Source organism: Papaver somniferum, chromosome 3 (assembly GCF_003573695.1).
Source record: "Papaver somniferum cultivar HN1 chromosome 3, ASM357369v1, whole genome shotgun sequence".
Taxonomy (NCBI): domain Eukaryota; kingdom Viridiplantae; phylum Streptophyta; class Magnoliopsida; order Ranunculales; family Papaveraceae; genus Papaver; species Papaver somniferum.
This window is the reverse complement of record NC_039360.1, coordinates 189,397,639-189,469,727: the sequence shown is the minus strand read 5'-3', so window position 1 is coordinate 189,469,727 and position 72,089 is coordinate 189,397,639. Positions and strand designations below refer to the sequence as shown.

General features: G+C 35.8%; 1 protein-coding gene and 1 long non-coding RNA gene across 5 annotated transcripts; both read left to right on the top strand.

Moving 5' to 3' along the window:
* The first annotated feature begins 32,170 nt into the window (after nucleotides 1–32,170).
* On the top strand, nucleotides 32,171–42,352 carry LOC113358306 (CLIP-associated protein-like). 4 transcript variants are annotated; one of them, XM_026601831.1, is made up of 21 exons: nucleotides 32,171–32,730; nucleotides 33,626–33,781; nucleotides 34,108–34,170; nucleotides 34,785–34,853; nucleotides 34,996–35,146; nucleotides 35,581–35,742; nucleotides 36,147–36,244; nucleotides 36,476–36,550; nucleotides 36,629–36,697; nucleotides 36,787–36,872; nucleotides 36,953–37,070; nucleotides 37,225–37,323; nucleotides 37,411–37,762; nucleotides 37,914–39,724; nucleotides 39,852–39,953; nucleotides 40,527–40,631; nucleotides 40,713–40,787; nucleotides 40,888–40,956; nucleotides 41,054–41,122; nucleotides 41,597–41,698; nucleotides 41,824–42,352. In XM_026601831.1, the coding sequence occupies exons 1-21, from the start codon at nucleotides 32,398–32,400 to the stop codon at nucleotides 41,983–41,985; spliced, it is 4,326 nt and encodes a 1,441-aa protein (XP_026457616.1). In that variant the 5' UTR covers nucleotides 32,171–32,397; the 3' UTR covers nucleotides 41,986–42,352. The 4 variants fall into 4 exon arrangements, with proteins under 4 accessions (XP_026457616.1, XP_026457615.1, XP_026457614.1 ...); XM_026601830.1 differs by having other exon boundaries at nucleotides 35,575–35,742; XM_026601829.1 differs by having other exon boundaries at nucleotides 36,476–36,697.
* Nucleotides 42,353–69,524: 27,172 nt separating this feature from the next.
* On the top strand, nucleotides 69,525–71,529 carry LOC113361972. The gene is made up of 3 exons (XR_003365465.1): nucleotides 69,525–69,644; nucleotides 69,763–69,834; nucleotides 70,718–71,529. It is a non-coding gene; the product is annotated as an uncharacterized LOC113361972 (long non-coding RNA).
* Nucleotides 71,530–72,089: the final 560 nt, after the last annotated feature.

The following is a 72,089-nucleotide window of genomic DNA, read 5'->3' as shown; positions in this document are numbered from 1 at the left end:
CGCCATGGCAAAACAAATCATTCAATTATCAAAACCACTAGAACATTAAGGGAACAAAGACAAGATAAGGCAAACAAAATCACGAAAACCATCAATAAAAACTACAAATCATTTACCTCCCAAGCAACCACGACATTATTCACATAAGATAATCCTGGGTTTAGTCATAACACGAGTCCTGAAGACAGGTTATCCTTTTTACTTTAAAGTAAGTGTTGCATCAATATTGCCTGCCTTGCATCATATTGCACAAGTCAATATCTCATCATATCGAGCTAGTGGAGTAGTCAGGTTGGACTAAAACAAAAATAAATGTATTAGAAACTAAACCAGAAACACACTTCATGATTAAATAATAACGATTATGAAACCGTCTTTTACAGCCTTAGTAATATCTTCTTCTCTTCTATTGAAAGTAATACCTTAAAAAAGTTATATTACATTCTACTACTAGATGAAATTGGTTTCATCCTGAGTATTTTCACGAAATAAAGTTATATCAATGAGTGATCTATATGAAACTGATTTCATCGTGAGTATTTTGACGAAAACACAATTATATCACAGACTATAACTAGATGAAACCAGTTTCATCCTAGTATAACATGGATGAAACCAATTTCAAGTCAATCCAAAACAGGATGATACTGGTTTCATCCTAGTATAACATGGATAAAAACAATTTAAAACACAATTATATCACAGACTATAATTAGATGAAACCAATTTCATCCTAGTATAACATGGATGAAACCAATTTCAGGTCAATCCAAAACAGGATGATACTGGTTTCATCCTAGTATAACATGGATAAAAACAATTTCAGGTCAATCCAGTACAGATGAAACCAATTTTCATGTTACTATCAAACATTGATGAAATCAATTTCAAAACAAACTAATTCGCTAATTTCATTATCACTGTCATTGTGGAAGGAAAATCAGGAGAATTAAGGCAGGTAACGCCTAAACACCAGTTTCATCCGAGTTTACACAAGAAGAAAAAAGCAGAATAAAATTTCACTCATAAAAATGATTCATTTCTGAAAATTAAGGTAGTTAACATCAATTCCTGTGAAATTGATGAGTTCGGTTACTAAAATCATGAAAAAAAATTAGGATCGAGAAACTTACCAGTGAATGAATTTGAGAACTCTAATTTTGGTTGGAAGAGAAAACCTTAATTTTGGTTTGAATGAATTTGAGAACTCTCCATTTAATTAGGGTTGCCGGTGTTTTTGTGGTAGTGGTGATATCAATGTTGATGATAATGTTGATGTTTGCGGTGGTGGAGGAAGGTGGTGGTGTTGGTTGTAGTTGTTGTAGATGTTGATGGTGGTGGTTGTAGTATTGTCGATGGTGGTGCTGATAGATCTGGTTATAGAGATGGATAAACACGATGTTGTTGACGGCATTGGTGTTTTCTGGTAGTAGAGATGGTGGTGGTGGTGTCGATGTTGGTGGTGGAGAAATTTGATGTCTGTCGATGGTGATATTTGGTGTTTCTGGTAATGGAGATGGGATTAACGGAGGTAGAAGAAGATGAAGGCGTTGGTGGTTTTGTTGAAGAGAGAAGAAGAACGAGTTAAGGTTTTGGTGGACGTGGCAGGGTAGTTGTGTCCATTTAAATCAAAAGATTCTTGGGAATTTTAACAAAATGCGACACTTGCAAATCCCGATTCAAGAAACTGCCACCGTTTTTTTCAGAGTTTATTTAATGCCACAACCGTTAGCACTAACGCCTTGGACCCACATGATTGGTCAAATTTTTTTGACTTTGTCAAGATTACTTACACGTGTCTTATATGGACGGCTCAAGATGTCGTGCACGAGGTTATTACACGTAGCACGGGTTAAATGACTATTTTATCCTTCGTGGGATTGAAAACAGTTTGTATCGCTTCATTTTTCTTCTAGTTTTTTCTCTTTCTCTCTGTCCGCTCTGTTCTCTAGTGGAAGAAATTAGGGTTTGAGTCAGTTTTCAGCTGGATTTTGCTTAGGTTTAGTGTCTGAGTAAAGGGTTATTTAATGGGTTGAATTAGGGGTCGAGAAGAAGGGATCCATTTCTTCCCCAATTCTTTCTCCTCTTACGCATGTCTCTCTGCTGCTGTTATAGATCGATGAAGGAGGCAGATGGGGTTGTTACAGGATTGAGTTTGAGAACAACACAACATGTTAGACATGGGGCTTGGATTAAAACACGGTTTTGAGTTCAAAAAGATAATTGAATCTGATTCTGCTGTTGAAGAAATGGAACTGAGATTCCAAGTTTACAAGGAATTGGAGAGATGGGTTATGTTGGCAGCAACAGATCATGTGTGAGAACACGGCAAAGCTTGAGTTGGCATCTGAATTTGATGAGAATATGGAGAAGATGAGTCTGCTGTTGATGAATTGGCAGAATTAGGTTATGTGAAGCTCAAGGGTTCGAACTGAGTGCAAATTGGATGGATGGAGGATGAGAAATAATGGGTTTTGGCTTGGGATTGAACTGAAACAAGAGAGAATGATGAACTCAGATGAAGATTTTGCTATACATGGAAGAGGGATGGAGTATGTGCTGGTGAAGGGTGGTTGTCTTATTGAGCAGCAGGAACCGTTAGATGCATGTGTTAGGAATTATAGGGATTTGAATGAGCTAATGGGTTTATGAATTGTTGGCTGGGTGAACTGATGCTGTTGGTATGAACTGGTGAATGGTTTCGAGCTGAGTTTGTGTGGTGATATTGGTAGAATGGATGCAACAGTACTGCAATGGAGTGTTGGTCTTGGCTTGTGTTGTCTGCTATTCAAATGGGTTTGTCTCGGACTGGGGTTTTGTTTGTGTTGCTGAGGAGATGAATCTGGAATTCAAGAAGAGCATGTTGCAGATGATGGCAGTTAATGGAAGGCTTGAGACTGAAATAGTGCAGGTGGTACAAGTTGATACTGCATTTGGGAGACAATGTTGCTGCTGCTTCTGCCATTCTGATGCTGTGAGCTGTAAGCTGAAGGGTTTGGCGACTACTGGCTAAGCAAGGGAAGAAAGCTGGTGAAATGTTGTTGCTCCTTGAGTTCAAGATTGTAGGAGGTGGTAGCTGATGTTGGTTGTTGATGCAAAGAAAGCTAATGCAAGAGCAGAATAAGCTACAGGTTGCTGCTGTTGGAATTGGGGTTTGTTGCAGCTGGTCAGATGGAATTGAAGTGATGCTGGTGAAGAGTGACTGGTGGTGGATTGAAGACAGAGTCTAGTGAGATGTTTGTAGGCTTGTAGTAGTGATGCAGCAGAAACTGAGGCGCTGCTATGGAGTGGGCTTGAAGCAATGATGCAGTGGCTAGTGATGCAGAGAAGGGTACCAAGTGGTTGGTTCTGAGAGTTGAGCTGGCGCTGCAGATGAAGGAACTGCAGAGGAGGATGCTGCTGCTTTAATCAAGGTATATTGAAATATAAATTTGTGGAGTATCTATTGTATAAAAAGGGCAATTAAGAAGAATCTTATGGGTTGCAAACTTGCCCTTGGACCTAAATTAATATTCAGACCAGTTTTTTATTATATTTTTTTGAGTTTGTTGACAAATGCAATCCTATTCAGAACATGTGTAATATAGTATATCCTAATTGATAGTTCATTTTGATAGTACCCGGAGGTTGTTGCTTCATTTTTATTGTTTAATTCATAAATTATGTCATGTTGTTGAGTGGAACTGATTTGTATTATCTATGATACAGGAAAGTGGAACTGAGAAGCCAATAGTAGCATTCATTGCCGGTCTTACAACTCCACCCGGTCGTCGTATGGGTCATGCTGGAGGTATGCCTGTTAGCTATAGATGCCTGAGCATATCATGTATCGTGTTTCATTTGTTTCTGCATCTTACTTAAGTTGTGAGGTTTCTCTGTTATTTGCCTTGTCATCCTAATTTTGTTGTTGTTGCAAATGCAGCTATTGTGTCAGGAGGCCTCTTGAAGGATAGGTTCTGCCCAGGATAAAATCAAGACCCTGAGGGCAGCTGGGGTTACCGTGGTCGAGTCTCCAGCTAAGATTGGTGTTGCCATGCTAGAATGTTTCAAGCTGCGAGGCCTCTTGAAGGATTAGGTTCTGCACCCAATCTCTTTTTTCTTGTTACTACGGGGTGTACGGATTTCACAGAATTTTGGAAGCAGTTTTTGTTTTCTGAATTTGCTTTGTCAATAATTGGAGTTGGTTTTGTAAACACACCTAGCGACAGTCCTTCAATTGCAAGCCTGTTCTGGAGGAAATTTTACCATTTTTCATTTTTAGTATAGATTGTTTCTCTTAGATTGATCCCACATGTATTCCGACCGTTAGCAAATCTTGCACGTTTTTCTCACGTGCACCGAGTCGCGAGTTAACTCACTACTCTATAGCCGGTTAACTCACTACTCTATAACTGATTAACTCAATCCCTGTTAACTGATTTAGGGGCTTCTATGTAATTTTGTACGGGTTATTTAATGCCACGTATGCACTAACAGAGACTAACAGCCGTTAACCGTTATCTCAAAAAAACGGGATGAAAAAAGTCAAGAGTATGGCATTTAATAAACTCTGAAAAAAACGGTGGCATTTTCAGAAACTGCATATTGGAAGTGTGGCACTTTATTAAAATCCCCAAGATTCTTTTGGTCATTTGACCCAGACGAAATCTCTACCCGTCCATTTGGCCCAGGAAACACCCATTTTTGGCTATATAGCCCATTTTCTCTACAACTAAAGGATATGTTTGTTGAGTCTGTACAAACTTACTGAGTCATCAAGTAGGAGCAAATCGAGGCTTGTAATCGCATTAGTTCTCATGAAGTATACCTCGTGCCACATCCGAGTGATGCGAACTCTGGTGATCCATGGCCCAACACCATTTTTGAGCTGAAAATCTTTATATGTGGGGATTGCAAGATTCTGTACAACTGGGGTAGGGGTTTGCAGGACGGGAGAGTTTGTAAACGCCATGCTGACTACCAACATGGTTTTATAAAAATACAAATAAGGTTAGAAAACAAATATGATGTGATAACTTTTTGTTTGATGAAATGCTGCAAAATATACCAACCTGGAATAAATACGGTTGATGATAACAGAGGGAGGAAGGCAATGAAATATGCTGGGTGCGTGTGATTTAGCTTTCAGAATCAGGGACGTTTATATATAGGCTGAACATTTTCATCATTTCAGTGGGAATTCAAAACATGAATGAAACGGTTGTCATCATTAATCATATCCAACATTAACGAAGGTGGAACGCCAAAAGGTTGGTGGACAGAAGAAGATCATAACGAAAGAACTGAAAAGGCAATTGGCATAACGAATCAATAAATTAAACCAAAAAATCAAGGTTTCAATTTATCAACAATTAAATTAATATACCTAGCTAAAATAATTAGTCTAAAATAATTTTAATCGGAGCCACATCTGCATGCATAAACCCCAAAACTGGAAAATTTAGAACTTGTAAATTAAACCAAAAAATCAATTAAACCCAACGCACTTCCTTGGGTCTCATCAATTAAATTATTAGTATACCTAGCTACAATAATTAGTCTAAAATAATTAATCAAACTGGTGGACAAATAACACATTCATACACTTACATCTGGAGTTGAATTTTTGTTTTCTTTCTTATCAATCTTTGGTGGTAACACGATCGATAATCCAACCAACGGAGGATAACCCGACGAATAGCATGATCGGGAAAAATTCATACACTTGCATCGGAGCGATGCTTCTCACCCGAAAAAAAATGGATAGACGAATAGCAAAAATAAAAAAAAGATAGACGAAAGTGATATGAACAGATGTGTTTGACTGGAAATGACCACGCATGTCCTCGTTTGACTGGAAATGACCGCATGTGAGATAGAATTGGGTGTGGACACCCATAGCCATAGATTTAGCTTTCCTAAACTAAATCCTCACGGCCCTTTACCTAAGCTAAGTTGTCATGCTTTGTTTTATATTCTTGAAGAGAATATGCTTTGTTTGAAAATCGTATGTGATGTTGATTTCATCTAAACCCGTGCCGTTATAAACCAAGTTAAAGTTACCCAAGCCAAGATGTTGTCACTTACGTCTTCTTACACCTTTTCGTCATGCTTTCAGCTGTAGTCTTGTGTCCGGAAATAAGTACCCGAGTTAAGTGATATCAGGTTCCCTCCTGCATAACTCTTGACTTGGCTTATAAAACACAGTAACGGCACGGGTATTAATTTATCCGTTTGAGTCCTTTACTATGTTGTTTTTGTCGATGAATTAGCCATGTTGTCTCAATGCAATAGGGTTGAACTGTTAGTTTAGATTCACCAATATCATCAGGAAATCAACATTCGAATTGTACCTTGGCTTGTAAATACTTTCCTCTTTATCAAAACCATCCCCTTTCATAAAAAAAAAAACAAAAGAAAAAAAATTGATTCCCAGTTGGCATGAGTGATTCAACCTAAGATGTTGTAACATCCTACTGATCCTTCGTAGTCCAACATTAATTGATTTTTTGCAAATATGAAGCCATCATATCATATTATACTTTCCAATTCTGCAACCCATATCAGATTTTAACAATGCAACATGGAAAATTCAGGAGAAAAACCCCTTTCGAAATGCTTGCATCTTTATCATGAAGGTGTCCTTACAATGAAGGTGGTGCTACCCCACGTCAAAACATCCTCAGACTCTCTGTCGCTGCATGTAAAATTTCCTTCATATTGCCACAATAATAATCATCTCCTCTGGATGGTGCTCATCATCTTCACAGCTGCATGAGGAAACAAATTCTAAGTATCTCATAGATGAAGATAACAAACCTCATTTAAGGGAACCCATAAAAGAGATGGTTAAATTTTTTAACTTTAGTTAGCCCTATAAAACGTAGTGGCCTTGGGTAGTGAACAAAATTTGATCAATATTAACTACCATCAGTATTAATTTACTGACAAATTTCTCGATTAATGGATAGCAATCACATGTATCAGAAAGTAAATAAGAACAGTTGCATGTTACAATGAAGTTATCACCTAACTAACATTGCTAAGTCCTAAAATTGCATAATAATCACCCATGATTTATTTTTGGTTCTTCTTAAACTAAATCATGCGTTATATGAGCATTTCCTATAACTCCATCCGTTTTTATTTCATCTACACTGGATGCAAGTGTTGGGTGCAGTAATCAAAAACAAAGAAAAATCAAATAAGCAAAAGTTATTGATACTTAGCTCCTTTATAATGGAAGTGATTGCTTTGACGAAACGAACAAGCTCCCCGTATCTCCGCAACAGCAACAAGGCAAAATTTTGGAAAATAGAGTGAGTCACGTGTTCAACACGCTGTCCTTAAGACATTAGCGCCCGGCTACACTCAAGAGTGATGCTATAGCCCTCACAGGACGGATATCTCCAGGATAAAACACCCTAATACACCTACTACTAGCATATGTAGTAGATGCTCAACTTGAGCTTGGCAACTCCGAAAAAACCGTTAAGGAAAATCGCGAATGCTTAAAAACCTCTATAAAATATTTTTTTCCTTAGGGGTCCCTCTAAAATATAGAGCAACCCCTTTCCCATAGATTTTACAAAAGTAGTGAATTTCTTTATATAATTGACAAATACAACTTAAGAAGAAAAACTCCCCGATGTGGGACTAAAAGGTTTATATAGTTTCTTAAAACTACTAAAAATTGGAAACTCCACGATGTGGGACTAAAAAGTTTCATTCACAAAATAAAACAATAAATTATAATTTTTTATTAAAACTTTAAAAAATTATTATTTTTTATTAATCTTTTTCCAACAATCCCCCACATGAATGAAAACTCAATAAAACATGAAAACACAGATAGATCTTGGTAAATAAACATCCCAACCTCACGATCCAAACAGACTGATCGTGCAAGTGTTGAAATCATACTAGTCATTCCTACGTCTTCTCCCTCACACAAAAGTGTGTTGACCCCAGGGTCATACTATGGATTGCATAAATCATAATAGTATTGAGAGCTTTCATCTTTAGTTCTCACATGGTGAGACTATAGGTATCTTTCACCAAAGTGAAAAAGCATGAACTAGTGAACCCTTAGTGACCTTTAGGTCCTAAGTTCCAGTAATACCAAAAGCATCAAAATGAAAATCACATAAAAAAAAACGCAGGAAATACCATTTTAGGCAGAGGTGTCCATGAGGTCTTGAACCTTTGCTTAGTGAGATATTACCAGAATTACTTGCTAGAGTCAGTGAACTATGTCTTGAACTGCTAGCATTTGATGTAATTCGTGATAACAACCACGGGTGATATCTCCAAGATTGCTGCCAAGCTCGTGCCGTTTTGTCCGTTTTGGCCCTGGACGTATCCTGTTTCTCAGAATGCTCTAGAGAATCAGCTCATATTCTCACAGGAAGCGACCCACTTCCTCATTCAGATAGGTGAGTTTCCATAAAGAGTGTTACTGCTGCACCCCACTTCAATCTTAAATTGAAACTATAGAACTCATTAAGACTTATTAAAAAGTCATCCTCCACATGCAGTCACACTATCACGTCTACACCATAGGGAAGGGACAGAGAATGAAAATCTCTGATAGTGTTTACCTTTACCCACCACAAATTAGTTGTCTCATTCGAAACCTTGATCATGGGATCTCCAGTCAGCAAGGTTGAGTATCCTTCATGGCAAGTTTAATATATGAGCTTAAGCCCCAACCCCCTCGATGCATTTTTAACTATCTCTTTGTACAAACCTTTCGTCAAAGATTGCGCGATATTCTCCTTGGACTTTATCCAATCAATGGAAATAACGCCGATTGAGATTAGTTATTTCTTAGCTTTAACTATTATAGCTTGGCTAACACAATGTATAGATATAGCTGGCACAGGCCTATGCCAAAGAGGAATGTCTTCTAAAAATCATCTTAGGCACTCGGCCCCCTCTCATGCTTTATCTAACGCAATACTCTCAGATTCCATAATGAATTGAGCGATATGTTTGTTTGGAAATCTTCCAACAACAAACCCACATGTTAGAGTGAAACCATATCCACTCGTAGACTTAGACTCCTCTGAGTCAACTATCCAGTTTGCATCATAAAGTCCCAAGGACAACAAGATACCTTTCATAAATCAAAAGAGTATTTTAGGTACCATAATACTCTACTCAGTGCATCTGAATTCTCTTGCTCTGGACTACAATTATATCCACTTAACTTACTCACAATATAGGCAATGTCTGGACTCTTACAGTTCATTAAATTCATCAGACATCCTATAACTTTTGAGTATTCAAGTTAAGATACTCCACTACCCTTATTTTTCTTGAGACTACAAGAATAATCGTACGAAGTACAAGCAGGTTTACAATCAGACTGATTGTATCTCTTAAGCACAACTCAACATAATGAGAACGACTAAGACTTATAAATGTTTGATTATCTTCTAATCCTCATCCCTAAGATTACATCAAAAGGGCCCAAGTCTTTCAAGTCAATGTTCTCATTCAGTGCATGTTTTTAGTGGAATTGATCACATCTATGTTTGTATCAAGCATATCATCAACATACAAGCATACAATTACACAGACATCCTTAACAAGTTACTTGTAGACATACTTGTCAGATTCATTAATTTAAATCCACTATCCATTATCACATGATTAAATTTTCCATGTCACTGTTTACGTGCTTATTTGAAAACCATACAAAGATTTTTCAAATTACAAACTTTGTATTCACAACCTTTCACTACAAAGTCTTCAGGTTGATCTATGTAAATTTCTTTACCTAATTCACGGTTTTAGAAAAAGCTGTCTTAACATCCATCTGATGTATCTCTACGTTCTTTATGGCAGCAATAACAATTAGTATCTCAACGGTAATTTCAACGTAATACCGTAATTGAATTAGAATCAAGGAAATCTACACCTTCTTTTAGTTTATAGCCTTTAGCTACCAACTTAGCTTAATATTTTTCCACAGTTTCATCTACCTATCGTTTCCTCTTAAAGACTCATTTACATCCCATGGTCTTACAACCTGGAGGTAAACTAGCAAGCTCCCAAGTCTGGTTCCAACGGACTGAGTCCATTTCACTAAATGAAGCTTCTTACCAGAATGGGGTTTCAGTAGATATCAAGGCTTCTTTACAAGTCTGTGGCTCAGACTAAGCTAGGCATGTTATGAAGTCGGTTTCATAAGAAGTCTCAAGTCTAATTATTTTACTTCTCTTAGGCTCAACATCAACTTCATCTTCCTTTAAAATAAGTTCTGACTATTTGAAGATAAATCTAGGGGATCAACAACACATCTCTAATGAGGTACAGGTTTAGAATAAACATGTTCAAAGAACTCAGCATCCCTAGATTCCGTAATAATATTCACACCAATGTCAGAAAAAATCAGAACACACAACCAAAAATCTATTTGTAGAAGTATACTCAATATACCCTATACGAAAACACAATCAACATTTTTGGTTTCAATCTAGTTCTTTTAGGAAGAGGAATTACAATCTTAGTCAAACGCCCCCACACTTTGACACATTCATAAGAAGGTCATCTACCGTTCCATAAACCATATGGAGTTTCATCTGATTCTTAAAAGGGTACTTTATTCAGGATATACTAGTTAAGAGGACTGCCTCCCCCCACAAGGCCGCAGGTAATCCTGAACTAATCAACATGGAAATTATCATCTCCTTAAGGATACGGTTGTTATGTTCAAGGCTTCTAATTGGTTTCCAACTTCAAGTTTATACATCTTAAGGCTTCTAAGGCGTCATCCTTATCCTAAGCAAGTATACAAGATAGTACCTCGTACAATCATCTACGGAAGTTATAACCATCTTTTACCACAGTGGTTTTGGGTTGAACTCATGTCAACTAGGCCTAACTGAATTAATTCTAAAGGCTTAGAATTACTCTGAACATTTGTGCTAAAAGATTTTATAGCATATTTTGATTCTTCACAGATTTCACTTTTGTGTTCAAAATCCAAACTAAATTTGGGTACGAAGCCTATGCTAGCCAGTTAAGCATTGACTTATAAGTTTACGGTTCCAAGTCTACCACGTAAAACAATCAATCACACAAAGATATCACAAGAATCAACTACGTTCACATCATCAGTTTTTCCGTTAAGCTTATATAGACCCAAAGTCCTATAACTCTTGCTTAAAAAATCACTGCCTAGTTACAACAAGTTTTCCAGATTCAATTAAGATCTTAAATATTTTTCCATCTACAACAGAACAAGATACAAGATTTTCGCATATGCTCGGAACATGAAAACTTCATTCAATGTGAGAATATTACAGATATGAGCTTCTGCTCGACCTTTTCCTTTTATGCAACCTCTATTGCATATGAGTTACTCAATAAGAGTTTCTCGACATCCCATATCCTATGATAGGAGGTGAACAGGTCTCTGTTTCAACAAACATTCTTGGTGGCTCCAGAGTCCACCTACTGGTCTCTCACATTGGTTATTAAAATAACTTCTGACATCATGCCACCAAACTCGTTCTAGTTTGTTTCAACTAAATTAGCATTAACTTTCTACTTATTAAGGTTTTTATGTTGTCTACAATTTACTGCCGCGTGGCCAGAAATTTTACAAACATAACACTCACCCTTAACTAAAGTAATTCCGGATTCAGGTTTACGAAATATACCTTTATCATGAAGACCATGCTTAGAGTTGCGTTCGATGTTCTCACCTTTTCCATCTTTGGAAGATTTGTTTCCAACCACATGTGGCTATTAGCCATGTCCCTCGGAGATGACACCTTTATTCACAAATCACAATTCCAAATCATAAAGTAAAATATGAGTTTTGAAGATAACATCTATATATACAAACTTCGTTTGAATCAGCGTTTCAAAAAACTCATGGTTACCCCACAAAAATTAATTTAGTTAACAACAATTTTCTGCTCGTCAGAATTTTTCAGAAACGTTTTTCTGTTTTGTAAAATATCAAAAAAATACTTTTACAAATCCAAAAATTCTGAAACTTTACGCGGGTAACTATCAGGATGTCTACTACGTTGTGTCAAAAGGGTTCATCGAAATTACTTCTAGATTAAAAGATAAAATTGAAACTCTACAGTTGACCAGAAATTCGTTTTTGTTTTTCACTCCACAATTAACATCCATGATTCACAAACCAATCAATCGTTTTCGATTATTACAAATGATAATGTCTTAAGATTGTTGGGTGCAATAATCAAAAACAAAGAAAAATCAAATAAGCAAAATTTATTGATACTTAGCTCCTTTATAATGGAAGTGATTGCTTTGACGAAACGAACAAGCTCCCCGTATCTCCGCAACAGCAACAAGGCAAAATTTTGGAAAATAGAGTGAGTCACGTGTTCAACACGCTGTCCTTAAGACATTAGCGCCCGGCTACACTCAAGAATGATGCTATAGCCCTCACAGGACGGATATCTCCAGGATAAAACACCCTAATACACCTACTAATAGCATATGTAGTAGATGCTCAACTTGAGCTTGACAACTCCGAAAAAACCGTTAAGGAAAATCGCGAATGCTTAAAAACCTCTATAAAATATTTTCCCTTATGGGTCCCTCTAAAATATAGAGCAACCCCTTTCCCATAGATTTTACAAAAGTAGTGAATTTCTTTATATAATTGACAAATACAACTTAAGAAGAAAAACTCCCCGATGTGGGATTAAAAGGTTTATATAGTTTCTTAAAACTACTAAAAATTGGAAACTCCACGATGTGGGACTAAAAAATTTCATTCACAAAATAAAACAATAAATTATAATTTTTTATTAAAACTTTAAAAAATTATTTTTTTTTATTAATCTTTTTCGAACAGCAAGTAATGCATTTTCTTCCCTAGGGCGTCGGGCCAATATCTCTAAGAGCATGTATATATAGTTACTGCGATAACTGGCATTACAAACGATGTGAACCTTCTTTTCAGTGAAATGATTTCTTTAAGGCACCGACAACAAAAACATTTCCTAAAATTTGGTTTCACCATATCAGCTGGTTCTCTCTTTTCCAAGACAGTTTCAGGCTCAATATATGCCATTGTAATCTTTGTGAACTACAGGGATTGTATTAGAATGATAATCATATCAAACGTATTCAATACGTGTTAAGACATATCCTGACCTATTGAACTTAGACTACCTCTAATTTAATTTCAAATGGGAAAATGAGGCTAAGGCCCGACCCATGGGTTACCCATAATATCAAAACCTTAATTAAAAGAAGTTTAAATCTAGGCCCCTAAATATTAAAAGACATTGTTACAAATTTAGGCCCAAAATTATTAAAATATAGTGTGATGATGTTCCAACCACCTCCAACCACCATAGCCACCGCCAACCACCTCCGGCCACCACCGCCAGCCACCTCTGACCACCACCACCGCCACCAACCACCACCACCGCCCGCCGCCGCCCATCGTCAACCACTTCCCACCACCGCCACCAACCACCACCTCCGACCACCACCGCCGCCTCCCAACGCTACCCACCACCGCGAACCACTTCCCGCCACCACCGCCGACCACTACCAACATGTGGATGTGTATCCAGAAGTTACACATGCATATGACATGTATATCCATAAGTTACACATTCATATAAAATGTGTAATGCAAAGTTACACTTGTACATAGATGTGTACTCTGTAGTTACACATGTGTAACTTTTTACTACACATGTTATATGTACGTGTATCTACAAGTTATTCATCAGAAAATACATGTATTACTTTAATTTTCATTTACAATAATTTGTCCGTTCATCAATTACTACAATTATAGTAATTGGTTGTTTTAACACAATAAACGAATTAAAACACGAGATATGGAAAGCGAAATCCTAGAAATAATCCACTATATCCTATAATAGAAATGTTTCCTTCCTTTTTTGTCTTTCTCGATTCCAATGTACTTGCACATTTGCAAACAAAAATAAACATTCATGGGATTAGGTTGGATGGAGAAAAAATAAAGAAACAAAATTATAGAATAATTGCAAGGCAAAATTATAGAACAAAAATCACATAAAAGGCACATGATAACTTATCTCTGAAGCCTAGTATAAGGAGAAAGAGTTAGTTTTATTTTAGCATGTGTAACAAGGAGCTACACAAGAATATAACTTGTGTGACTAGAAGTTAAACATGCATCCATCTAATGTAAGGAGAAGTTACACATGCATATAAAATGTGTAAGGAGAAGTTACACATGCAACTGAGTTGTGTAACTGAGAGTTACACATGCGTATATCACAAAAACTAAATCAAAAAAATTGATTTAAAATCAAAAAACAAGTAAGATCTAGACTATGCCATTCGTAACAAGAACAATATGTTAAAGAAGTAAAAGTAATGGTCAAAGACTCTAAACATTTAAACTAAAGGAAAATTGGTGGAATGCTTCAGTTAGAAACTTGTTCAGGCTATATGCAAACTTAAGTGGGAAGTATTACAGTAGAATGTTTCAGTTAGCAACTAGTTCAAGCACCAAATGTTAATAACACCAATGTTGCTCAACCATAAGCTAATCATCAATTAGATCCAAGAATGCACCAAATGTTATGTCTAACTTGCATCATGTTCCTGCAGCTTGCCTTGTAGGGTAAGTAAGAGTAAGGCAAGTATCCGAAAACCCTGCAAGCTCTCCATACCTTCAAAATATGGTAACCATGACAGTCAAAAAGCTGCAATCAGCAAAAAATCCAGGATTAATATCATAGTTCATAAAAAAAAAAGTAGACATGCATATTAAATAGTATTTAAATTCATGACTTTGGAGATACATAATAAGTAACATTATTATTTTCTATTTCCATGTAAATTTTGACAAAAATTACCCAAAATCCTTGCTAAGGTTGTGTACAACACAACAACTGCAGCCTTTCCTCCTTTATATCCTTTGAAGTCCATCCTTAACACGTACACTTTATATCGTCAACATGTGTATCTATAAGTTACACATATAATTAGCATGTGTAACTAGTACCTACACATCTATTTAGCTTGTGTACCTAGAAGTTACACATCTAATTAGCATGTGTAACTAATAGTTACACATCCAAAAAAATGTCAGTTAAGGATACAAACCTGAAACACAGATACTGAAAGATGAAAGTCAAGTTACCATATCACTTACAAAACCCCAAGAGGAGATAAGTATATTGTACCAACAGATGGATCGTGTCAAAGCCATAATAATTGTTCAACGAATCAGCAGTACTAGTACCAACACTACTTACAATTTTCTTGATGAAGCTGTCGACTTTGCAACTACCTTGTCATCTTTGCAACTACCTTCCAGCAAATGGATTGTGTTAAAGCCATGGTTGCAGTTAACGTAGAAAGATGAGGTCAATTCATGAACTATCACATCCTTGACAAGGTGGTTAACCAATAAAAACTTCAAACAGATGTAAACGGGAAAATGATTTAAGTGAACAAACTATTCCAGACCTATATCCTCACCTACATTCCCAGGGAAGATGATTGAGAGCAGTAAGGAAGACAAAAGAAAAATATTAGGTTTTGTACCTAAGTGATTGGCATTAAAATCAATATAAGTGAAGGTAGATCTTCAAGTCCAGACTCTTTTTGCTCATAAGAAACTCCATTTCTTCTCATCCTTGACCTAAAACTCGCATATCTCTAGTTTTTCTTACTGCCAATACCAAATTCCAAAGTTCAGACTACTTCAGTTCAAGTTCAGCTTACCTGCAATGAGGAAACAAATTGCATGTCAACAAAAGAGATGTTACTTAGATCTCAAAAGTTGAAGCACTTAACTATGTTACTTAGATACTCAAAATTGAATACTTTTAATCCATATAAATATCAAATATAATAGCATATTCACAACATTATCAATACATCCACTCGCCAACAACATCTGTGGATGCAATTTCGGCACCATTAGTGTGTCAACAATCTTCTTCACTTGGTTCTCACTTCCATTCTAAAATTCCACAATTACTCAATTATGAATTCCACCTCCTACTCCTCATTTGAACATTCAGCGCCAACTCCAATTCCAGGGAGACCATCCTACAAAAATACCACAAAAATAAGCAGTCAACTTTATTGAGTTATTGGCAACCTTAAGAGTAACAAAAAACAATAAGATTTTATGATATTAAAAAGAAAAACACACACAATAATGGATAACAATTTTACATGCACTTGACTAGTCTAAATAGGAGTTACACATGTATATGACTAGTGTAACTGGGAGTTACAGATGCATCTGAATAGTGTAACAGAGAGCTACACATGCAATTCAGATGTGTAGACGCAAATTACACATGCAATTTGGATGTGTAGACGAAAGTTACACATGTTGTGCATAATCAACAAAATGAGAAAATTAAAGCACAATGAACAACTCTCTAGCTTCAGTACCACTACCAGCATCACCACCTACTCCAACTTTCACCATCACAAGCTATGAACTGAAAATTCAAGTACAATGAACAACTATCAATTAGATATACATTTCATATCATAGATCATTCATATGCATTTGTTATTTACTTTCAAATAAGTAAAACATTTTCCATTTAAAACACGGATGATTAAATAAGAACGAAAATGCAAAGCTGGTGAAAGTTAAATCAACTAGACGGGTAATACTAATGAAAGTATATTGAGTTCAAATATGAATTTGTATTTCCAATCAGAATTATAGATTCACAGATAAATCAAATATCACTCAAGAACCCCATTAAAAAAATTGTTAAATCTTTTCATAATTTTCATCTCAAAAGATAGATTAAGATGAGATACTAATAGATCTAAACTCCAATCATGATTTGAATAAGGTTTTCGAGATGAAATCGAATTAAATAGGTTTTTGAAATCAAAAATTCCATAGATATGATGAAATTTACATGATAGTAATAGATTAACTTATATGTTGGATCATTTATGTGGATTGAATCTTCGTTCTGATGAGATAAAACTTATCTTTCAAATAGTTTCTGATGATGAATCTTCAGATTCAAATGCTGATGACGATTTTCTTCGTATCTTCTAATCGATTTAGAGCAAGCTTTCGCGGATACAGTTGTTGCATTCTGCTCCGATCTGAATAGAGTGAATTAAAACAAACATCAAATCCTAATCAAACTAATAAAACAAATCAAAGAACGACGAAAACCTAACATGCAGTAGCTTTCTATCAAGTTAATACCTAGATTCAACTGTTGTTGGAGTAGAAGATCTAATAGGAGAAGATGAAAATGAATCTGAGAAAAACCCTAGAATTTTTTTCTCTGCAACCAAGAGAGAGATGAGAGAGAAAGAAAATTGAGAAATGAAGTATCTTCTGATATTCCTTTGGTATATATTCAAAAGGGTAATGTCGTCATTATTAAAATTTGCAATACTTAATTATGGGCCAGATCTGAAGAAAAATTGATATTGGGCCTACTAATAGCATTTTCAAAGTATGGAGTTGACAATGAAATATCCATTTTGTGGGGTATTAGAGCATAGCTCGGTTGAACCCACCAAGCGTTGGTATGTCAAGTTTGGTTGTCATATTTTAGTGAGCCAAAACTCATTTTAAGAGTCGCTTGATTATGTACTAGAGTCAAATTCATATAGCTTAGCTTGAAAGTATTAGGATATGAGACATTACAAGTATTGCAAAGACTTGAAGAAGTGAATAAGTAAGGAGCTACACCGACAACATCATCCTTCCACTTGAGGTTAGTGATATTTGACTTGACCTGTTTCATTCCCTAACGTATCTTTCAAGTCGTGCATATTGAAAACAAAACTGCGAAGCATGAATGATTATACTCTAGTTAGACATAGTATTAAGGAACACAATACGAGGTTTATTGGTTAACCATTAAACTTTGTAGATAAAACATCAACATAATCGTTTGAATGCTATTGTGATTATATATGGTTATAAGATGAAGATTTCATCCTAGGAAACAATGTTTTACATTTGTTTGAAGGAAGTAAATTCATGAACTTGTTTTGTGAATCGAAAGAGAAATCTCCAGGCATTATTGTTATTCATTGCATATCTTTTGAACTACCAATATGTGTGATTAGTAAAACCGCTCATGACTTGTTTATGTTCTTGGTAAAACTATTCACAAAGGCCTGACTTTTGTATTGGTATGACTTTTATTAGTGAAACAGATCTTAAGGAATCACCTGAGATGGTATGATCGATTTAGTGTTATTGGTATGACCGACTCTGGGTAAAGGGGAACCGATCCTACTAAGAGGTGCAACCTATCACAAAGGGGGATCGATCCTTGTATGAGGTGCAACAAGTTTTTAACAGAAAGGGGAACCGATCCTATGGACATGTGCAATAAGTACAAGTTAGATACCATATATATGTGGGGAACCGATCCTAGTACCTAGTCAACCGAATTTTGGTAACTAGCATGACTATGAAAAGTACTCACATGGAGGTAGAACCAAAACTTGTTTTGGTAGAACCGTGAAACCCATGTTTGGTGATTGAGTGTTCTTGATCAATCACGTAGTTCTTGAAAGTCAGATGAACCAATTTTAAACTTGTTTGGAAGTGTGGAAAATCGGTTTCAAGATTGTAAGTATGAAAGAGGACTTACAAAGTAAAGATGTCGACATACTTTGAACATGTCCAATAATGCTTATCTTTAATTGTTCAAAGATATTCCTTAATAGCTAAAGGAAGAAAATCCTGGATCGAATAAAATAAATTGAGAATCTTTTATTTAAGGTTTTTAATTTTCTTTTTGGAAAATTAAAATTAGTAATGTGCATTTTCTAGTTAGAGATTTTCTAAGAGATTTTTGGTCATTATTTGGACAAAGCATTTCCAGGAATTATGGAAACCGAATTTGGAATATATTGCATATCATGAGAATATTTTCGGTTTTGGAAATTCCTTGGTGTCCAAACTTCCTTGGTCTATAGATATAAAAGTTTGCATTTCGAGCAAACTAATCCTTAGAGACAGCAAAAACTATCTCAGTTGTGCTGCCACTGGTGAAGCCGCCTATTCGGAGAGGAGAGTAACCTAATTAGGCGAAATCTCTTACGACCGCTCAGTTTAAAGACTTCTTTGGGATTGAGAAGCTCTATTAGTACCGTTGGTGGGAAACTAGATAATTGCGGTTTATCTTTTGTTTTCGATTGATTTGATTGACTAACCGTGGTTGAACTTTGACTGCACCTAGTTTGTTTATGCTTGAGAATCTTCTCTTCTGATATAAGATTCACTCAAACTAGATCGAAGTTTCGAGGGGGATTTTTAGACTGTTTTTATATCTAAAGATGTCTTGTGATAATCCATTGTTAACAAACTCCGTTCTTTGCGTGATTGATGACAAAAGATTCAAGTTAATTGTGTGCATGTGTTTATTGAAGATCTAAGAAGATTTGAAGACAAAGAAGACTTTGAAGATCTCTGATTTGGGTTCATAATCTTTGGTGTGCACAATACTTGTTTCGGTAAAAGAGGATCCAACTATAATCGGTTTATCCTTGTGGTAGATTAGATTGATTAGTTATGTAGATCGGCATCAATACAATTCTTTGTGATTAAAAGTATTGATTGCAAAATCTTAACAATTACTTTGGTAGTTAATGATAAGATAGATCTAAGAACCTGACAAAGGAGTTTATAGAGATAAATAGAAGAGCCTTTTGTCGAACTCACATCACTTGGTTGAAAAGAGTTGATACCAAACATATTTGTTGTTCCTTTACTGTATGGAATACGAACCAAAGGAATTATTCCAAGTACGTGACTTATTACAGGTCGGGGGCATGGGAATAAAGACAGAACTAGGTGAACTATAGGTTTAGTTGCTTGGTCTCAACTATATGAAGTTGGTTTGATTTTGTATAGCGGCTTAATCCTGAGAGTATTCAATTCTGGACAAGGTCCCGCGGTTTTTCTGCATTTGCGGTTTCCTCGTTAGCAAAATCTTGTTGTGACATTTACTTTTATTTTCCGCAATTATAATTGTTGTTATTATAATTTAAAGTAAATTACACAAACGTTAATTCCCATTTACTTGATAAGTAATCCTATTGTGTTTGGTTAAGTCCTAACCTTTTATCAAGTAAACATACTTTGTTGTTGTATTGTCTCGATTTCGTATCCATAGACGATCACACGAAGTGTGAACCGATTTGTTGTGTTGTCTCGACTCAGTCCATAGACAATCACTTTCGGAGAACGGAATTATATGTGGAAAAGTTTTAGTTTGAGGTATATTTGGGGTACCCTCGTCTTTTCAATTGGTATCAGAGCAGGCAAACACGAAGAGATCTTACAATCTGTGTTTGGTGTGATCCAACTTATAATAATGAATCTAATGAGTGATTCAATTAACGTACCACCAAGATTTAATGGGACAAACTACCCATTATGGGAATCAGCTATGAAAGCTTTTCTTCAATCCCGAGATTTTAATATGTGGTTATTAATCAAAGACGGATACCAACGACGATGGATTATTCAGAGTCAGAGTTTAAACGCTTAGCGTTTTATACTCTTGAAGAAAGAGTTCTTGCAAAGCAGAATTATGATGGTTTGAATGCCATCATACACGCAGTTAGTCATGATCTTCTACATCATGTGCTGACCTGTAGAACTTCTAAATAAGCATGGGATATTCTTGAGAGCGTATTCGAGGGAGATAAATCTGAAAAACAAACTAGACTTCTTTCCCTTTCATCTGAATGGGAACATCTCAAAATGGATGATAACGATACTTTCGAGGAGTTTAACTCTAAACTTTCTGAGATTGTCAATACATCTTTCTTTCTTGGAAAGGTTATACCTGAAAAGGAAATAGTATGCAAAATTGTCAGATCGTTACCATCCAGATACGAGTCTAAGAAACATGTTGTGTTAGAAGGAAATGATCTTTCTATACTTTCCCATATCTCTCTTATAGGAAAGTCGAAGGTCTTTGATAGAGAAATTTTGTTGAAGAATCAAACTGAGAAACGTTGCCAAGAGGACAAGGTACCTGTTGAAAAAGAGCTTGACTCAACTATTGTGCTCCTAGCGCAATGAATTATATAACTTTTATCTATTGATAAAAGTATTTCTGATACATTATCATTTTGCCATAAAAAGGGTAATGATGAAGTACAATGCTTCAAGTGCCGCAGATTCGGACGTATGGAAAAACATTGTCCCAGCAGAAGAACTCAGAAGTGCAATAAGGGGTATGTTTCCACTCTTGATGATATTCCAGAGGAAGAATCAAATGAAGAAATATCTAATTTTAATGCACTTCTTGCCAACTCTAACCGTGATGAATCCGGTGAGTCTAATCAACTCATAGAAAGACTTGAGTTGGAAATTAAGGAAAATAAAAGGTTAAGTCTGATACTTGAAAACCTTTTGAAATTCGTTTCAGATAAAACCCTTAGGGTAAAATCTGAACAAGAAAAGATGGGTGAAAAACTAAGAAAATCATAAACTAGTTTTTCTGATAACATGATAGGTTCTTCATGTGGAAGAAATAATCGCACTGCAATCTTCCTTGGAAATAAACTTATCAAAGCACTTCTTAAGGGGATAAAGAAGATTGGTAAGTTTATAAGATCTCAAAAGGAAATTGTAAACTCTTGCAATTACAAGAGAAAGAAAGAACAAAAGGAAACACAATGTATTGTGTTTATAAGTCATCCTAAGGATGTCTTTGTTAACTATGATGAGAATGACTCTGAACTCAAGACACACTGATTGTGTTGAAATATGCATCCTCACTTGTTGCCCAAAAATTCTGATTGTGAGGAAGCATAAATATGGGCAAGTTGTTCATGTCTGTTTCTTTAGTGAAAAATAATGGATATCTTTTATTTTTGGGAAAAATAGTTTCGGTTTCCATAAACCAAATTATTACGTGATTTTCTCCCATCTTATATATCTTCTTCCTGCCCGAAAGAATACTATTTTATTTCAATGGAGAAATCGGTAAAAGAAGGATCACCTCTTGATGATTTAGCACTCTGTGCATCAGTTATGACTGAAACTCATGATATCTCTCTTCATGATAACTCTCAAGATTCTCTAAGGAAACAGATTCTTACTGTTAAAGGATGCATTAGATATCATGAGCTGGTGATAAAGGATACAAAAGAAGTACTAGCTAATCTTTATTCTCAACTGTTTGAGATGAACAAATATCTACTGAAAAAGGAAGTGCTCAGAAGAATTTGAATCCAGTTTTTGAAAGAAATCTTCACAAGAACTGAGAAGAGAATGATAGACTCCAATTTTTGATTTCTCTCAATGATTGTATTAGGTCTATTATGAATAAAACTATCTTATTATGAATAAAATTATTTGATTTATAATTTTTCTTGTGATAGTTTTTGATTTACATAGGTTGTGGTTGAATGCTTTATGTTATTGATATTTATGTTTATGGGATGTTTGATTTCGGTTTTACTACCCTGATATTCGATCTCATAATATTGTGAACCCTTATGGTTTGGGTGACTTTTTGGTTTAGCAGGATTAAGTTCTAGCCCATGTTGGTAGGCATTATCAAAGGATCATGAGGGGTTCTGATAGAAACAATATGTGAAAAGTCATAATATGTTGAATCATTTGGTTTAGCATAAAAGCATACGTGTTTCGGGGTTTTCAACTTTTGCTTGCAATAGTTAAAAACCGGTTTTCAACCTTTCTCTGGTAAAGTTTGGTTGTTGTTATTCTTTTTTTTTGCACAAGGATGACAACATAATGATGTTTCGATATCAAATCTCCCTGGAAGAAGATGCAAACATATTGGAGAAGAGGATGCGAAATTTGAGGTAACGAGTTTGTTAGTTAATCGCTTTCCCGTTTAAGAAAAGCCTGATTTTATTTCATATATTTATTGCTTTTGCTTAACAAAATTTCGGTACAATTGATGTTTTATTCCATTATTGTGTATGGATGTGTGTCTGATTCAATTGGTTTCGGTTAAGAAAAACTATTGTTATCTTGCTTTATTGTTTGGTATGAATCATTTAGGCTTACAAAATTTCGGTGCAATTGCGGTGTTCTAAAGTCTATGTTGTTTCAATTGCTTCCGGTTGAGGTAAATAATTATGCAAGTTGATTTATTTGGTTTGTATGAATTGTTTATGACTTAACGAAAAAAAATGTTTATGGGATGAATTGTTTATTCCAATTTGATTCCGGATAAGAGAAACTAAGTTAATTCTGATCTTAGTTGGACTTATCAAAGAGGAGGTTTCGGTTATTCAAGTCTAATCGAATGCCTTAACAAGAAATGCTAGTTAACTAACCTAGTACTTGTCTTGTTTAAAATTTAAAGGTCTAAGTTATATGGATAATTAGAACCTGATGAGAAAAATAGAGTTATCTTTATTTTGGTCTTATCGGACAAGCGATTATATTTGTACAATTGGTTTAGCGAAGGAACTAAGGTGCTTAGTCGATTTTTTTTTGTTTGTTAAACTATTAGGGAAAATTGCTTCGGGCAATTGTTTTCTTGGTAACATATCAAAATAAAATTACTTTGTAGTTTCGGTTTTGATATTGGTTATCAAAAATGGTGTGTGGAACCCTCGTGCTTAACTCTATAGGATGTAAGTCTATTGAGATTTGTAAGATCCTTTCGGTTTGTCCTTTATTTTGTCGTTTCTTTGTCATCTTGTGACAAAAAGGGGGAGAAATATATGGAGTAAACAAGTATTACTGGTATTGATTTATATTGATTGGTATCGCTAAGGGAAAGGACATTGGTGCTTAAACGTTTATCTAACGAAAGAGTAAAAGCATAGACTAAGGGGGAGTAGCATATCATATGATGCTTGTAGTTATATGGACTACAAAGGAATAACAAAGTCGTGCGGATTGAAAATCTACCTATCTTACCTTTAGGGGGAGTATTAGCTTTGTTATTATAATGTCAACAACGGCATTTATAGATTGAATGTATAAAGGTTTTTGTGCTGTTGAATTCGCGAATCAAGCGTATGTATAATGAATTCTTGTAATTAGTTTATCCATATGATGTAAGAGTTTTGTCACTAAAATTGACAAAGGGGGAGATTGTTATAGCATAACTCGGTTGAACCCACCAAGCGTTGGTATGTCAAGTTTGGTTGTCATATTTTAATGAGCCAAAACTCATTCTGAGAGTCGCTTGATTATGTACTAGAGTCAACTTCGTATAGGTTGGCTTGAAAGTATTATGATGTGAGACATTACAAGTATTGCGAAGACTTGAAGAAGTGAAGAAGTAAGGAGCTACAACGACAACATCATCCTTCTACTTGAGGTTAGTGATATTTGACTTAAACTGTTTCATTCCCTAACGTATCTTTAAAGTCTTGCATATTGAAAACAAAACTGCGAAGCATGAATGATTATACTCTAGTTAGACATAGTATTAAGGAATACAATACGAGGTTTATTGCTTAACCATTAAACTTTGTAGATAAGACATCAAAATAATCGTTTGAATGCTATTGTGATTATATGTGGGCATAAGGTGAAGATTTCATCCTAGGAAACAATGCTTTACAAGGAAGTAAATTCATGAACTTGTTTTGTGAATCGAAAGAGAAATCGCCAGGCATTATTGGTATTGTTATTCATTGCATATCCTTCGAACTACCAACACGTGTGATTAGTATAACCGCTCATGACTTGTTTATGTTCTTGGTAAAACTATTCACAAAGGCATGACTTTTGTATTGGTATGACTTTTATTAGTGAAACCGATCTTAAGTAATCACCTAAGATGGTATGATCGACTTAGTGTTATTGGTATGACCGACTCTGGGTAAAGGGGAACTGATGCTAGTAAGAGTTGCAGCCTATCACAAAGGGGAATCGATCCTTGTATGAGTTGCAACAAGTTTTTAACAGAAAGGGGAACCGATCCTATGGACATGTGCAACACATTTTTAGGCAAAGGGGAACCGATCTTATGGACATGTGCAGCAAGTACAGGTTAAATACCATATATATGTGGGAAACCGATCCTAGTACCTAGTCAACCGAATTTTGGTAACTAGCGTGACTATGCAAAGTACTCACATGGAGGTGGAACCGAAACTTGTTTTGGTAGAACCGTGAAACCCATGTTTGGTGATTGAGTGTTCTTGATCAATCACGTAGTTCTTGAAAGTCAAATGAACCAATTCTAAACTTGTTTGGAAGTGTGGAAAATCGGTTTCAAGATTGTAAGTATGAAAGAGAACTTAAAAATTAAAGATGTCGACATACTTTGAACATGTGCGGTAACGCTTATCTTTAATTGTTCAAAGATATTCCTTAATAGCTAAAGGAAGAAAATCCCAGATCGAATAAAATAAATTGAGAATCTTTTATTTAAGGTTTTTAATTTTATTTTTGGAAAATGAAAATTAGTAATGTGCATTTGCTAGTTAGAGATTTTCTAAGAGATTTTAGGTCATCATTTGGACAAAGCATTTCCAGGAATTATGGAAAACTAATTTGGAATATATTGCATTTCTTGAGAACATTTTCGGTTTTGGAAATTCCTTGGTGTCCAAACTTCCTTGGTCTATAAATATTAAAGTTTGCATTTCGAGCAAACTAATCCTCAGAGACAGCAAAAACTATCTCAGTTGTGCTGCTACTGGTGAAGCCTCCTATTCGGAGATGAGAGTAACCTAATTAGGCGAAATCTCTTACGATCGCTCAGTTTAAAGACTTCTTTGTGATTGAGAAGCTCTATTAGTACCATTGGTGGGAAACTAGATAATGCGGTTTATCTTTTGTATTCGATTGATTTGATTGACTAACGGTGGTTGAACTTTGATTGCACCTAGTTTGTTACGCTTGAGAATATTCTCTTCTGATATAAGATTCACTCAAACTAGATCGAAGTTTCGACGGGGATCTTTAGACTGTTTGTATATCTAAAGACGTCTTGTGATAATCCATTGTTAACAGACTCCGTTCTTTGCGTGATTGATCATAAGAGATTCAAGTTGATTGTGTGCAGGTGTTTATTTAAGATATAAGAAGATTTGAAGACAAAGAAGACTTTGAAGATCTCTGATTTGGGTTCATAATCTTTGGTGTGCACAATACTTGTTTTGGTAAAAGAGGATCCAACTATAATCGGTTTATCCTTGTAGTAGATTAGATTGATTAGTTGTGTAGATCGGCATAAATACAATTCTTTGTGATTAAAAATATTGATTGCAAAATCTTAACAATTACTTTGGTAGTTGATGATAAGATAGATCTAAGAACCCGACAAAGGAGTTTATTGAGATAAACAGAAGAGACTTTTGTCGAACTCACATCACTTGGTTGAAAAGAGTTGATACCAAACAAATTTGTTGTTCCTTTACTGTTTGGAATACGAACCAAAGGAGTTGTTCCAAGTACGTGACTTATTACAGGTCGGAGGCGTGGGAATACAGACGGAACTAGGTGAACTATAGGTTTAGTTGCTTGGTCTCAACTATACGAAGTTGGTTTGATTTTGTATAGCGGTTTAATCATGAGAGTATTCTATTCTGGACAAGGTCCCGGGGTTTTTCTGCATTTGCGGTTTCCTCGTTAACAAAATCTTGTTGTGTCATTTACTTTTATTTTCCGCAATTATAATTGTTGTTATTATAATTTAAAGTAAATTACACAAACGTTAATTCCTATTTACTTGATAAGTAATCTTATTGTGTTTGGTTAAGTCCGAACCTTTTATCAAGTGAACATACTTCGTTGTTGTATTGTCTCGATCTCGTATCCATAGACGATTACACGAAGTGTGAACCGATTTGTTGTATTGTCTCGACTCAGTCCATAAACAATCACTTTTGGATAAAGGAATTATATGTGGAAAAGTTTTAGTTTGAGGTATATTTGGGTACCCTCATCTTTGCATGGGGCTTCTATATGTTGAACCCATATAGTAGGGGGTTATAGTATTTTTCACATTTCAAATCCTTGAAAGTAACTACCTTTTTCCATATATCCAACTACTTTTGGTTCCACATCCTCAATCTTATTTAACAAAAGAAATCAAAAAGTACAACTCATCCAAAAAAAACAAACTTGAATTGAAAGAGATAATACCTGAATACTAAGATCATGTGATCCTTCATAATAAAATCTTAGGAAATAATCAGTAAATGGTTCACCTTGTATCATCATCTATCTTTCTTCGAAGCAATATCAAAAGCATTTGCAGGAACATCAAATTTGAAAATGTCGTTACAAAAAAGACCGAAAAAACCAAAATCTAGTAAACAAATCTGGTTGATGGATTCCTTGTCTATAAGACCGAAGATCCTTCGAATTCTTTTCACTAATATCTCTTTCTTTGACATATCATTGCAACTCATTTTCTGCAATATATTGTCATAAGCTCAATAATTAGTGGACAATCTGATATCTTGGTGTCATTTAAATTTCAAGTGGTAACACTTATAATCAAAGAATCAATATGCACACTCTATGTTTCATATATAAAATTTGAGAAGAAGTACTTACCAGCAAAGTTGAGAATGAAATAGAGGTCCAGTTCATATTCTGGGTTTAGAGCTCATGTTTACTTCTTCCTACGTGATCCAATATTGCCGAGGTGATCTTGATTGAGATCTCTGACCTTAGTGAGAATGGACCATCTGGTACCCCGAAAATCACCCTGTATTTTTTTTTAATAGAGAAATCACCCTGTGCTAAAGAAGAAACAACACTATGGGCTACGACGCATAGTAAGGAGGAAAGCAATAGCAACAATTAACCTAAGAATACAAAATCAATCAACGTACCCAATAGTAATACCAAACGAATTCGGAATTAATGATTTAATCAAAGAAATACCCGACATCCAAAATTTCCATAAAAGTGATGAATTCAAAATCAATCAACGTACCTTAAGGGAACCAATAAACTATTCGTATCTATTCTTCATTGGATCATCCACAGAAGGACCACCATATATCTTCCATAACTCTATTTACAGATCAACCCCTGTAAGATCTCATTAATAAAAACTAAGAATCCAAGAACAGACTTTTCACTTAAATTGGAAAAACCGAAGGAATATGAAATTCGAAATAAAGTTATCTCTCTCGAAAACCAAAGGAATTTGAAATTCAAGTGTAAATTTTGGTTCAAAAACAATTTCAAAAAAAAAACACACACACACAGGAGGTGGGGATTTTATATTCTTTCCTATTCCTCTGATTTATGATTCCATTAGCTCTCTCGAAAACTATATACTCGAAACTTATTTACGCAACCAAAGAGTTTATACTACCCATTAATCTCTCTACTCTCATTTTTCCCAATTATGTTTCTCACTCATTAGGACTAATACTCTGGGACACAGAAGGGCAAAACGTAGAACTTTTAACACGAATGAAGAAGCGAAAGGTTTCAATATTCTTTTTTCTTCCTTTAAATCCTGAAATCAGGTAATAATGGAGGACAATTAAGAGGAAGTGTAGTGACGGAAACATAGAGAGTTTTAACAGCAAAACCGCGTCATGGATTTATCTTTCCCAAGGACAAATCCTGACCACTCTTTACATAGGAAAAGTTATCCAAACTGTGCTTTGTATTCTTGATGTAACACAAACACATAAATTAGATTTGACATTGCTTGCACAATCTTTTTTTGTTTGAAATGCTCCTAAAATTCCCAATTAGTTTGTAATGGGACTCATAAGCTCAAAATGGTAGAGCGTCCGGTCTATCACAAGGTTCGCGGAGATGGTTCAAATCCATATGAGTTTCAATGTTAAGTTTATTCGACGTGGATAGCGTTATTGGTGCTTAAGTAGTCGATTCAAGTTGTATGTGTGTATAAACTGGTGCATCTTGTCTTTTCTCATGAATATATGACCTGCATTTTGGGTATGAATTTTGGATTTTTTGGATTTTGTAGACGTGTACATAGTTGTACACGACCGTTCTGTCTCATGAATATATGGCATGTTTTATTGGCGTGGATATTGGATTTTCTGGTTGCAGGTGTGCACATAGTTGTACAATATTGTCTCGTCTCATGGATATATTGCATGTTTTATAAGTATGGATGTTGGACTTTCTGGAATTTTGCAGTCGTGTACATAGTTCCACACCAGTGTAAATTAAAAAAAATTAATTGAAAATTATATAATCATGTGGGTGCTCTTTTTGTAGATCTCGGAAAGAGCTTTCCGAATATATAAAGTTTGCAAATTTTGGACTAGCGATTTGAAAGATAAATCGTTTTTTTAATTATTTTTATACTATTTAAAATTAATGACATCATGATGAATCATTTTGTACTAAACTGTAAATATTTGGACTAAATTGTAAATCATGAAGATTATTTGTGTACTTTTCATATTTATTTCGAATAAAAAAAAGGACCATTTTGTATTGGACGGAGACTAAACCGCATTTTTTCCTTCTACATTTTGAAATACAAGAATGTTGAGCCACTTCAAAATAGTCACAAGTTGAACCGGCCTCGGTGTACCGTAATACTCTAAATTGTCAGGGCAGACGCATGACATACAACTCATACAGTTCATAGTTCATACCAAGGTTTGAAAAACGGGTCGCGGCTCAGATCACATGTATTAAGTGTGACCGTTATAACATGTTATGATGGGTGTGAGTACGAATCGGGCTACAAACGCGTTATTTAGGGAAAAAACTTGTTTTTTGTACTTTTAAAAAAATAATAAAATAACGAGAGTTATAACGGTTAAATATAAAAAAAAAGATTTGAAATTCTTATTTAACGGTTATAACGTGCGTGAAAACATTATAACAAGTCCAAAAAACGTTTACTAAGTTTTTTTTTTCCTTTTAATAATCCTTTGGTCCGTAAATAGATGACTTATCCATTTTTAAATTTTGTCCCACTAATAGATGACCTATCCATTTCTAATAGATGACCTATTCATTTTTAAATTTTGTCTCACTAATAGATGACCTATATCATTAAAAGATGGGATATTTCTAAAACTACCCTTTTAATTGATTATTGTTAGTATAAGATATATGCATAATTTAATAATCGTGTTTATATTCGTTAAGTAGGTGTTTTTTGAACACACAATTGGGGGATATGAAAACTAATTGGGGGATATGAGTTACTTCCCCCAACCAATAGTGTCTGCTAAGGGGTGTTTTTTGGGGGGAAAAATACTAAAGTACCTTTCCCTCAAAATAAAAATCAAAAAACTTAAAATCAAAAAAGAAAATCATATCCCCCATTTCCATCTTCACTTCTTATTAATCTCTTTTAGGGTTAAAGCTTTGAAACCCAAATGTTCCCCATTCCCTTTCAAATTCTTAATTTTCCCCACTCCCTTTCAGATTCTCTTCTCCTTCTCTGCCGGCTCCTTACTTTGAAAACGATTTATTTTTTTCACATTCGGAAGTGATGAAGATCATGCCGGTACTGATGAAGGGCATGCCGGAAGTGATGAAGACCATGTCGGAAATGATGAAGGCCATGCCGGAAGTGATGAAGACCATGCCGGAAGTGATGAAGACCATGTCGGAAATGATGAAGACCATGCCAGAAATATATTTTTTACATCGCCGGAAGTGATGAAGACCATGTCGGAAGTGATGAAGACCATGCCGGAAATATATTTTTACATCGCCGGAAGTGATGAAGACCATGCCGGAATTGATGAATTCAATGTCGGAACTAAATTCCGGCATGCTCGAGAACATCCTATCAATGCCGGTAGTCAAGTGAAAAAAAATTAATTTTCTGGATACTTTTCATCATGTGCCAGCATAGAAATTTAAGCAACATACTATGCCGGCATAGATACCGGCATGCTCGAGAATTAACTGACTGTGCCGATAGTGGACTGATTAAAACAAAAAAAAAGGTTTTGAAGATCAAAACCAGAAAATTTTGTTACGAGACAAAGTCCCGGGAGGGGCTACGCCCCCCGGACCTCCCCGGATAGTGGCAAACATTTATGAAAATTTCCAACAAATGCCGGCATGGTTTTTCGGTTGAATACAATGCCGACACCGAGCTATTTCAACTGCAACAATGATGGATTCAAAGAAAAAAAAATCAAATTTTCAACCTCTTAGCAGCAATTCTCTCTTCACAATCATCCTCCGCTTTCACCAAAAAAAATTCCCTCTCAATTTTTTTTCCATCTTTCTACTCTCATCTCACTCACCCAAATACAAATACAAATACATACGAATCATTTAACAAATACTTAAGATTTTTATTAATTATTATTAACCACTAAACCTGATTAGTGAGGGGTAGATTAGGATTTAAAAAAATACTTGGATAAGGGGTGACCCTGATTTGATATTTGGATCCAGTTTTTGTCTTTTTCCTCTATCCCCCAATTAGTTTTGATATCCCCCAATTGCGCGTTCTTTTAAAATGCTTCCTAATGATATAGAGTTTACGAATATCCGTGGTATAGTTTGAGAGATGAATCATTTCTAAATTTTACTAATTGTTATCCATAAGGATATAATTGTAAAAATATAGCTAAAAAATACTCCTATCCCCGCTTTGCTTTAAGAATTGTGCAAACTTGAGCTAGGTCACTTATTGACAGACGAGGGAGTAAATTTTTCTAAAAGTGTTTTAGTATTTTTATTATACAAATTTTCGAAAGTTTGATAAAAGTCGTGACGGTGAATTATAACCATTAAAATTTCTGAACACTAGTTTAATAGTCTTATGTTTTTCAAATTTGAAGTTTTTAATCATGTAGATTCCCTGTATTATTTTAAAATTTTAATTCTAAGTGTTAAGATTTTAACCTAGAGACGAAAAAAAACTCAAAAGAGATTGCAAGAAAGTTATTTACACAATTACAACGCGCGTGATAATGGGAAAACAATTCTAAAATACGCATGTTAAAATGTTATTTAGAAGAAAAAGAAATTTAAAACTAATTTTAAGAAAACAATTATAACGTGTGTGATAACGGAAAAACGGTCGTAAAAAACTGCATTTATTTTCTATTTATCGGCATTATATAGGCGAGACTATATGCTTAAGACCGTTTTTCAGGAAAAACGGGTGTTTTTCGGTTCACAATAAAGTTAAGTACCGGAAAGTAACAGTGCATTGTCGAGGCACGTATATAAACCTCAAAATTCCAAAATTACCCTTATCGGTAAAGCACCTCTTTAAATATTGCAGTGGCAACTGGCAAGAGGAGCAAATTAATGTCAAAAATCATGGTTAATTTTATCAACCCCTGTAACTAGACATGTCATCATCTCCGTTAATCTAGCAAGAAAAAAGTTTGGACAAAAACTTTCACACTTCACTCCCCTCTTATCTCTCTTCTGCAACTTGTTTTTGCGTCAAAATCTCCCGCGAAAGGTAGAGTTTCAGTAGATCTGGGAGAGTTAAAGAGTAGATCCGTTGAAAACCGTAACCCTTAAAAACCCTCTCTTGAGAAATGGAAGAGGCATTAGAAATGGCGAGATCAAAGGATACTAAAGAGAGAATGGCTGGAGTTGAAAGAGTTCATTCATTATTAGAAGCATCTAGAAAAAGCATGACATCAATGGAAATTACTAGTTTGGTTGATTGTTGTTTAGATCTTTTGAAAGATAATAATTTTAGGGTTTCACAAGGTGCTTTACAAGCATTAGCTTTTGCTGCTGTATTGTCTGGTGAACATTTGAAATTACATTTCAATTCACTTGTTCCTGCTGTTGTTGAGAGATTAGGTGATGCTAAACAACCTGTAAGGGATGCTGCTCGTAGTCTTCTACTTACTCTGATGGAGGTAATTTCAAAATTTTCCATTTAAAACCACTAAATTAGATTTGGATATTCAATCTCATATGATTGTGGTGCATTTAAAATTATCCCACGTGAAGGTCGCTGATTTTGGTAAATTTGCACTAATTTGATGGATTGGTCCAATAATATTATGTCTTGAAGTAGTTGATCTTGTTGTCCACAGTACAGCTAGGGATACGTTTCTTTTTTAGTTTTGGTCGTATTTTCAAAGAAATTTTCTGGGGTGACCATCCAAGTTCCTTTCCAGTTTCTATTTTCTTCCCGTTATTTACTGGAGAAATGGTGTTATATGGGAAAGGTTCATTTTGTCCCACGTGACATGTATTGCTAAATGCACCTTTCTGTTATGATTTCTGTTGAGCCTTTAAATTTCCATAGATAGGTTAATGTCACCAAAAGATAGGGCTTGCTTCCTGTGGTATGATGGCTGTTAGTGTTGAATTTGCCACTGAGAGAAATTACGTGGCTGTGCGCTTTATTCAGAGAAGAAGCATTTTTTTCCCCTTCTAAAAGCATTTTTATATTACTAGCCACACTGAAATTATATGCGCTACCTGACTACTACAGAGGTACCCAGCAATGGGTATGAGACTTGAAAGATATGTTTCATGTAACCAACAAAAACGTGATGCAACCTAAAAGTTGAACTGTCCTGGCCTGCTGGGTTTATAAGAAATTTCTTGGGTTTTTGAAATTTCTTTGTCATTGGCGGCAAAAAGCCAATTCCATCTTTAGAAGATTCAAATTATTGTAGTGCTTCAGATTGTTGTGAGGAAACTCTGTTCTCCTTGAAGTATATCGTCCGTATAACTTTTAGTCACTGTTTGAGTAGTTTGATAACCCGCAAATAACGGATAGCACTGAAATCAATAATGCAGGTATCATCTCCGACAATCATTGTTGAAAGAGCTGGTTCTTATGCCTGGACACACAAAAGCTGGAGAGTTAGGGAAGAATTTGCACGGGCTGTCACATCAGCTATTGGGCTTTTTGCATCTACTGAGCTTCCCCTTCAACGAGTTATACTTCCTCCGGTATGTCAGCTATGCATTTTGTGAATTAACCAATAAGGTTACTGCAGTATAAACTTGACTGGATTTTTTTTCCCTCCTTCAATTGATCTGTATAATTTGTTAGAGAACCATATAGCTGACTCGAGTTATTTCACTATCTGTTAATCACACCCAACAGGAAATAACTAAAAGCTCCCAGCTTCGGTGTAGAGAACTAATTATTGTCATATTATTGAACTGTTAAGTAATGGAAGTAGAAGTTGCATATATATCTCATCCCTCTGAAGATGTATGATGCATCTAATACCTCTTATATTTAATTGATGTTTCTATATTTGTACATTCAGATCTTGCAGATGTTAAATGACTCGAATCATGCTGTAAGAGAAGCAGCTGTATCATGTATTGAGGTCAGTGTTTGAGGCAATTTTGTGTTCATGTATTATTGTATTTGCTAGTATGTAATGCGCTGCTTTAATTTCTATTATTTAGGAGATGCACATAGTACATACAATTAAGGATGCTCATATACTCGAATTGTGCATAATGAATCAAAGTATATAATAGAATTTGTTAGAGGAAGATTTGGTGTACACATATCGTGGTCAACCCCTGCCCTGTTGTTAAGTATTGACCATACTTCTCTGTCACCACCCTATTTTTAACGTGTTGCAGTCTACACGCAACTGAATGATTGACTAATCAACTTGTAAATTGGTGAAGACTAAAGTAAAGATGGTTATTAGGCCCCTCCACGATGGATTATCTTATCTCCTTGTCATGGAGGTATCGTCCAATTATATTTCTAGTTGAACTGTACTGTAAGCTGAATTGCTGGTTGTCTGATGGATAAGTTTATCAACAATCATGCTTACTATATCTTGGGATGTCAAGTCTCTATCGAATGGTTTTGTTGGTGCTCTTCTAGGTTCATATGGTCATGGCTTCAAATTAATGTAACACTTGAAGTGATTTTTAATTTTTAAGCTACTGTTCACTAATTTTTATTCCTTTCTCTCCCCAGGAGATGTATACACAAGTTGGGCCTCAGTTTCGCGAAGAATTGCAGCGTTATAATCTCCCAACATTTATGGTGATTATTAGTGATTTTGTTTATTCCGTACCTGAAATAGGCCTTTGTTTAACTCCGCAGAATGTTTTTTCTTTTTTATAAACAGCAGTATAGGGTTCACATTTGCCTAACTAAATACTGATTCGCGCAACCAACACTGCAGGTTAAGGATATTAATGCCAGGTTAGAGAAAATTGAACCAAAGACTCGCAGCTCAGATGGACATGTAGCACAAATGAAGTCTGCGAATGTTAACCAGAAAAGGAGCAGTCCTAAGGCTAAGAATTCAACTCGTGAAATTTCTCTTGCTGGAGGTTAGTATGTACTTTAGATGATTTAGCTTTTAGATATCGATGCTAATTGTTTATGACATTCTTTAGAAAGTTGGTCAGCTATGGCATTTGATGTCGTTTTGTAAGATGTCTTTTAGATGAACTTGTGTACTTGACGTGGCTGAGATGTTGCAGAGTTTTAATGTGTTTTTGGATGCTTGGCTATTTCTACCATATTTCTTGCAGTATGTGTGTCTGAGATTCTGTGTGGGCTTTCCCCGTGTTTCACTGTTTTGTGCTTATGATCTGCTCCATGTGACTTGTGTTACTTGGAATGTCAATACAATTCTGTTCAGCGTTATTTTTGCTAACTATTTTATCAGTTTCTGTTCAATGTTACGCTTGCACATCTAATTATACGATTTTGTATTGTCTGCCTTCTGAGGTTCATATTGTGTCTCCTTCATGAGGTGCAGGAGAAAGTGATGTGGTGGAAAAGCCTGTAGATCCTATAAAAGTGTACTCCGAGAAGGAGCTAGTTAGGGAATTTGATAAGATTGGGTCTATTCTTGTTCCGGAGAAAGACTGGTCTGTCCGAATAGCTGCCATGCAAAGAGTGGAAGGCCTTATCTTTGGAGGTTTGTACTGACTCATCTTTTATCCAATATAAAATGATGACTCACATCTCCGTTTCAACCTGTTTCTGTCTGTGTCTTTATTTTATTTTTGGACACTAGAACACGAAGTTTATGACTTTATTTAGATCTGATCTTTATATATTACTACGTATTGCATAACTGAAAGCCCTGAGTGAAGTTTTTATTGTTAGTTCATCATTTTATCCTTTAATTCCTTCTGCTTGCCATTCTGTGTTTTGTCATGCATTTTGAGAAGCTTATAGACTTCTTATGTTTTGTATTTATAAGTAGTACTAATCTTTTATTGCCCTTTGCTCAGAATTTGATGTAGCTTATGTACATGTGTAGCTGCTATTATTTTCTTTTCAAAAGCTGTCTGTGACGGTGTAATTTTGTCATATCAGGTGCTACTGATTATCCATGTTTCCCTGCACTTTTGAAGCAGCTTGTTCCACCCCTTAGCACACAACTGTCTGATCGGCGCTCAAGTATAGTAAAGCAGGTATTCACACTGGTGTAGTCATATATATTTATATTACAGCTTCGTAAAAGAATATTACTCGTAGATGATTGTTGAGTTGACGCTTATCCGCATAAGACTGGTGACATGTCGAGATAGTTTTTCTGAATATTCATTTTCTATGGAATCACGTTATTGCTGTTGGATTGGCATTCATGTCGATGGAAATGCAGTTAGTTTTGCACCTTTCACTAATTGGTATTCCTTCTCTAGGCTTGTCATCTCTTGAGCTTGTTATCTAAGGAGCTTCTCGGGGATTTTGAGGCTTGTGCTGAAATGTTCATTCCAGTAAGTTCATCTTTTCTCTTGCGTAGTGCTGCTGGCTTTGTATCCTTCTTAACTGAGACTCTGGTTATTATGTTTCAGGTTCTATTTAAGCTCGTAGTAATAACTGTACTCGTGATTGCTGAGTCTGCAGATAACTGCATAAAAACGGTAATCAATATTATATCCTTCCTCCCTCTCTTTCTCTCTCCCTCTTTCTTAGTCTTATTGATACCTGAATGTATCTCGTGCTCCTTCAGATGTTGCGCAACTGTAAAGTTGCACGTGTACTTCCCCGTGTAGCTGACTGTGCGAAGAATGATCGCAGTGCTATACTTCGTGCCAGGTGTTCTCTTCTTTTCTTTAGGTTTGAGCGTAGCTATGCTCGCATTCATCGGTTTGTGTAATTGATTGTTTGTTTCTCAGGTGTTGCGAATACGCTCTTCTGATTTTGGAGTACTGGGCTGATGAGCCTGAGATACAAAGAGCGGCTGATCTTTATGAAGATCTTATTAAATGTTGTGTGGGGGATGCAATGAGTGAGGTATAACCTTGAAGTTAGTAGATCGTCTTTGAAATGTTGTCATGGGTATCCTCAGGCTACAAGATTTAAAACAATTAGTTTTTCCTTTCGAGTGGAGAATTGCTGCTATAATGAGTTAATCATCTAAAGAAGTTAAACTTTTTGAACTCTACAGGTACGGTCTACTGCAAGAACTTGCTATCGCATGTTCACAAAAACCTGGCCAGAACGTTCTCGACGTCTATTTTCCTCTTTTGATCCTGTGATTCAAAGGGTATATGGTTTCATTTGCTTACAGTTTGAGTAAGAATAGCTAATAAATATATTTATAATGAAACCTAACTTCATCAAAGTTGCACAGATAATAAATGACGAGGATGGGGGTGTGCACAGACGATATGCTTCTCCATCACTGCGGGAAAGGGGCGTGCCGGCATTGCGCACTCCATCTCAAGCACCTGCTTCTACTGGATATGGAACATCTGCAATTGTCGCAATGGATAGATCTGCAAGCGTGAACTCCAGTACATCTGTTTCTTCTGGTTTGCTTCTATCACAAGCAAAATCACTTGGAAAAGGTACTGAACGGAGCCTTGAAAGTGTTCTCCATGCAAGTAAACAAAAGGTTACTGCTATTGAGAGCATGCTGAGAGGTCTTGAAATGTCTGACAAACACAATTCTTCTACTATGCGGTCAACAAGCTTGGATCTAGGTATTCATTTTATAGCTCGTTAACTATTGATCTGGCTGTTGAATTAGTTCATCTTGATAATAAAAATGCTGTGTGTAATTGCACGAAATTAGCTATCTGTCTCCGAGCAAGTCTGAACGGCTAAGCTTCATTCTTATTGCTCCTAGTGCAGGAGTTGACCCTCCATCAGCTCGTGACCCACCATTTCCAGCCTCTGTTTCTGCTTCAAACCATTTGACAAATTCCGTGTTTGCGGATTCAACTGTTTCTAATATATCTAGAGGTAGTAGTCGAAATGGTGGTTCTATGGTGTCAGATTTCATCAATCCTCAGAGTCATTGTTCCAAAGATCCACGTACATATTCATATCTCAGTAATGCTGGAAGTGAGACTTTATCAGCTTTATCGTTGTCGTATACAGCAAAAAGAGGTTCTGAAAGGCAGCAAGAAGTAAGTTCCTTCGAAGACAATACAAATAACAGGGCAAGCAGGCGATATGTGGCATCACACATGGACAAGACATACCTTGACACACCCTATAAAGATGCTAACTTTAGGGATTCTCATAATAGTTACGTTCCCAATTTCCAGCGGCCACTTTTGAGGAAACCTGTCACTGCACGGGTTTCTGCAAGCAGCAGAAACAGTTTTGATGATAGTCAGCTAGCACATAATGACATGGGAAACTATGTGGATGGTCCAGCATCTCTAAATGATGCTTTGACTGAGGGCCTAAGTCCAACTTCCGATTGGTCTGCTAGAGTTGCTGCTTTCAATTTTCTAAGGACTTTGCTGCAACAAGGACCAAGGGGTATTCAAGAAGTCACACAGAGTTTTGAGAAGGTCATGAAACTGTTCTTTCACCACTTGGATGACCCTCACCATAAAGTTGCACAAGCAGCCCTTTCAACATTAGCAGAGATCATTCCAGCCTGCAGAAGGCCTTTCGAAAGCTATATGGAGAGGATCTTACCGCATGTCTTCTCACGGTTAATTGATCCGAAGGAGTTAGTACGCCAACCGTGCACCACAACTTTGAAAATTGTGAGCAAAGCTTATGGAGTGGATTCTCTTTTACCTGCATTGCTTCGTTCGTTGGATGAGCAGAGGTCACCAAAAGCTAAATTAGCTGTTATTGAGTTTGCTATCAAATCTTTCAATAAGCATGCAGTGAATTCTGAATCCGGGAATAGTGGTATTCTAAAACTTTGGCTGGCCAAGTTAGCACCTTTGGTACACGATAAAAATACAAAACTAAAGGAAGCCGCTATTACTTGCATTATATCAGTATTTACCCATTTTGATTCCACATCAGTCCTCAACTTTATTCTCAGTTTATCAGTTGAGGAACAAAATTCCATCAGACGAGCACTGAAGCAGTACAGCCCGCGTATAGAGGTTGACCTTATGAATTTTGTACAAAGCAAGAAAGAGAGACAGCGTTCCAAATCTTTCTATGACCAGTCAGATATTGTTGGAACTTCTTCCGAAGAGGGATACACTGTAGTTTCAAAGAAAAGCAACTTTTTTGGAAGATATTCTGCAGGTTCTGTTGATAGCGATGGTGTCAGGAAATGGAATTCCCTGCAGGAGTCATCCCAAAACACAGTGTCTGCTGGTCAAGCTGCTTCTGATGAAACTCATGAGAACATCTATCGCAGTTTCGAGGCTGGTTCCAAAAAGGGTGTTCCTATTTCTGCAAGCAAGGATCTGATGTACGACGCCAGTACCTCAGCTGAAAACAGAACATCCTGGACAACGCAGCCTGAAACTGTAGATCATAGCCTGTGTTTGGAGAGTTCTTTGTCAACTCCACGTGTAGATATAAACAGGTACATGGCCTCCGATCTTGGAGGGATGACTGAATTGAAGCCTGCGAATGAAAGTTCTCCCGAAGCAGTCTCTAGTCTTGAGAAGCTTTCACCTGTTAAAGTCAGCTCTTCACCTGAATCTGGCCCTAGTATTCCTCAGATTCTTCATCAGGTAACTCAGGGAGCTTGCTGCTATGTTTTCTGAAGGAAATGGTTCTCTGGCTTGGCACACACGTTGGACCCTTTCTGACACCTTCTATAAGCATTGAGCTCGACACTGTTTCCTTATTTATCTATAGGTGTCTAATGGAAATGATGGGGATGCAAGCATAAGGAAACGCGGGGCACTTCAGCAGTTGGTTGAAGTTTCTCTGGTCAATGAGGGCTCCATTTGGACGAAGGTGTGTACGACATATTTACATCTAGTCTGTTGATTGGTTTTCTTCTAATTGCTGGCAGATCGCTAACCTTAGATTATGGGTTATTTCATTGTGGTCATTACAACTGAAAACGTAGACAACGAACTCAGGAAATCTTGATACATTTCCCAATGTCTTACCACCAGGCTACCATGTTTTCCCTTGAATTATTATTGTCGTGACCTCTAAGAAATTTCTAATCCCACATTTATATTCTATTTATACTATTAATTCATTAGAAGTAAGATCATACCTGCTTTAAAGTTTTACCTAGGTGCATTTAACTTGATATGCTCACCTATGTGCGCAAAAAGTATCATCTACTTTTTAGTTTCTCTTTTCTGTGATCTAGATCCGTCTGTTATCATCCTTCATTTTACTCGTGGTCAACAATAAATCATTAAGGCGAGATTCTAGTCTCTCCGACCATTTAATTTTATATAGAAGTGTGTGTTGGGGCTTATCAATGTAAGAGAGACATGAGATTTTTCCTGTCCTGGCCCTTTTAGGATTTCTTAGTGTACTTGAAATAAACCTATGTTTTTTTCTCTGCAGTACTTCAATCAGATCTTAACTGTTGTACTTGAGGTGCTTGACGATTCTGATTCATCGATTAGGGAACTTGCTCTTTCTGTTATTGTTGAAATGCTTAATAATCAGGTAAGCGAGGTTTTTTTTCTGGTACTTCGTTAATTGGCTGGGTTAGTTCTTAATGAAACTCATCCATTGTCTTATTTTCAGAAAGAATCCATGGAAGATTCAGTTGAGATTGTAATTGAAAAACTGCTTCATGTTACCAAGGATACCGTTGCAAAGGTATCCTACTTTACTAATTTACTTTACTAATTTGAACTTAAATGTTATTGTTATTTCTTCTCACTGTATGAGTTATGATTATCGTTTCATCTGTCATTAGGTTTCAAGTGAAGCAGAGCAGTGTTTAACTTTAGTTTTGTCTCAGTATGATCCATTCAGATGCCTAACTGTAAGTTGATGTATTTGCTGTGTATAAATTTTCCTGTATTTCTTAGTAAAACCTCCTCTAGCTGTGGAACACTTCTTATTTAATTGAGGTTTTGCAGGTTATTGTGCCCTTATTAGTCAGTGAAGATGAGAAGACTCTTGTTACTTGCATTAACTGTCTGACCAAGGTATCTTTTGTTCAATTATTGTTACGTTACCCCTGTGTGCTACATATCCTTGTGTTTCTGCTGAATTTTTGGCCTGAAATGGTATATAGCACAGGTAAGCTCCTAGAGTCTTGAACATTTCATAGTCTCAACCTTGTTAATGAGCAGTGATTTTTTGAGCGGCTAAAGCTAGCTTGTATTTCCATCCTAGGCTGAGTACAAACCATGTACCCTTGGGATTCTTTGTAGCAGAAACAGTGCATTTATCATCCATCACTGCTGTTAGTTTCATACCTTCTTAGATAATATGTTCCAGTTATCAGTCATTGTTATAGAGTTTTAACCTAGAATGTGTTGATAATCACTTCCACACATTCAAGTGTAATGTACTTCTACTACTGATGATAAAATAGGCAAAAGAAACTTGGTACTCTTTTGGAGGGAAGTGAAATATTTTATGAATTGCTACTCCTGACATGACTGTTTTGGTTTCAGCTTGTGGGCCGGCTCTCACAACAAGAATTAATGACGCAGTTGCCCTCATTTCTTCCTGCCCTTTTTGATGCATTTGGGAATCAGAGTGCTGATGTCCGCAAGGTAAGTGTTTTAATTTCAATTCTTTTTCATCAGTTTATACTTAGGATGCATATTGTTTTCTGCGCGTATAATCTTTGCATTTGCAGCAAATATATTTGATGTACGTCTTTGGTTGTGAATTGCAGACTGTCGTTTTCTGTTTGGTGGACATCTATATTATGCTTGGAAAATCTTTCTTGCCGTACTTGGAAGGGCTTAATAGTACGCAATTGAGGTTGGTGACCATCTATGCTAACCGAATTTCTCAGGCCAGATCAGGCACCACGATAGATGCAAATCACGGTTAGATGGTCCTTGTTATAGTTACAATGGCGGAGAATGGTGTCTATTGGGGTTTGTTTGTTTGTTTGTTTGTTTGTTTGTTTGTTTATTGGGGTTGGAGTGTTATTATTCATTCATGTATTTTTATGTATATTGTGTGAATTGTTGTCAATTTCATTGGGTTTGTTTTGGGTGTTTCTTGAGCTTGGTTTTGTTCCAGGTGCTTTATGCGGTTTCTAGTGAAACAAAAAATTAATGAAGTATATTGACAGAACCATTCTGTACAAATACGACTGGTTCTTAAAATTCACCTTCCAGATACTGTTAAAAGAGTTTGTAAGGATTGTTATGAAGTATGAACTCGTTTGAAAAAAATATGAACTGTGTTTGAAATCCATGATCTGGATTGGTTTGCTTTCAGTAATATCGACTTCCATGATCAAATGGATTAATCCAACAGTGGCTTTAACCGGCCTAACTGTAAAAAGTAATTTTGGCCTGTCAAGTGGGAGTACCGACTTTGTGCACCACCATTAGGCAAGGGTGGGCCTAATGGTGACGAAGACGTGAAGTCCAAAGCAGAATTGATGGGCTGTTTGGCAGCATTCTTGACTCTTGAGGCAATGATTAGCTTATGAGGTTTATCCTGAGGCGTCTGTTGTTTATGGAATCATCTGTTAAGAGAGCTTTATTTGTTTTATTTTTCTGATTTTATTATAGCGCGTTTCGATACATATTTAGAAATTATCTTTTACACTTCTGGAAGTAAAAAGGTGAAGTTAGTTTGGGTAAACGATTTCAGAATGACTTCCACAAATATAGAAGTTAATTTTTTGTGATGAAAAATATTTTTGCTTGTGACTTTTGCTTCCGATTTCTACTTCTGAAGAAATAGAAGTCAGAAGCAAAATTGTATCCAAACGCGCTATTAGCTTTTATAGGCTTATAGCTATTATTCGAAGTTACATCTTGCACCCCTTTGGTTTATGAGATCCGGGTTCTTCGGGTCCCTCCTTTATCTTTTGTAATTACATTTTTTTTTGCTCTTAATAAATCGTATTGACAGAGTAAAAAAGGAAAATGGCAGGGGTGCACATTCGTCCCTTGATAGGTTACTAGGTGTTGCGTTCGTACTTTGCACGGGCCTAGATATCTTATAGGGAAAAAATGTTTTGGTGCTAGGGAATTTTTAGAATTCAAAATTTGAGGCATGAAACAAACAAAAACATAGGTAATCGAATATCCAATTACTAAAAATGATTATATTAAAAGTAGTCGATTAATATATATGTATATATATATATATATATATATATCAATTAATATATATATATATAGGTAATCCCATGAAGTGTACGAAGTGTATGCATCCTCAAGCTTGGAAGAAGTATTGCAGGGCACATGAAGAAGATGTAATTTCTGCTCCCTCCAATGGCAGTAATGTGGATTTTCTTATCCATGGGATTCCAAAACCACCTGATGAGGTAAGTCCTTGTATTGGTGATGATAGTAATGCTGATGTTGATAGTCTACCTTGCCTTGATGTGCACCTGTTAGATAAGGTTTTTCAAGCTAGTTTTTCTACCATTAGGCATATACCTATCAAGTGCAGACTTAGTTTCTTTAGGATATTCAAACAAACAATGGACAAGGTTATTCTTAATCCTTTGGATACTTCTTGGTGGATTAAATTGTTATTTTTTCCGATATGTATTATGAGAAATGGAAGAGAGGTCTGGTATGCGTAAGAGGTTACAAATTGCTTCTATAAATCAAGGCTTAGTTAAATGGAAAGAAACAGATGGTTGTATTTCCTCGATTCTGAATCTGTTAGCAGATTATGATCTCTCTTTTAGACATAAGGATTCAGCTCATAAAGATCACCAAGATAATATCAATATTAAACTTTGTAAAAGAAAACTAAGTCAAGGTTCATATACAACTGCTATTAGAGTTCTTACTTCTAATGGGGTAGCTCCTTTCTCTGATGATACTATGGCAGATTTACAGCTCAAGCACCTCCTCCAGTTCTGCCTGCAACAAATCTTGAAGTAGATGATGCGATGGCTAGCAATGACTTAGTTCCAAGTAGAATTAAAAGTTTTCCAAAGGGTACAACAGGTGGCAGGGACGGTCTTCATGCTCATCACTTGCTCGATGCCCTCAGTGGTCCTGCAACAGCTGTGGCCGATGAGCTGCTTGCATCTGTTACGACCATCGTTAATCTCTTGCTTGCTGGTAAGTGTCCTTCACAGCTTGGTAAGTTTATTGCTAGTGCACCACTTACACCTTTACTTAAACCTGGAGGGGGGCATTCGACCTATTGCAGTTGGTACTATATGGCGTAGATTAGTGTCTAAGGTTGATGCGTCACTTCTAAGTAAGGATATGACTAGGTACTTAAGTGATTTCCAATTTGGTGTTGGTGTACCATGTGGAGGAGAAGCTATTCTGCATTCAGTGAATCGTATTTTGGTGGAAAAATGTCATCTTAACTCTATGTCCATGCCTTTAGTAGATTTCGGTAATGCTTTTAACCTAGTGGATAGGTCTGCTATGTTGCGAGAAGTGAGAATTAGGTGTCCAAGTATTTATAAATGGGTTGAATTCTGTTATGCATTTCCTGCCAAGCTTTATTATGGTGCTTCTACTCTTTCTTATGCACAAGGTGTACAACAAGGGGACCCTCTAGGGCCTTTACTTTTCTCACTGACTCTACATCCTCTTGTTTTAAGGATCTCGCAACAGTGTCAACTTGATATGTAGGCATGGTACTTAGATGATGGTACCATTATTGGTGATACCATGCAGGTTTCTAAGGCATTTCATACTATTCGGGATGAAGGTGCAGCTGTTGGGCTTCATCTCAATGTACAGAAAACTGAGTTTTTTTTTTGGCCTTCTATGGATACAAGGAGTCTGCAAGATGGTGTTTTTCCTGCTGATATAGGTAGATCCTCTATAAGAATAAAACTACTTGGTGGTCCTGTGAGTTTGAATGCTACATTTTGTATTCAATTGGTTCTTGACAGAGTACAAAAGACTACACAGCTGATGATGGCAGTACACAGACTTGCAGATCCACAAAGTGAATTGCTGCTTCTTCGAAACTATACAAGTGTTTCTAAACTCTATTTTACAATGCGTAGTATGTGAATGATGCGCAAGTTGTTTTTGATAACTATCTTTCCAGTTATATGAGGGAACTGGTTACTGGGGATGGTCCGGGATATGGTTTGTTAAAACATAGGATCGCTTCTTTACCCATAAGAGATGGTGGTCTAGGAATTTATTCTATGTTGGATATGTTCCAATATTGTTACTTAACATCCTGTTCTCAGACCTTACACTTGTAGGGGACCATGTTACAATGTTCAGACATTCAGGTTAAAGGTTCAGTTTATCAACAAGCCTTTGACAGTTTTCTTAAAGTTTGTGGTGTTGATTCGTCACAGTGTTGCAATCTTATTACTGCCCCTCATCCTATGCATCCTTTGGCAGTTCAGTACTTTGCAGGTGTGACCAAGGAAATGCCATCTCTTTTCAACATGTCTAGGCGAGATTTAGCTTTATGGCAGTGTAATAAAACTCCACATGCACAGGATTACCTTTTTGCTATTCCAGCTGATGGGCTCGGACCGAAAATTGGACACGACAGTTTTGTGATGTGCTTGCATATAGACTTGGTATTCCATTGTTTCCTGAAAATAGTTCTTGTCTTTGCTGCAACATGGGTATGGATTTGTTTGGTGATCATGCACTTCATTGTGCTAGTGAAGTTGGTGTTAAGTTCCGGCATGATATTGTTACGGATACTTTTGCGGATATTTGTTATCGTGCTAATGTACCTTCTAGAGTTGAGGCAGCTTTGGGGATTCTTTATCATGAAGGTGGTGATGCTAGGCCAGCTGATATTTTAGTCTACAATTGGGAGGAGTGTGACTGGCGTTTCTCATTTTGTTGGGGGTGGTGTGCAAGATTTTACACCGGATCTCGCCTTGGCTAAAGCCGTTGAGCGTAAGAGAGTTAAATATCTTGATATATGTAGAACCAATGGTTATAGTTTTGGTACCTTAGCCTTTACTACCTTGGGTGAACTTGGTTTGGAAACTATTGAGTTTTTGAAAAGATTAAAGAACTACATATCTAGACATGATGTAAATTTTAATGTTCGTAATTTTCTTTTCATTAGAATAGGTTTAGCTATTCAAAAAGGTGTTGGAGCCCAACTTGTTGCTAGGCTCCCATCTAATTTCTTGTAAAAAATTTCTTTTTCTTTTTTAAATAAAATATTTTTTGAGTTAAGTAAGAAATAATAAAAATAATTAGGCTTAGTTGTATAGCAATACGAAACGACAGAAGGACAATGGTGTTGTATAGCAGAACCAAACACTGCATGAGATAAATTATACAGACTGTGTTTTCGCAGAATGACAATGTAGCATACTACAAAAGACATGAAATACATCTCTGTTAATGTTTATTCATTCTTTAACAAACCTTACTTCTGTGTACATCCTGGTCCATATCATGGATGCAATTCCCTAAAAAGTTCAGATGCAACAAAATATGATACTCAATCCAAGTTTTGTCCATTACAACTCTTATGTACCTACAATTCTTTGCCAGATATCGCTGGGGGTACTCTTGGCCATCCTATACAAATTCAGGATGTGGAAATCAGAAAGTCCATGTGGGTACTTCATCTTTCCATGGTTAATTTTTTTTTCTCATATTAGACTCATCAACCGTAATCTGGTAATCCGGTTCCACCCCTGAGTAATGCATACTCCACTGCATCCCTTTTCTTTTTCTGGATGCATCAACTGGCAATGTCAATGATTTGAAAATATTTTTTTAACGATACATGAGTTGCATAACAATAAGATAAATATACACATATCAATAATTTTTCCTGTATAAGTTTGCACGGTTACATAATTTCTAGTCTAGGGGAAGATTATCCTCAGTTAATTTCTAGATGTTGTAGTTGTACCAAGTGGAGGTGCATCCTGTAATACAAAGAACATAATGAAATTGCTTCTGGCTTGAGTAAAAAAAATTGGACTAAAATTTCCGATGAAGAGAGCCTTGGGATGTATAAGTTTGAAAAAATCAATAAGAGGCTTTATCAACTTTTCTTAATATGTTATGCAAGGCTGGTTGTTCCTGAAGCTGAGACTACATGCAATTTTTATAAATTCGGCATAGTAGTAGTTCGGAAAGTACCTCATGTATCTTTAAAAAGAGGACCGCCTAAACCTCCACGGCCATTGGCTACACCCTGACCTTTCCGGAATAAGAAACACAATCCAGTAATATTAAAACCACATTACCTGCAACAATATTAAAGTGTCAGAGTGTCAACACCATATAGTCTTACTCGAACAATTTTTCAGTATGAACCGCAATAATGATATCATTTCACTTTTTACGGACCAAGCATTCAATTTATCACCTACTTCCAAAGTAAAAACTTAGACTTGAGATCCCTCTCCGTCTTTTTGGAGACTCCCATGAAACTTAAGTTTGCAAATTTGAATGTTGAAAAAATATTGATTAAAAAAAAGTTTAAACAATAACATATTTCAGAAAGCTTTACAAATTTCAAATATTAGTCAATATTTTTTGGTTTATGGGCAACTAAGGTTTGATACCTGTTGAGTGGAAACCCTATTACTCATGACCATGCCTTAAGATATGGAATCACATCGCTCTTGAGATCTTTTGTCGACCATGATGTTACCCATTCTACCTGTGATTGAACCATGTCAAAATCCTCTTTAGCAGCCTATCCATATCTTGCTAATGCCCGTCACCCCCATATAATACTGCAATCTTGTGATTCCCATAATAAATTTCTCTTTGCAATTTCTAAGTTCCTACAATCAAATTTTAAATACGTCAAACACGCCGAAGAGAAAGTCGGCAAACCTAGAATGCAATCTAGTGGATTTCTTGGTGAATTCCGTTATTGAAAAGAGATATAGAGCAACCTAACTACTGTCTAAAAGTCAACATTAGATAACAAAGTAAGTCCAACTTATTTAGTACATAAGAATCCTTATAACATAAAAGATAAATCTAACTTGTGCTTTAAAGAAAAAAATACACTAAACACAACAGAAGAACATGAATCTACTCACATCAGAGGGAAATCCAGCAAAATGTGTTTCAGGGGAAAAATATAAGTTCGAAACAATAGCCATCACATGAGATTAAGACTATGAGGAAGGGATATGACTACGTAAGTAGTAATGCACAAAAACTAAAGGAGGAACTCGAACTAAAATGTATAAAAATATTACCGGATTAAAACCCTAAGATTTCACAAATAACTTCTACTTCATCAATCATGAATAGCTACATCGCTATCTCCGCTCTCCGTTGATAACTTTAGTACTTTCATCAAACAATAAGAAAAAAAAATCAAAATACATAATCAAGAGAAAAACCCAATACAAACTAAATGGTTTCACCTGGAACTTAGAAATTGCCTATCCAGATCTTGCTAATTCCCGTCACCCCCCATATAATACTGCAATCTAGTGGTTCCCATCATAAATTTCTATTTGCAATTTCTAAGTTCCTACAATCAAGTTTTAAATTCGTCAAACGCGCCGAAGAAAAAATCGGCAAACATAAAATGCAATCTAGTGGCTTTCTTGGTGAATTCCGTTATTGAAAAAGAATATAGAGCGACCTAACTACTGTCTAAAAGTCAACATAAGATAACAAAGTAAGTCTAACTCATTTAGTACATAAGAATCCTTATAACATAAAAAATAAATCTAACTTATGCTTTTAAGGAAAAATACACTAAACACAATAGAAGAACATGAATCTACTCATATTAGAGGACAATCCAGCAAAATGTGTTTCAGGGGAAAAATATAAGTTCGAAACAACACATGAGATTAAGACTATGAGAAAGGGATATGACTACGTAAGTAGTAATGCACAAAAAGTGAAGGAGGAACTCGAACTAAGATGTATAAAAATATTACCGGATTAAAACCCTAGAATTTCACAAATAACTTCTACTTCATCAATTATGAATAGCTACATCGCTATCTCCGCTCTCCGTTGATAACTTTAGTACTTTCAAACAATAAGAAAAAATATCAAAATACATAATCAAGAGAAAAACCCAATACAAGCTAAATGGTTTCACCTGTAACCGACATCATTACCTTAAAAATTTATGTTTTTTTAGCCGCAAGACAACGAGAAAAAGAAGTTATTTTACGGATGTGTAGAGTTTACGGTAAGACAATCGGAAGAAGAAAGTATTCACGCCTGTGTAGGATTTCGTGAGAAAGGAAGGAAGAGACGAAGACTTCCCGTGAAAGGGAAAGAAGTTAGTTTCGTTAATTTTTAGGTCAAGTGGTGTGGAAAATACAAAATATTAGTGGTGTGAAAAAAAAGGTTTTTATCGGTCTAAGTATTTTCCGGTGGGGCCAGAAGCTCTAAGAAGAGAGGTTTGTTCAGCTTTGAACCACAGTAGAGGAAATTCAGTAGAGGAAATTCACCTGAAATCATATTATTATTATTATATTATAATTATAATTAACTAGTATGTAACCCGTGCTACGCACTGGGGCCAGTGGAATCAACTAATTTGAGTGGCGGGACTTCTCCCCGCGCCCGTGGTCAAATGCATTAGATTATTTTTGAACAGTGATCTTTTGAAACGGTATGGAACTCTGATATCCTTTAGGTATCTAATGATTTGATGATTTAAATTTGGTACTATAAACCTAAATTCATGTATCAGTTTTACAGGGAGATATTATAATAATTAAAAGAAATTGACTCCATAAATTTTGGATTTAAAATAATTAAATTTTTTATGCCTAAGAATTATAAACATAATTGCACGTTTTTTTGTCCAACCTTTTTTTATCAACAAATTGTCATATCCAACAATTTTATCTGTAGAAACTTTGGAAGATATATATATATATATATACTTGCATTCTTCTATACCATTTAAGCCACCAGTGACTATTACCTAATCCAAGATGGGCATTTGTCCTTAAGAAAGAATGCCATGGTAGTATTATGAATTAAAAGGTTTGCATCCATGATAAAATTTTGAGTAACTGGTCACCCGTGGTTCCATTTAGTTCAAAATTGCGATGGTTTTTGATTTAAAATAATTTAACATCATAGTGTTGGAGAATAATTTTGAAGGTTTTAAAGAAAGTCTTATCTAGACCTTCGTAATGACATCAATGTCATATTTTTGATTTTTAATAATTAATTGACAGTTAAACGGTTAAAATTTCATTACATAAGATTTTTTAAGAGTCCATTATACTATTGAAGATATCTTATCTAGACCTTCAGGATGACATCCATGTCATATTTTTGATTTTTAATAATTAATTGAAATACAGTTAAACGGTTAAGATTTCGTTACATAAGATTTTTTAAGAGTACATTATACTATTGAAGATAGTTTATTAATAATAGGATCATATATTAATACAATTAAACGGTTAAGATTTCATCACATAAGATTTTCTAAGGGTCAAACCTTTATTCTATTGAAGATAGTTTATTAATATAGAATCATATATTTATTATAGGCATAAATACTCATAAATAAGGATCTTAATAAGACTTCCACGTAGAATATTTAGCATCATCTATTGAAGATGCTCTTAGATGGGAATAAAATTTCCCTAAACTAATTGGATTTTCGAAGTTTCTGATACATTATTTCTGATACACTAAAAAAGTTGTACGGATCCTACATATACTCTTGTAAAATGTGAATTTGAAATTTGATACAATACATACCATACATGTTTACATTTTAGACCTTCCTACAAAATTCTCATGCACCATGAACACAATGATGTTAAATTATCAAAGTGGGACTATTAAAAGGTAAACATGTTAAATGATTTCATGGGTAGGAAAATTTGATACCTTTTAATAGTCCCACTTTGATATCAGGAAAGTATGAATAACATTTTAAGTTTCATGTCACATAATTAATTTATTAGAAGTTTTTAAACCGCAATGGAATATCAATTCGAGATTCATGTCTTTTAGGTACACCCTTGACAATGGCAACAAAACATATTAACCAAATTTTTATACATATGTATATTCAAAAGTTAGTTCGAACTGTAGTCAAGCTAGAAAATATTTTCAAACGTTGCTAGATGATCAATGACCAAGCATGAAAATGCCGAAGCACCTAATTTATTTAAATTATTTGGGTGTGGCTAGGTTAAATTGACATGAGGAACAAAGAACAGGACTAAATACTACCTAGAGACTGATATCTTTTGATAGTTCCATATGTTTATTATATACACCCTTGGCAATAACAATAAAACACATTAACCAATATTTTTATATATTACTATATTCAAAATTTGGTTCGATCCGCAGCCAAAAGATTTTCAAACGTTGTCTAATTTATTTAAATTCTTTGGGGTGGATATATTAGCGTGAGAAACAAAAAACACGCTCAGAGACTCCGAGTTTTTACCGTAGGTATCCTGGGTCCACAAATGTTTAGATAAGACCTTGGGGATTGAAAATAAAATTTAGGTAAAGAGTCTTATCTTTATTTATTTTTGTCATGTAGTAAATAACCCACGCCCGAAAAATGGTAATAAGATCTCCCCATAGAATGATCTTGACCCCTAGCATTGAAGATGCTGTAAATACCTAATTTATGACAGGTGCTTAAGCTTTTCATATTCAATAAGTAATTTATGACAGGTGCTTAAGCTTTTCATATTCAATAAATTTTCCTTTGGACCCGAAGGTAGAACCTCATCCACGTTACTGCTAATCTTGTACTGCTAATCTCTTTTTGTGAGAACGGACTTCCGATTTTCTTATTTTAAAAGATTTCTACGTAGCTCAAATTTTTTGTTAGCATTTTTCAACTTGATATAACCCTTATAATCACCAGTGCTCCCAATCCTAGAAAATAATGAATTATGAAATTTAATCTAGAAGGCTAAGGCTCCTCACCAAAATGGGTTCCATTAGCCTTCTAGATTAAAAAACTTACTAAAAACTGGAAGACCTGGTATCATTCAAAACTAAGAACGGGAAGACCTTATCATTCAAAAAATAGGTTTTACATAGTACCTGAGTTCTCAGCAACTGCATAATTAACTTTAGAAAAATTTCCTTCAAGGAGTACTTTATTTAGTTCCTTGTGGAAATAAGTGCTGCTAAACTACCATCGATAATTTCAATGTTCAAGTCTGGGTTCCTTTGAAAGAGAGTTCACCATATCCATCTAATTCTCCCCCCTACGTAATAATATATAATCATATTTACTAAATGACATGGTTCAATTTATGAGCATACCAAACAAATTCAATTATTATTTCTTTGCCTTCAATACGTAGTGTGCGTTAATGTCTGCTCGAAAAAAATAAAAATGTAAAGCAAATCGTGCATGGGTCATTAACTTTACCTAGTTTAAAAGACCCAGATTGAACTCCTTAATACCAACTCCTGCTGTTACTATAACTTTCTCAATCAAGCTAACTAATCCATAACTCACGACTATGCATTAACTTTCCTTTAGTGCTTTCACGGCGCATGAAGTTTTCTATGTATGTGGAATACAATGTGCATGGTACCGAGTTTCGACATCGTGGACAAACATATCCCTCTGCACCTAAACCGATATTAATATATCTGCATCTCTATAAGGTTCCCATTGAATCCGTGACCAAGAAACTATCACACGCAATATTTCAGTAGCAATATATATTTGAATATTAGGATAGGACTTATTCACCTTGGTTTCATCACACGATCTGTGTGAAACTTCGTGATACTTCGGATAGCAAGGAAGACTTGCCGTTTCAGAGATCTCCTGGCTGCAAGCGGGTCATCTCATATAGTACCCTCTTGTAACCTTGCAATGCATCTGAAGGCGTTGCTGATCTGCAGGCAGTATGGGTTACCATATCGGTTCAACTGTAACAACAGTAACAACAAAATGTTGGTGTGCCTGGATAAGCATTAGTAAATGTAAATAGCAGAAAATTCTTTATATGCAAAAATAAACAAAACAAAACAATTATGCAACATACCTAAATGATACCTTATAGTTTATTCTTTGTATGCAAGCGGGTCATTGCAAGAAGGAGGTCTATTCTGTCTGTAGAGTGCTTTGTCTTTCGAACCATAGGCACCGAAGTACTTATAATTTTATGAATGATACAATATGGTTGCTGTATGTGGAGATTTCCTTCAAATGTGTACTCTTCCCTATTAATGAAGTTACTAAATATACAGCCGAAATATCTTGCCATAATTGCGATTGTCTCTGCATTGCCCACCTCTTTTGACATGAATACCCACCTCTATTCTGTCTTATACATAAAGAGGATCTGCACAGTGTCAAGTCCTCTTCCTCTCTTTATCTCTCTACTGTGCACAAATATACAGATTAGATTAATTCCTTACAGAGAAGACGGTTTAGATTAGTGGGAATTTTTTTATCACAAACCTTTGTCTATCCCACTAATTAATACCATCCAACGAAAAAGTTAACGCTACTGATACTTAAACATATCCAGTTTACTCACGGTGGCTAACTATCACAGCCCATCTTGCAGCTTTAGAGCCACCTCTTTTGTCTATCTAATGTACACAAACAGAAAGATTACTTATAGTTTATTATCTTATGGAGAAAATGATGATAAGTGGGGGGGAAAATGAATCAAAATCCAAAATAGAGAAGTATCTTTACTTCTTTAGTACAGTAATAAATAAAATCCATATCTACATATATTAAAATTAAAATCTGGATGAGTAAACTTTTTGTAGGAAGTGAGAATAAAAGGTGCATCCAAGCATCAAGAATTTACGATTTTCAAGAACATTTTTCATAATAGCCTTATCATCGCCATAATAATGCAGCGAGCAATGTGTATAATTTCCTGACCTTTGGAAATTTGAAAAATTTGAATGATGTCCAATGTTTCCTGATCGAAGAAAAAAATATAAAAGAATCAGAACCATAGCACCGTGAAACTCAGGAAAAACACAAAAGAAATGGCAACTGAAATCCTTGAATTTTAGGAAAAGTAAAAATTAGAGTGTGGTACCATCCAACATCTTCGACATCATCAATAGTCTATACTTGGCCATTATCAATTCATTTTTTTGCCACACATTGAAAATACTTTGTCTAAGCGTGATGTCACGTCATTGAATGACAGATTAGTTGAAAGGTTACAAAATATTATGACGAACACGACGAAACCTTTAAGATGGAGCAAATTATTAATCACTGGACATAATGAAGGTGTCCATGTTCCATGCATATATGGAGTATCACATAACATGCAAGAAAGTGTTCACAAAGGATTGAGACATTCAGTATATGAAATAGGTTTATGAAACTAAATAAACACTTTTGCAGTCAAAGAACATACACTTAACACGAAGGGCCTGTTTTTTTTTTTTTTTTTCCAGACGTGCATTACCATCAGTTTATTTCAATCTACAACGCCACTAATTTTGCCTTTGAGCTTGTATTCTCTTTTGATGAAGGGAAATGTGGCTGAAACTAAAAATCAATTAAAGAGAGTCACAAATCAAGATCTCTCTAACATAACTACAACATAACATAATCGAAAAACCTAAGCATCCAGAAAATGTGTACAATTTATTTATACCCTTCACATCAAGCTTATCTTTACACATCTAATGATAGGCAATGATAGGCATGTTGGGGTTATTGACAACAATAATGAAAATAAATTGAATAAGCACAAGCGATACTTAGTTTGATTTGCAGCAACTTGGTGTATGCATCATGGCGAGTAGCATGTGGAGCAAAAATTGATAGAGACACGTATGTGATACGCTGTCCTAAAGACAATATCGCCTGCTACTCCTCTAAATAGAGAGAGGCTGTAGCTTCATTGGCGAGTTGCCTCCAGGATACAACGATCGTCGGCATTCCTTCTTGTAACATACAAGAGAACGCCCTAAGAACTTGACAGTGAAAAACGACTCAGTGAAACCACCTTGTTTCACTCAAAAGAAAACTCATAGAGAAAAATGGAAGAATAAGTTTCTCATTTTCTCTCCTACTATTTTTCCACTAAAAAAACAGATGAGTTAATGTTGAGTTGTTTTTCTCTCAAAACATGAAAACCAAACCATGAAGGAGTTCATTTTGTTTTTCTCTTTCTCTATTGAAAACATGAGAAGGAGTGAAGTTCTTTTTCTCCTCTACTCTCTACTCTCTCCTTCTACTTCTCCTACTCTTAAAATTAACTCAATACGCTCTTTCTATTAATGTTTCAATACTTAAAAACAATAAAGAGAATCTCAACGTTAGAAACAAGAGGAGAGAAACCCATGTGTATGACACAAAAATTCTGAGAAGATTCTCACATTTAGTGGTTATGTCTAGTGAAAAATAGTGCATGCTTTTGCTTTAATCAGAAAAAAGCTTTTCAGAAAAACAACTTTTGCTTTTGTTAGAAAACAACTTTTGCATTTATCAGGAAAAACAACTTTTGCTTTTTGTCAGAAATCATCTTTTGTTTTAAACCAGACAACTTTTGCTTTTATCCAAAAACAACTTTTGCTTTTATCAATTCAAAAGAAAAAACAAACCCGTTTTTTCCAACAATCCCCCACATGAATGATAAAACATATCGATAAAATGCGAGAAAAAATAAGGCATCAAAATTAGGCTAAGGTGTCCCAAAGATTGAACCTTAACTTAGTGAGAAGTTACCGAAACTGCTTTTTGTAACGGTGAACACAATGTCTTGAACCGCCAAAAATGAATGCACTTTAGAAATAACAACCACACTTGATGTCTCTACCGAAAGATGCTAAGCTCTTGCGGTTGTGCCCGTTTTGGCCGTGAGCTAAATCCCGGTTTTAATGAATGTCTCTTGAGAATCAGCTCAAATTCTCATAGGAAGCGGCCCCACTTCCAACATCCACATAGGTGAGTCCATAAGAGTGTCCCGCCACACCCGCTTTAAACAAAGCCATTGAACCCATTAAGATCTGAACAAATCATCCTAGCTCATGCAGGTAACACTATCACACAGTTACACCATAGGTATGGACAAAGATAGTGTTGTGTCGACATCACCATAAATTAGTTGTCTCATTGAACCTTGAATTTGGAGCTCCATTCACAAGGTTGAATATCCTTCATGGTGATTTATTATATGAGCTTAAGTCTCATCCCCCTCGATGTAGAGATAACTACCTTTCTTTATAAACCTTTCGTCAAAGGAACTGCAATATTATCCTTGGACCTTACAAAGTCAAGAGAGATAATACCAGTAGAAAGTAGTTGCTTCACTATCTCGTGCTTTCTCTAAATCTAACTCTGACTCTATAGTGGATCGAGCTTTACTTGTCTGTTTGTATATATTTCATGACACAGACGCACCTCCAAGTGTGAAGATGTACCCCCTAGTGGATTTTGACTCATCTGAGTCATACATCCAGTTGGCATCAATACACCCTTATGTCGCAGCGGGATTCTTCCCAAAAATTAAGAAAAAGTCTGAAGTGCCTCTCAAGTAGTGCAAAACTCTGTTGAGAGAATTCATGTGATCCTGCTCAGGGTTGCAAGTGTGCCTGCTAAAATTACTCACAACGTAAGCAATACCAAGTCTTGTACAATTAATCAATTTACATAAGACTACTAACTACTCAAGAATACTTAAAATTTGAGAAACACCGTCACCCTTGTTCTTTATCAAGTTAAAAATGGGTTCACAAGGAGTAGAAGCAGGTTTAGCCTCATCGTGATTAAATTTATTTAATATGGTTTCAGCAAAATGAGATTGACTAAGACTATATTCATCAGACGTGTCTCTGACTTTTACCCATAAGATTACATCAATAGGGTCTAAGTCTTTTATGTCAAAGTTCCCATTCAACATGATTTTAGTGGTATTAGTAAAAACAATGTTAATGTCTAATATGAGTATATCATCAACATGTAGGCGTACAATAACATAAGCATCATCCTCAGATTTAATGTAAACACATTTATCAGATTTATTAATCTTAAACCACTGGATATCATTACATGATCAAATATAGAAACACTACCATCATCAACAACAAGGAGCAACATCAAAATCTACAAGGAAAGTTGAAGACGTTCAAGGTTTACAAGCAACGGAACGAGAAAAAGAACAAATTTTATATCCAAGTAAAGCAACATACAATGAGCATATTTTTACATATACGTTGAAGATTTATTTACAAGAGCAAAGAAAAGCAAAAGGTGAGAATTATTGAAGTTTATGATTTCGAGACGATACAAGTTGTGAAGAATCAAGTGGTAAAGTACTTTTCCCACGGCCATGGTTTTTTTATTTTGTTTTGTATTTTATTTCTCTTATTGAAAAAAAAAACGATGATAAGAGAAATTTTGGTATTTTGGGTTTTTATTTATTTAATAAGCCGTGGGGAAGGAAAATCTATAAGGAAGTCTCAAGCGACAAGGATTTAAGATAAAGAGTTACAAATTGTCAAGGAATTACGAAGTTCAAGTGTTTATCATGAATAGTTGAAGCCGGAGACGAAGATGAAGAAGATGAAAACGAGGAGCGAAGACGTTTCTATTGGATGCCGTGAGAGTGGTGTTATCATAATTGGCAATCAGATGTGAATGTGAGTAATTAATCTCATCCTCGATAATAGTGGTTGATTTCCTTTCTTAGAGATCGTCATAAAAAATGGTTTTTCAAAATGTTAAAAGATGTGGGTTTTTAAAATATTTCGGAAGTTATCCTTCCCACCATTCAACGTGTTGCAGGATTTCTCTCTTCATTCCTACCCGCACTCATGTGAGACCAATAAAAAAACCGTCTTTTTGAGTGCAATTTTCATAAAATCCTTTTTGGTGAGGCAGAAGTCGAGGCGAAATGCTTATTGATCGTTCTCAAACACGCGTTCTCTCATTATGGTGTGGTTATTCTCACTCAACATTTAAGAATGAGAATATGTTCTTTAGTATTTCTAACTTCTTATTACTAGCATGCAGAAACTCTATGTCCTCATATCTCTACGGATGCTTGGGACACTGGAACGCTTTGAAGTTGTAAGTTTTAGTTTGATTTGCTCGAGGACTAGAAAAGTCTAAGTGTGAGGGAATCTGATAGGGGTCATAAACACCTAGATTTATTATCTATTGATTATGCTTTCTCTGCTATTTTTCGCGTGAATTGTGTATTTTACGTTTGTTTTGAGCTTTTAGGCGTTTTGGAGACATATGGAGCAAAAGAAGAAGAAATCACTCAATTTGAGTGAAAACGGCAAAATTGTCATTTCATGAGCGAACACTATCTGAAGCCCAGTCAAGGTTAAGGGGCAGCTCTATTTGTAGGAGTACTAAACACAGACCAGCTAAGAATAAGGGGGCTGTCAATAATTGGGTCGTATCCAGCAGTGGGGTGTACCATCCAAACCTAAACCACCTAACCCTAAAACCGAGAGTTTATTCTCCCATTCTTAATTTTCTCAATCATCAGTACACCTGAAAGGCGCATCCATGGAGAGATCGAGAGTTGTGGGTGACTGTTTTCGTTGATACTCGAGAGATGAAAAGGGGATCTGTGTTGAATTGAGAACGAATAGAAGATGGGTTCATGGTGATTTTCAAAGAATTGGAAGAAGAAGTAATGTTGTTGCTAACAAGGGTTTGAGGAATTTTACAGAGAGAAGGAGATGATAAATCTGAGCTGTGTTTCTGTCAACACGAAGACAATTGATGAAGATGAATTAGATCCAAAAATTAGGGTTTGAGGTTGTCTGAATCGAAGAAGAAAAGGGTTTGTTTGATTCTGAGAATTATTGAAGATGGTGATGAACTTGCTATTAAATCGAAGATGATAGTCTCTGTTGAAGTTTCGGTGGAATGGGTATGAAGCCGAGAAGGGCTAGGAGAAGATGAGTCTGCTACTGCCATTGATTGAAGTTGTTGTCGATCTCATAGAGGATTGAGATACAGGGAAGAGGAATTGTTACTGGCGATCCCAAACATGGGTTCTGCTGAAATACTTAAAATCAAATGGGTGTAACTGTAACTTAGAGAGAATATAAAATTTGAGAAACTGCAAGATATAAGAAGGTTCTGCTGCTACGTACTGGTGTTACAGAGAAATGGGTTCGATTGGAAGATGGGTCTGTGTAATTGAATCTGGTGGGAGGTATGAAGACTAGGTTAGTACTGCAGCTGAAGCCTGAAATGAGTGAATGATGTTTGAAACTAGATGAATGTTAGGCTTCTTAGCAGGTGAAGAAATAGGCCTGGGAATACACCTGAAACAGAGGAAACTCTGTCCAGTTTTATGCACCGACGAGTCAACTCAGCGATGACCGATCCAGCCTAACTCAGTCGAGTAGGCCAACGCATCCTGACCAAGACAAGCTGACTCAGTAGATGACTTCCCTTCCTTTAACCCAGTAGACTAACAAAGACCGTTATCTTGACTGTTAACTTTGACGGCTTAGTGACGGAATATTCCGTCGACGGAGAAGAACTTTCAGGTGGCCGGCGGCAGTGATATTCAGGTAGCCGACTGTGTCTTTTCCGGCTAGATTCCGGCGATGACGTCATCAACTCCGGCGACCAGTTTTGGACCCAAAATTCCAGACACATATTTCTCATACATGGGCCTAGTGGACCACTTGGAGATGAGTTTTGAGAAGACCTAATATTGGAAAGAGTATCCTTTGGATTGGGAGAAACATATAAATAGAAAAGTTTTTCTCTAAACCTAGAGATCTTATTATCTTCTTCTCTACTTTTATTCTAGGGTTTAGACATGGAAACTCTTCTCTTTATCCTTGTTATGAACTCCATTAACATGAGCTAGTTTTTATTATTGGTTAAGGAATAAGTTGAATTTCCAAACATGGGTTTTGTTCAATAAATTAGTTTTGTCTCACAATTATCGATTATGATTCACTAGAAATATCGCATGTATGATTGATTGTTAGTTTCATCAAGTTGCAAATTGGTAGAACTCGTAATCATATTTATTGCTAGTTTAGGGTTTATTATATGTAAACGTGATCCACCTTGAATACAAGTAGCATAATTGTGATTATTGCTTGTAGTGATACATCCTAGTAGTCACATGTGAGTCATAACCTTTGTTAAATCGGACTAGTGCTTTTACACGTTCGATTGTTTGATTGGACTGATTTCATAAAACTTAGTGCATCTAGGGAATTAAACTTGATAGTGCTTTTACACGTTAGGTTGTTCTTTTAGGCAGAATTCATATTCGCATCTTTTAATGGGTTTGTTGATGATAAGAGGAAATTAGCGGGATATTTTTGCGATCAAGGTATCGTAAGGCCTTTGATAAAAATTGAGATTAAATATCAATTCTAGTTATTGTTGAAAAACATGTTTGTGGATGAAAACGGATCCTTAATCAATTTATTTCATCTTGATTTGCGTATTTGCTTCGCTTTATTTGTTTTGTTTGCTTTTATTTTACTTTTATATTATAAAAATCAGAAAATCTCCCCATTATTTTATATAGGAAACCGGAACATATTGACAACCCAAAATCTCTCTGTGAGAAAGAACTCTTTCTTATCACATACTATATTTATATCTAGTTGAGCGAGAAAGTAAATTATATTTATCGGCTGACAACCGGTAAACACATAAGTTGAATATTAGTAATCCATGTTCGTACCGAACTAAACAGTGTAACACTAATCCAAGACGAGATTCAAGCCTTCTATTTTTAATAACATAGTAACCAATAGCTCACCAATTCTAACTACACTCACTCAGCAATAGTTGCTGCCCACATGCCACCTAATTATTCGCAATAACCAATTGCTGGAAGCAATTTTGTACCTTTTTTTTAATCTGTCTCCAAATATCCACCCACACTGTAGCTTCATGGGAAGTTGCATAGCACCGAAAAAAGATATATAATTCCCTCATCAGTTTGAATCCACTGAGTATGCTGAACACAAATACATTGAATACCGAAAAAGAAGAAGATGAGTTTTTTATGCAAATTGAAAGCTAAGAAATCGTTAATGTTCAAGTTTATAAGCTAAGAAATAGTTGATGTTCAAGTTTATGAAGATGAGAGGAAAACATTTTATACGTTTTTTCATGATGAAATCCAATCCCAATTTTTATAGGACAAAACATTGCCCACAAATCAGGTGCAATAATACAAACACCTCTACATAAAGATACATCGTTGTTGCAATACATTCATAGTTGATCAGAAGAATTAGAGAAAAAACTAAAAATATAGTCTAGGGTTTCTATGTGTTACCTTTTTCTTATATTCCTCCTTTTCATCATCTTCGTTTTTGATTATGGTCAGCCTCCTAAAGCACAAAACAATACCCTGAAAAAACGGTTTAGGGTTCTATTAGTTTTTGCAAACAGAAGGAAGACTATTCATTTACAGTAACAGAAGAAAATAAGATAGATCAAAGATGAAAAACTATTGAAAAGATAATATGCTTTTAACAGTATATAAGCACAAACGATACTTGTTTCGTCGTAGCAATGTAACAACAATCAAACATTCTACCATGCATTCAATGTATCGTTTATATATACCTTTGTAGCTTGGAAACTACGAAATTTTTATGATTAGTAGCCAATGAATTAACCGAACTTTCCCTAGTTAATCTCTAAATATAGATACAGATGAATAATTATTCGATTTGCTAGCAAAAATATATTGAACGGGAATGGGCCGACTGGGAATATGAAAAAAATTCTATTTTTAGTTTAGGATCTTGGTATTAACTCCAGCTACGGGAATTCTGCATAAGAAAATCTTAGCATCTATAAATAGGAAACCATGATCACTAAGTACGGTAAGTAATTTTAAATATTTCCTTATAAAATATCAAATTAACTTAAAAAACAAACCTACCGTGTAAAAGATATTTACTCCGTCCGTTACTTTTTAATAGGCCAGTTTCTATAAATAAATATTCCAAAAAAATAGACCAGTTTTCTAATTGGGAAAGTCAAATGTTAATTTAATTTTCTGGGACCACTTTTTTTTAACTTCTTTTGATGACAAGTGTTATGTGGACCATTTCACTTATTTCTTTGGCCGACAATTGTCATGGGGACCATTTCACTTCACTTCTTTTATTGACAAGTGTCTAGAGGACCACTTTCAATAATTAGTTCTCTTAATTTCCTTAATTTTCTCAAAAAAAAAAAGAAACGATGTATTAAAAAATAACGGAGGGAGTACTAATTTTTCGTCAAAAAAAAACTTCTCGGGAGTACTAATTTTTCGTCAAAAAAAAACTTCTCTAAATCGACCTAAACTTTAATGCCTGATTTGTATAATCAATTTTATATAGCATTATTTGTACCCAAAATAAATTCTAGGCACAAAACACGATGATTTGATGATTATGAAGTGAAATTAGGGTTAAAAACGCATCCAAGAAACTAGCCTGTTAAAAAATAACGAGGGAGTAGTTTTTATCCTGGCGTTTTTAGGGGCCACTCAAAAGGATTTAGGGGCCAACAATAAAACAAAAAAGGTCACCCAAAGGGAAAATGTAGCCAGCCCTTATCTCGCGTAATTCGTAATGGAGAAATTACCCTTATATATTCGGAGGATATGATAACATTGTTACCCTCCGAATACAATCGGAAGCCAAAATATTTCCCATACTTCCGATTGTAGTCGGTGCAGTATTTCTTGGTTCGTGTTTTGGATTCAGCGTTAATCGGGAGATAAATATATTACAAAACCTACCGATTATAAGTTGCCGCAAATTCAAATTTTGAAAGCTACCATAATCGGTAGATATGCTAAATCCAATACCTACCGATTATTGGTTTCTCCACATTCAACTTTCGTCAAATTAGCCGTTGGAGTTATTGGGAAAAACAAAAAGAGCCGTTGGACCCTAAACCTATATGAAGAAACTCATATCTATCACCCCAATTGCACCAAACTCTTTCCTCTCTTCAGTTTTAATTTTCATAACAAAAAACATGGATATTGCTTTTGCCGAAGAAGAAGATTGTGCTATTTATAGAGCGTGGGTTGTGGTAACTACTCATGATCGTGTTCACAAGCTCCACAAATCGGAACCCGAAGAGCAGATGTGGAACCGTATCTTAATGGTATTTGAGGCCTTAGATGGTAATCGAATTCGAAGATCATCCAATGACATTAAGATGAGAAAGAATGCGCTCGATAAGGAGATTGACAAACTTGAAGATGAGGAATGGTTTGTTAGGAACGTTTTTCCTTGGTGGACGTATGAAAAACGAGTAAGTATCTCTGTAACTCCAACTCACATTAACAAAAGTTAGTACTAACTTGTTACTCATTCGTAATTTCAGAGAAATCTTGCGGATCGCTGGTATGTGGACCTCTACGGGAAACGATTTGAACATGAAGGATGCTACAAAATCAAGAGGGACAATTTCTATGGTCACTGGAAGTTATGATCTGTTTTAATACTTTTATGGTCAATTAGGAAATGCATTTAGGTGCTTTTGACGAAATTGTAAGGTTAAGGCCGTTTGAATTTTATGTAATGGATGTAATCGGAGTAATATAAAAAACTAGCCGTTATACGAAATCGGTAGATATGTAATGTAAGGAGTATTATTAATATAAAAACTAGCCGATTATACGAAATTCGGTTATGTTATGATCAACTTTATTTCCGATTATGGTGTTGTTTGGTTCCAGGAAACAATGTTTTTTGAACTTGTGATATTCGGAGGATATGTTTTTTGTAAAGTTCCGAATGTACGATGGCTCAAAAATCAGAATTTGGAAAAAACTTATACTTTTCAAATTTTGTCTTTGAAATATCGGAAGTTAAATTAGTTACCAAAACTTCCGAATATGGGCTGTCTAACCTTCAATATTGGCCCTTGGAACCACCTGGAGCCATGGCGTGGTTTGTTTTGTACTTGTGATATTCGGAGGATAGGTTTTTTGTAAAGTTCCGAATGTACGATGGCCCAAAAATCAGAATTTGGAAAAACTTATACTTTTCAAATTTTGTCTTTGAAATATCGGAGTTAAATTAGTTACCAAAACTTCCGAATATGGGATGTCTAACCTTCAATATTGGCCCTTGGAACCACCTGGAGCCATGGCGTGGTTTGTTTTGAACTTGTGATATTCGGAGGATAGGTTTTTTGTAAAGTTCCGAATGTACGATGGCCCAAAAATCAGAATTTGGAAAAACTTATACTTTTCAAATTTTGTCTTTGAAAATTCGGAAGTTAATTAGTTACCAAAACTTCCGAATATGGGCTGTCTAACCTTCAATATTGGCCCTTGGAACCACCTGGAGCCATGGCGTGGTTTGTTTTGAATTTGTGATATTCGGAGGATAGGTTTTTTGTAAAGTTCCGAATGTACGATGCCCAAAAATCAGAATTTGGAAAAACTTATACTTTTCAAATTTTGTCTTTGAAATTCGGAAGTTAAATTAGTTACCAAAACTTCCGAATATGGGGGTTTAACCTTCAATATTGGCCCTTGGAACCACCTGGAGCCATGGCGTGGTTTGTTTTGAACTTGTGATATTCGGAGGATAGGTTTTTTGTAAAGTTCCGAATGTACGATGGCCCAAAAATCAGAATTTGGAAAAACTTATACTTTTCAAATTTTGTCTTTGAAATATTCGGAAGTTAAATTAGTTACCAAAACTTCCGAATATGGGCTGTCTAACCTTCAATATTGGCCCTTGGAACCACCTGGAGCCATGGCGTGGTTTGTTTTGAACTTTGATATTCGGAGGATAGGTTTTTTTGTAAAGTTCCGAATGTACGATGGCCCAAAAATCAGAATTTGGAAAAACTTATACTTTTCAAATTTTGTCTTTGAAATATCGGAAGTTAAATTAGTTACCAAAACTTCCGAATATGGGCTGTCTAACCTTCAATATTGGCCCTTGGAACCACCTGGAGCCATGGCGTGGTTTGTTTTGAACTTGTGATATTCGGAGGATAGGTTTTTTAAAGTTCCGAATGTACGATGGCCCAAAAATCAGAATTTGGAAAAACTTATACTTTTCAAATTTTGTCTTTGAAATATCGGACGTTAAATTAGTTACCAAAACTTCCGAATATGGGCTAACCTTCAATATTGGCCCTTGGAACCACCTGGAGCCATGGCGTGGTTTGTTTTGAACTTGTGATATTCGGAGGATAGGTTTTTTGTAAAGTTCCGAATGTACGATGGCCCAAAAATCAGAATTTGGAAAAACTTATACTTTTCAAATTTTGTCTTTGAAATAATCGGAAGTTAAATTAGTTACCAAAACTTCCGAATATACCACACAAATCATTGTCATTTGAACTTGTCTAACTTAGTTACCCAAACAAATTTCCGAATGTACAACAAAAATCATTGTCATTTATCTGCTCTTCTTTACTTTACGACCGTGACTACCTCCCAGTCCTGCACGACCACGGGTTTGAGCACCTTCAGTTGGAGCACTTCAGTTGGAGCAGCTTCAGCGCTCGATGAAGCTCGAGTTCTTTTACCCGTCTTTGATACTGCCACCTTGGGCTGATGCCTCTTCGTGACTTTCTCCCCAAACTGGGCAGCATAATCTTCGTTATCCATATTATCAACTAGATCTCTAGCCTCTTTGATCTTCTCAGCTGGCATGGGATCTCCGCTCTTCAAGCATGCAGTTAACATTTTGGAAACACGCTTGAACCTATTCACCTGTTTTTTATACGTAATGACATAACATCAAACGGTAATTACCTAAGATTTATAGGAATAATAAAAATGAACAAAAATATAAGAACACGCACCAGTCTATCATAACCAGCTGGTTTGTCTTTGATGATACAATTATAACTTGAACCCGCCGCAGTAGTGTTGGATTTGATTTCACGGATAACCAAAGGATGTGATACCTTGTTATACCAACTCATATAGTCTGGAGAATTTTCATCACCTCGGTGGTTCGTCTACCAGTGTCGATAATGAAGTCATTCCTCTTATCCCAGTTATCAAGAACAGTAGGTGGGCCTGTGTGAACAATCGTGAGATTATCACCACTAGAAGAGCACAACTCCAACTCCAATTTGTAGTAATCCCCCATTTTCTCCAGAGGTTGGTTGTATATACCCGTGTTGTCGCATCACCCTAGAGGGGTTATACATCACATATCCTGTGGGGTGCCACAATGGTCCAAAATAAAGGGACAAGTCCGACCGAACATTTATATGCCCACTGACTCGATCTTCCTTGTATGGATCAAAGCATACGTCTGAGGCCTTCAATTGGTCCAAAATCTCCCTCATGCGAATCAACTGCTGCTCTTTGTCCTAGAACGGTTGTCTTCAAATATATACTTTGTTCCTCTAGGAGTACCTTTGCACCACCCCGGGTTCTCTCCGGCCAACTTCAGGATAGGGAAGTGGTCATAGATCCATGCCTATATACATAAGAAACCAAGTTTTAGTAAATAGATTGTGTATATTCGGTAGTAATTTCCAAACTAATTTCCGATTATATATAATCGGAAAAAACTGAGTACTATCCACCGAATACCAACATTCGAAATATATGGATCATTTCCTACCGAATATGCGTCATTTGGAGTTCAGTAACCTATAGTTTTCTGGCCTGTATATTCGGTAATATCAAAATATTTCCGATTATATAATCGGAAAAAATAAGTACCTAGCCACCGAATAACCAACATTCGGAAAATAAGATGGATCAATTCCTACCGAATATGCGTCATTTGGAGTTCAGTAACCTATAGCTTTTCTGGCCTGTATATTCGGTTAATATCAAAATATTTCCGATTATATAATCGGAAAAAAACTAAGTACCTAACCACCGAATAACCAACATTCGGAAAAAGATGGATAATTCCTACCGAATATGCGTCTTTGGAGTTATATGGGAGTTATGATATGCATCATATGTATTGTCTACTGAATAACTATAGAGTGAGTTATAGAGTTAAAGAAAAAACCTGCAATAGAGCCACATTCCCGGCAACTTGGCAGGTTCCTAGCCTCGAAGCCTTTCTCAACTCTTCCATCAAGAATGCTAGGCATGCCGTGCCCCAAGAATAGTCACCGACTTCATGGAGAGGATCCAAAAGTTGTATAAGGTTGGCGTCGATCCGGTTGCCAGAAGTATTGGGGAATATGACACATCCCAATACACAAGGAGATATGCGTGGCAGCGTGGTTCACTTGCTCATCAGTTAACGTTCCTTCTTTCCTTCTCCAAGGTGCCTCGAAACATATTCATCAAAGCTGTAATGTTGATCTGTCTTGTTCTGTAACTTGCATGCCTCCTAAACTCTGCTGTTGTTGTCTCTTCATCCCAACCTAAGCACTTGTTAGTTAGAGAATAAAGTTGTGCCCAACTTAACTGCTTTGTGTAGTTAAACTTCACAGCTGTGCCTTGGTCGGGAAGGTTAAGAATCTGCACAACATCATCCGGGGTGATCGTCATCTCCCCAAACGGCATATGGAAAGTATCGGTCTCAGGATACATTCTCTCCACGAACGCCGATATGGCCACACGATCATGTTCCAACAATGAATTCTCGGCGGCATTAGCTAACCCCGAGTTGGCAACAATTGTCTTGAACCTTTCACATTCACCGGATAAAGGCCACGCAAGCATTTTTGTTGGTGCGGCGGTAGGTTTGAGTAGACGGACCGCATCTTGATGATCCTATTAAAGTACATAAAAAAATCCTTAATACATTACGATATAACACATAGACAATACATTAATAAAAAATAGTAATTTTATTACCTCGGTTTCATATATTTCTCTGGCCCATGAGTCTTTGTATCCAAATAGCAATTTTCCTCCATCCGCTGGTAGTCCAAGGATTGTGCCTGATGGAATACCCTTCTTCTTCAAGTGCTGAGGGACAAGATGTGATGCTTTCTTAGCAATATCCTTCCTTACAACATCTTTTCCTTTTTTGGCTTTTTGGGTACCACTTGGTTGTCCTTCTTCTTCTACTCTTGCCACTGGATCAACTGGTTCAACACTTGGTCCTGCACTTTGTTGAGCGGCTTGTTCAACACTTGGTCACACCCCTTGTTCACTGCCTTGTTGTTCAACAGTTGGTTGCACTCCTTGTTGACTGCTTTGTTCTTGTTCGCTTTGTTGAGCACCTGAATTATCTTTGGCACTCCTTTCCCTCCTAGCACTAGATGTCACTTTCTTCCTCCCTTCTCGACTTTGTCTAAACAACAAAGAAAGGAACAATATTTACAAACTATACAATCGGAAGACAAAGTATGGAAATATAACCCGAATGTACACATTCGGACGTAAGAAGACACATATTGTTCCCCAATACAAAACAATCGGAAGCTAACTAAACATATTTGCAACCGAATATACATCAATTGGAGTTTAGAAGCTGTAAATTTTTCATCCTACACAATCGGAAGACAAAGTGCACATCTATAACCCGAATGTACAAATTCGGAAGTAAGAAGACACATATTTTTTTCGAATGAAAACCAATCGGAATATAACTAAACATGTTTACAACCGAATATTCATCAACTGGAGTTCAGAAACTCTAAAATTTTATCCTACACAATCGGAGGTATAAAACATTATATTGTCTTCCGAATAAATACTGGCTCCAAAATGAGATTTTTCCTATATCAGAAATTTTGAGATTTTTTCAATATATACATTCGGTAGTGAGTGTTCTTCCGAATACTGTGTGTCTACTTAAATATATTCGGTAGCCAAAAAATTCATTAAACTACCGATTATTAGCAGTTTGTATCCAGGAAGATATGGCCACCAATATTCGGAAGATAATCATCAAATCTTTCTCCCGAATACTGTCGATGTTCTTGAAAAATGAAGAACACGACTACATTCGGAAGTAAATGAGCATGCATATCGTCCGAATCTGGATAAATAACCGAAAACCCTAGAATTTTTTTTTCTCGATTCGACGAATTAAAGCGAAATAAACCCCAAAAATGATAGATTCTTACCTAATTGGGGCCATTTGAAGTTGACGAAGTGTTTGAGTCTCGGAATCGCCACCACCGACTACATTGCCGGGTACTTGTTCTTCGCGTTCTTCGCGTTCTTCTTCATTTGCAGCAAGAATTTCTTTATTTCTTGCTAAAATTCCAATGTTTGGATCGATACCCCGAGCAACATTTTTGGTTCTAGGTTTGTGGGTTTCATTTCTCTTATCCATTGTTTTATAATCGAATCGACGATGTTTTGATTTTACGATTCGCGGCGATGTTTCGGTTGAACGAGGAATTTTTTTTTTCTTCCACAATCGGAAGATAATATTTAACTGGAAGAAGAAGAGTTGAAATGAGTAGAATTGTTTTTGATTTGGTTTTTATACAGTTTTACCAGAAGGGCATTTATGTAACTTCAATATCATATAGGGTACCCCTTAACTAGAGTCTTTGGCTGGGTATAAATTGATGGCCCCTAAATCCTTTGGGGTGGCCCCTAAAAACGCCAGGGTTTTTATCTTGCTTAGCTGACGTGCTTTCATTATTTTCTTCTTCTCGGATTTAGTAATGGAGTTTCTGGCACTTTTGCTCTCTGTTCACTACCAAAGAAGAACTTTAAACACTGCTAAAAATTTCTTTCTTATGTCGCCCTCTTCAATCTTTGTGGGACAGGATGAGGTATGATTTTCGATCATGTTCTTTAACTCTCTTTTAGTTTCAGAAACTAAACCCTAATCTCAATTTTTACCCTAGTGTTTTTGTATTCCTGACTCTTTCGTTTTGTTTCAATTTCAAGGTCAAAATTCGGGATTTTAGCTAATATTAAATCCGTTTAAACTAGCTATCATACTGCTGTTCATGAACTCAGGTAACTTTGTCTCTCTGTTGATTTTAATTTTTTTTTTTTTTTTTTTTGTGACTGATACGAGGTTATTATTATACACTTATACTGTCATATGGATTATTTGGTTTAGGTTTTGAGAAGTGAGTGAGATTATTTGGTTTAGGTTTAGGAATCCTATATTAAAATCATTCTGGAACTAACCAAAACAAACCCTCTTTTGGTTTCGTATAATTTCATTTCTATGATTCTTTGATTCATTGGTTTCTATGTTTCTTGATGCAACAAACTTATTCCAGTTTTTTTGTGTTACTATTAGATTCTTTTTGGTTATTTATTGTAATTTTTTGAACTGTCCCATTTTAATTTTTATGGATTTGCTGTTAGGTTTATAATGATAGTAGATGTTGGTATAACACAATCTTAAGTAGCAATTCCTGTGTTTAAGGTTCAACCAATAGGGAGTTGTCAAAAATGTGCTTTGCTTAAAGACTATACCAAAATGTGTATAAGAAATGAGAATTTTGCCAAGTGTGTGCCTTTTGTTGTGGGGTGACTTCATTTCTTTTGATCGGTTTCTTAGTTGTTTAATTGTTTTAGTAGTCCAGTGCTTTAACCTTCTTAAAAACCTAAAGAACCAGGTGCTACTGGGAAACGTTTTTTAAATGTTTTTGTTTTAAGTTGCACTATTTGATTTAACAGATGTAAGTTTACATCTTTCGCAAGTTCTGGTTTTAAATGTGTACATTTGGAATTATGTTTTGGGTCTTGTGTATAAAGGTCGTCTTGGTAGAGCATCAGACAAGTCAATTAACCTGGATTACTTGTTATTACAGTTTTTTTCTCTGCTCTAACGAGCCATGGCGATGATGTGAAATATAATGCAGTTGTTTCTTTGCTCATGGTACAGGTAGTTGCTGTGAAACGACCTGCTACAAAATCTCGGCATCAAGCAAACATAGATTATGTTAAGGAACTTCAGAGGTTTAGCCTCATAAATCATGCTGACTTGGATTGGATTGGTTACTGCACTAAAGGGAACAACAAATTTCTTGTTTACGAGAGTCGACGATGTTGGATCAGTCCGAAATGCATCATTTCAATGGAAACCTCAAAGTCCCACTATCGTACGTGTATGAAATGTTTAATTCATAAAATCTAAGTTATGTTGTTTCTCTTATGTTGTCTAAGGTTGAGCAATACCAAAGAAGTGGGAAACAAATCCAGAGTAAGTTTCACCATGAGACTGTCAGTTCTATGTTCACAGGCAGTTCTGAACTCATTGTCAGACAACAAAAACAGACAAGTGCTTTCTATTTCACTATCTTTGGTGTTGCTTTTCAGCAGAGCTAATAATTCGTCGCCATAATATGCTTGGACTTCTTGGAATGCAATCACATTATGTTCTGTAAGCTCGCCTCCACGCAAGTGAGTATCCTTGTACGCTGGTGTAGTGTTGGCAACTTGTGAACCACTCCATGCTTGAGGTACTCCAAATCCAGAAGCAACACTCAAAATGTCCAGTACGTAGATGATCCACGCACAGATGCAACATTCTCAGAATGTACATTAGAAACTCCATATTCCTTGATTGATTAGAAACTTATAAGTTTTGGTTGTTCTAAATTTCAAAAATAAATTGTAAATCAGGCCTTCTGTTTTTTTAATCAGACTGTAAAAGTTTGGTATAAGATTAATAAACCCTAATTAAATGTTATAAAGATTCACAATGAACAAAATCAAGTTTGATTTTTAATAAGGGTTTGTATACGTATTACTACCTTGTTCTTGTTCTTTGATGGCTTTAATTCTAACATGTTTTAGTGATCTCTTTCCATGGTTTTTTCTCCTAAAACACAAGGTCAAAAGTTGATATCGAAAAGAAGAAAACGGGGAAAAACACGTCAGATAAGAAAAAGAAAACCAGTAATCAGGAGAGTGTTGCCATGTCATTCGGTGGGATTGACCGTGGGATATTTGGTAGGCTCAAAAAAATTATTGTATATAAAACAAAATAGGGAAATTAATAAAATTGGTTTCGGAAAAGCATAAAAATCTCTTTTTATATGGAAATTAATAAGATATGTTTCGTTTTTTTATTTTATGGTACTAAAAATCTTGATTTTAGTTTTAGCAAAGTTTACGGTCCGGATTTTATAAAAATCATGTAAACGCGGTGTAAGAAGTTTGCTAAAATTTCAGGCAATCAGAATCAAAGGTTTCGTCGACCTACCAATATAAAAGAGGGTGAACGTTATCGATCAATTTGGAACATCGGATCG

What these genes read in the sequence shown, in the direction of transcription:
- LOC113358306 (XM_026601828.1), top strand. Translation starts at nt 32,398, where the DNA reads ATGGAAGAGGCATTAGAAATGGCGAGATCAAAGGATACTAAAGAGAGA. An exon ending in ATAATCTCCCAACATTTATG is followed by an intron (nt 34,854 to 34,995) that starts GTGATTATTAGT and finishes CCAACACTGCAG; the next exon opens with GTTAAGGATATTAATGCCAG. An exon ending in AGGGCTCCATTTGGACGAAG is followed by an intron (nt 39,954 to 40,526) that starts GTGTGTACGACA and finishes TTTTCTCTGCAG; the next exon opens with TACTTCAATCAGATCTTAAC.